A 72,089-nucleotide genomic window follows, 5' to 3' on the forward strand; every position below is an offset into this window, starting at 1 on the left:
CCAGAGACTTGGCTTCATTGTTTATATTTTGGGTCGCTGCAGTCTTCTGTCACTTTAAGCAACATGGCCCTAATATTACTTGTTATATCACTTGATAGCTTTTACATTCTCTATGTGACATTCCCACCTTGTTTTAGACAAAAGTTTAACAGTGAGAGCCAGGACTTTCACTTTTAACTATTTCCTACCGTTTAGGAGTGCCTGCAAATATTGTGCAAAGCCGTTGTACCATACCATTGAATTTTTTTTTTACCATTGAACATTGCTTTTTAACAACATGTTGCCATATCTCCCAGTGTTAAATTCAGGTTGTGACAACCGGATGGCATGAGGGATTGAGAAAAAAATTGGCTTGGACTTCCGGATTTTGTCCTTTCATGTTTGACCCATTATCGCACCTTTGGCCCTGACAGTCATTTATGTTCAGTCCAAGGGCCTCTAGTTCGGCCAGGAGTGCATTTGATCCTTTTTTCTAGTTTGGTCATTTACGAAATTGAAAATCAGTGAAGTGTTCGTCTACATTTATTCTAATGATGTTATATTAACAAAACAGAGAATCAGTGACATTTGCTTTTGGTGGCTCATATCTGCTGTGCAATCAAGACATTTGTGGCCATAATCAAAATGATCTCATCATCTCATTTTGAATCTGATACCCTAGAGATAATGTGCATGAGTTTCTTTATTTCTTATGCGTATTCTTGCATAGTGCGATCAAATCTGGCGTGCATCTCTATTAACCTCAAATGCTTTGCATTTGTTCCTCGAAATGCCCAATTTTGCTCAGTAGTCAGTATCTATGAGTCAAGTCAAGTCAAGTCAAGTATATTTGTATAGCGCTTTTCACAATACAGATTGTATCAAAGCAGCTTCACAGTATTAAATTAAAATAATACAACAAGGTTTGTTTCTAGTGGAATTTATTGATAAAATCAAATTAGATATCCCCAGAATATCCCCAACTGAGCAAGCCAAAGGCAACAGTGGCAAGGAACCGAAAAACTCCATCAAGTGACCTAATAGTGTCCTAAAACTCCATCAGGTGACCCAATGGAGAAAAAAAAACCTTGGGAGAACCCAGGCTCAGTCGGGGGCCAGTTCTCCTCTGGCGTTTATTAACTAGAGGCCGGATTGTAATTTGAACTGTAAGATTAAAAATATTATATGAATGCCTGGCTGAAGAGATGCGACTTTAATCTAGTTTTAAACTGGGAGAGCGAGTCTGAGCAACGAACAGTATCAGGAAGGCTATTCCAGAGTTTTGGAGCTAAATGTGAAAATGCTCTCCCTCCTTTGGTGGTTCTGGATATCCTAGGTATGACCAAACGCCTCGAATTTAGTGATCTTAAAGAGCGCGATGGATTATAGGGCGATAGAAGATCCGTTAAATATACTGGAGCTAAGCCGTTTAGGGCTTTATAAGTCAGTAGCAATACCTTGTAATTAATACGGAACTTTATAGGTAACCAATGCAGTGATGATAAAATCGGTGTTATATGATCATATTTTCTTGATCTAGTAAGAACTCTAGCGGCGGCATTTTGGACTAACTGTAGCTTGTTAATTGAGGATGCAGGACAACCGGCTAATAAAGCATTACAGTAATCTAGTCTCGAGGTCATGAATGCATGAACTAACTTTTCTGCATCAGAAACTGATAGCATATTACGTAGCTTAGCAATGTTTCTAAGGTGGAAAAAGGCGGTTTTTGTAACATATGAAATATGATTTTTGAAAGACAGGTTGCAATCGAGTATAACACCCAGGTCTTTTACTGTAGAGGATAAAGTAACAGGACATCCTACTATATTAAAGTTGTATTGTGAGAGGTTTTGTGGGCGGTTTTTTGAACCGATAAGTAGTACCTCTGTTTTGTCTGGATTTAATAAAAGAAAATTACGCGTCATCCAATCTTTTATATCTTTAACACACTCTGTCAATTTGGATAATTTAGCGTTTTCATCTGGCCGTGATGAAATATATATTTGAGTGTCATCAGCATAACAATGGAAACTAATTCCATGTTTCCTTATAATATTTCCAAGTGGCATCATATATACTGAGAATAATAGAGGGCCTAACACAGATCCTTGCGGCACTCCATAGTTTACTGGAGTTATGATCGATTTTTCTCCATTTAAATAGACAAAATGGCAGCGGTCAGATAAGTATGATCTAAACCAGCTTAATGCTTGTCCTTGAACACCAGTATAATTTTGTAGTCGATCTAAGAGTATTGTGTGATCTATAGTATCGAACGCAGCACTAAGATCAAGTAAAACTAGTATTGAGATACAGCCTTGGTCAGAAGCTAAAAGTAAATCATTTGTGATTTTAACGAGCGCAGTTTCAGTGCTATGGTGCGGCCTGAAACCAGACTGAAACTTCTCATAGATATCATTTTCTTGCAAGAAAGAACACAATTGAGCGGACACCACTTTTTCTAATATTTTAGACATAAATGGAAGATTTGAAATGGGTCTATAATTTGCTAGGTTATTATGATCTAATTGTGGTTTCTTAATGAGAGGTTTTATAACTGCCAATTTAAATGTTCTTGGAACATGACCTAAAGATAAAGACGAGTTAATAATATTAAGGAGAGGCTCTTCCACTACAGGTAACACTTCTTTCAGTAGTTTAGTTGGTATCGGATCTAATAAACATGTTGTTGTTTTAGAGGAAGTGATAAGTTTATTTAACTCTATTTGTTCTATAGTTGTAAAGCACTGTAATTGTTCTTGCGGGGTGATAATTAAGGCTGAATTATAAGGCGCAACTGAAGATTGAACGTTTACAATTGTGGTTCTGATGCTTTCTATTTTCTCAGTGAAGAACTTCATAAAATCATTACTACTAAACTGTAACGGGATATTTTGTTCGGGTGATGTCTGTTTATTTGTTAGTCTAGCCACGGTGTTAAATAAAAACCTTGGATTATTTTGGTTATTTTCTATTAGTTTGCGGAGGTGCTCAGCCCTGGCTGCTTTTAGGGCCTTTTTATAACGTGACATACTGTCTTTCCACGCGATTCTAAAGACCTCTAAATTAGTTTGTTTCCATTTACGCTCTAAAATACGGGTTTCTCTCTTTAGAACATGCGTAGTATTGTTGTACCACGGTGCTTTAATTTTCTCTCTGACCTTTTTTAATCTAATAGGTGCAACAACATCCAATGTTCTAGAGAGAATAGTGCTCATAGTGCTAGTTAGTTCTTCTATGAGCTTGTACACAATTGGGCAAATTTCTTACATAGAAGTCATTAAAAAAAAGTGTATTTTTTTTCTTGATTTGAGAGGAAAATAAAGCTGCACACGACGACCAGACCTTTTTCCACTAGTAAATCCACTGTCTTGGCATCTAGATGCACAGGCCAATTACTAGGGGTGTTAAGGTCTAAAAGCCTCGCTGACACTGGTCTCTCGCTGTCGGCGGCGGAGCAATGCTCTTCATCACTAGATGTTGGCAGGACCTTGTTTTCCAGCCCAGTCCCTAATAAGCTGTAGTACAAAAAGAAGTAAATTGATTGTGTAGTTCAATTTAACTGAAATGTCACAAACCTGATTATAAATAAATGCGACCAAAAGCTACATTCTGTTTTTGCGTTTTGACAAGCCTGCAATGCATTGAAGCAACACAGCGTCTTCTTATTAGACACAAACTAAGCATTACATTAGATGAGCATTACCGCTATCTATTGTTATGTCACGCATCTTGCGGCTTCACAGTTCACTGAGAAGAGATAGTCTGATGATATTTCACATCAAAGACTTCAAAACACATACAGGTGAATAATAGCTTTTTTAAACTGATTAATTTTTCTGCTTTATTGCACTCTATAATAAATGTCTATATCTGATTTAATTACAATGATGACCCGCTATAGTTTAATCTGTCCAGCTAAAGTTTTGTACAGGTTTTCTCACGCTTCTTGAAAGTACTTGAATTTCAGACACATGGATTCAAGGCCTGGAAAGTACTTGAAAACAAATATAGGTTCTTGAAAGTGCTTGAATTACATTTGAAATACATTTTGTTTAGTGGAATGGTGGTATTTCAAAAATGGTCCTATATATGCGCTGTCAAAGACACAACAAAACAGCGCTAATGATTGGGTGATGGGGTAGCGAAGGAAAAAAAAACATTAACGTGTGAGCTGATGCACAGCCCTGCATATACCTATACAGATACAATTTTCAAGAAGAACATCAAATTGGATACCGTGGGGGAGTCGGCACTGTGAGTGCCGACTCCACAGTGAGTGCCGACATCCACAGGCAATGAAGAGTCAAGCAAACGGTAAATATAATCTCATACAGTTAAATATATGTTGTATTTAACTATAGCGGAAAAAAAATCTTAATTTTTTAACTTAATTTCATTTTCAGAACGATTACATTATAATTAGTTTAGTATGTAAATGTTGGTTAGAGGTCTGTCTGGATACAATGAAATGCTAGACGGATAGCTAAACTCAGGGGCTTAGCGAAAATTTTAACATATCCCCCTAATACCAGAATATTTGTTTTGGGATTTTTAAACATTATTGCTAGCAGTGTTCGAGTGTTTTCCGTTGCGGTATTTCCCCTTGATTTCGTACTGAGCGGAGTTGGACATTTTATTAATAAGAATAAGAATGAAAACTGTATTACTAAAGCATATTATGTATAGGCAAGCAAAAGAGCACAAAATATGAATGTAATGCAAGCTTTGAGTTCATATTCTGCGTGCCTGTATATAAGGTGTGTACTGTGTGTACTTAATATCACTGTCTTCAATGCATTAAAGTCACACTAATCGTTTTCTTTATAACTGTTTTCAACAGGAGGAAAACGTGTGTATCCGTGTGCATCAATATATATGATATTTTTTTAGTATCTCGAACTTTCCCGAGCAGCGTTTTGCACTCTGATAAATGACAGTGGGTATAAAACGCCCACAGGCGACCGTTGATTATACTGGATAAATACATTACCTGCAGGTTGCTGTTTTTTTGCCAATTACCTTATCCATATCTTTCCACTCAGTTGTAAAATGTATTTATAATATTTTCTCTATATATATAAAAAAAAAAATTTATCAGTTAGCCTGCCTAACTAACAAGTGTCGGCTCTGTATTTTTTGCGTGATGGAAACGCCTTATCCCTTGCATAAAACAAATTATTTTATTTCTAAAGATACTAAGTCTAATTACTTAAGATGTTAAAGGGTAACTAAACCCTAAACCCACTTTTTTTATTTAATGATCTGTAAGAATGAGGCTTTATTAGTGCTGTTCATTGATTCGAGTAACTTTTTTGACATTTGGGTATAAAGTGTTTTAATTTTACAATATATGGTGTAAAAACGTCTGAGTGCTGCCCTCTTAAGGTTGAACGGTGGCTACTGCAGTTGAATTTTCCTATTGGATGTTGCGGTGGCAAGTGACGTAAAAGGTGGCAGGTGACGTAAGCAGGTTCCAGCTCTACCACGCCCCTGGTACGAGCTCACCACGCCCTTGGTATGAGCTAGCGTAGATTTATCTGTGTACAGTGGTCAGGAGGGTACGTAGGTGTAGTGTTGCTGGTTGCAACAGCACTGCTGGACTGCATAGCTTTCCAGCAGACTTGGAAAATAGGCGCCAGTGTTTGCATGCACTTGGCCTGGAAGACCGTGAGTGTGAAACCTGCATTTTCGCGGGATTGCTTCTCCAACGCAATAGAGGTGGAAATGGGCTTCTCCTCCACACAGCTCGCGCTGAAAAGCGACAGTGCAAAATGCTGCTGATCCTGCATGGACTCCACCACCGCAGCGGCGTCTTGATGTGAGTGATCATATATATTTTAATCACAATTTATGGTTAGGCTAAAGTTAATCCTCTGGGGTCGACAAACGCGTCGGCGCATTTTGCTGGATTTTTTCACATAGCGGCAAAATATGAATATGCCTATAGAGAGCGCGCGCTATTGACATCAACTCGATAAAACCAGAGAATGACGGGCTCTGATAAAACTCATCAGATGCACTTTACGTCGTCTTTCGACTCTGTGAGCAAACTCCATTTTAGAGTCTGACAGCAGGTCTCAGGTGCACGCCCCTACATTCTAAACATTCTAAAATGTTTGTTAAAATGAGCTTAAATGTAGGCAGTATTGTACAAAACGAAATAAAATATATGCTGTATTAAGAATTGTTCTCATCTGAAATAAAGGAAGATATCATGTAAACGAGTCATTGTCGTGTATTTTACAAAGGTGTAGATGATTACGTTAACAGTGTTTTTTTTTACAGTAAGTTTGATTTGAGTCAGAAGTATGTGGTAATTATGTATTAATTACTAATGGGTTCCCTATATTTTCACTTTAGAATACTGTTTCAGGATATAAGCAATTCCTGCAGAATTATTTGATAATTATTTATTAATTACTAATAAGTTCCCTATATTTTCAGTTTCCCTCAGTCGTTGCCTCAAATGAATGAATGAGACATTTATATATGTACTACTGTACACCCAAAGCGCTTTACAATCATGTCGGGGTCTCTCCTCAACCACCACCAGTGTGAGCATCCACTGGGCCACACACCAGCTATCGGTGGAGGAGAGAGAGTGATAGAGCCAATTCAGTGGATGGGGATTATTAGGAGGCCATGATTGGCAAGGGCCATTGGAGGGAATGTGGCTAAATACATGAATTTACTCAATGGCATGCTATGCTGAGCAACACAGACACACACAGTGCTGTATATAAAATATAAAAACTAATCTGAGGTTAGTTATGGCAAGGCACTTGAGTGGGGTTCCTTTCTGAAGTTGATTTCTTACAGAACACACAAAACCACAGAGGCAAAAACCTCTTTAAAATGTATATGTATTTGTTAAAAGTTTAGGCCTATTTTCATAATACTACTATTATGAATAACATTAGTAAATAAAATAAGCCACAACTCAATTTTGCATGACTGTTCAGTAGTTACTTCTTAGTTATTTTTCTTGAACCTTAATTAGTATATAATTAATAGTAGTTCTTCAGGAGGTATGACAATTAGTTAGTTATTGATTAACTAACTGTTACTTAACACAATCATACAATTATTTTACATACTGATTAGTTAACACATCTTCCTTAGTAGTTAACAGTAGTGGCTTAAGTGTTCATGAAGAATTACCTATTAGTTCTTCAGTAATTCCTTATTAGTTATGATTTTATTGTCGGGTGACAAGTAGACTAGAGTGTTTATACATTTAGTGTTTTAGAACACCTTTAGTTCTGAAGTTAGCACCAGCATCTATTCAACAAAGAACGGTTCCATGTAGGGTTCAAAAGCTAGCCTGGGAAAACCCAGACAACTTCCGGCAAATTTAGATTTGCTCTGCAAGTAGTCTGGCAAAGAGCTCATTCAAGCCCATTTCTAATCCGTCGAAATCGCAGCACCAATCAGAAACGTTGGGGCGGGCTTTACACGATGACGATCGCTGTGATTGGTTTTAGGGCTATCCAATTGCGCCCAGAGGCATTTGAGCGACGTCCGTTGGTGAAGCGCAGCAACTTTTAAATGCATTATTATACTCAAATTGCAAACACATGAGGACAGTCTCCATGAAAGTCCCACTGGCAGATGAACGTGCTACTACATTTCTCTCCGAAACGGTAGGAAATTAAATTAGATTTAATAGAGGATTTTAACTGTGACAAGATGATTGACAGGGCAGTTTAAGTGACAGGATGTACGCGACAGATCCATCCGATAAAGATGACGAAGTAGTATGTCCCAAAGCTTGCCTACTTTTTTGCTATATTCAAAAGTAAATACATTTTCTTCACAAACAGAGTACATACTTTTATGGCGTAGTGTAACTTAGGCGAATTGGGACGCAGCATATGGCTTTACACGATGACGATCGCTCTGATTGGTTTTAGGTCTATCCAACTGCGCCCACAGGCATTTGAGCGACGTCCGTTGGTGACGCCCCTTTGGAAATGAGTTATTAAAGGGACTGTGTGTAGGAATTTCTCCTAACTTGAAACAACGAAAAAAAGAATGTTACAGTATGAATTACTGACTGTGAAAAACATTAACTATGGTAATTAGTAGTAATGCCGCCTTTACTCGTTATATTTTTTGAAGTACGTGCATTGTTAGATATCATCATCATCAGAGCCTTCTCTACTTTACTCAATAGCTGCTATTCATCAAAGAGCCTGTTTAACTTTTAACTATAAATGTTCTACTGTCTATATAATAAAGTACACAACCAAGCAATGAAAAAAAAGCTTGTAATTAAAGTCCAACTGAAATCAAAATGGACCCTATTTACTTTGTTAGCGCATATTACTAGTCTTGTGGTGAACAATTAATCCGTGCAAGTTAAAACACGGAAAGAAATGTTTTGGCTTCGTAATCTTTAATCAAAATCTGAAAATGCCCCTCTTCTCTGCATTGGAGGACCTTCCCTGATGACGTATGCTTGACGGCTTGGGTTGAGAAACGCTTAACCACTCCCCTCAAACCGTTAGTCTGTAATGAGCGAGAGATGGAGAGGAGGAGCACTAGAATAAAACCCTGCCCTCTGTTCAATATTCCTTTTCACTGGGAAATACGTCACAGCACTGGAGAAAAGTCGTTTGCAACTTCCGGTTCACGCGGACTTTAAGACCGTAACATTGACTTACCTGTCGAGAAGAAAGCAGGCAACTTCAGGGTCTCTTTTGAAAGCTTTCTCCTGCATTAGCTATCCCGACATTAACCCTTGTTTTTGTAATCTCCGGTCACGTTTCCTTTTATGGTCTATTTTGGACTTTTTCGACGACGAGGACTCATCCTGTGACTCAGCATATGTATGAATGAACAGTTTATAAATAACCGTGCAGTGCATCCTTTTAAACTTGCCGGGGCAGTGACAAGCGCCTCTCACTGCTCTGCGCCTTCGCTTCTGCTGGCTTCAGTCATGTGTCGCTGGTTCTGAACGAAAACGCGTTGTGGAAACGCGTTGGCCTAGTACTTTTTGTCCCTCTCTGCTATTATACATGGAAGCCTCCGTGGACCTACCCATCCCATGCATATAAAGATAATAAATTCTTCGTTTACGAGGATTAGTCTGATCAGCATAGGTATTTGTACACCATTGAGGGCATATTTATTAATAAAAATATTGAATTTAGATAATAAAATACCTAAAAAGCTACACATAGTCCCTTTAATGAAGCTTTGCCAGACCATAACTCAGTTACTACTGAGAATGGTCTGGTTTTAACCAGGCTATTCAAAAGCACTAATATGTTATGTTTTTCACAGCTATAAACAATGTATGCCAGTGCAACAACCTACCACAACAGCCTCAACACTTGGGACACAGAGACAATCGCAAATTGTCAGCATCACAAAGGAGGTAACAATGAAGGCAGATATATTGTGGTTACTTAAAGTGACACAGTCTTATTATTCATACCATTCCAGTGAACAAACACGTGAGTTTAATTTCTTAAGTTAATCATGAAGGAGTGTTCATAAACTTATTCAGAAATGTCTTAATTACAAAGTAAAGGAAATTAAGGTTGTGTTTCTTATTCACTGTAGCGATAACAAAAGCAAAAGCAAGGCCTGCTTGATTTTTATTCTTTTTTATTTTATTTCTACAGGTCAGCTTTTCTCTGCAATGTTCCCTGATAGTGAAATTGCAAAGAGCTTTTCATGTGGCCAGACAAAGTGCGCCTACATATGCATATCCCCATTTCAAAGGTCTGCTCACCAACAAACTAGAATCTGGAGATGTTGCTCTTTGATGAGTCTGGCAACCAGATGACACAATCAAATCAGTGTGACTTTCATGTACAGTTTTGGAATGGTGATCAGGTTCAGACACAATTTTTTGATATTGAGTTTATTGAGCATTGAGCATGCCAGAGCAATTGATCTCAAATTGGCCTTTGAGAAAGGCACTGAGGCATTGCCAAAGAAAAACATGTTGCAAATATCCATGAATTGACTAAATGTTAAATGGTCCTTTTACAAGGTGGAACAGTCCCTTGCAAATTAATATGGATTGAACCTCTTGAATTTGGGCAGTTATGGTCTGCATATTGTGAATTGGGCATTTCTGAAAGGACTTTCATCAACAGGTTTGAGGGTTGATGGTTTTCTACGTACCATATACCAGCTCCTACATGATTTCCCTGCCCGTCAAAAGGAATATATTAAAGGGCTGGTACAATGCCCTTTTCACAAGATGTAAAATTAGTCTGAATGGTTATGAATGGTTAGTTGATGAATTTATGTAGCTTATGTGTAGTTATCTTCTAGTCATTGATTAGCATATTCTGTCTTGATAATCTATAAATCGTGTTCAGGGGGGGGCGGGGTTTATGCAAATTTTAGGGAGGAATGTATTGTAGTCCCTGCCAGCCGTTTGTTGTAGTCCTTATAAAGTGATTTCTTTAAAAGCAAATATCTCCCTTTGCTTTGAACTTTGAGCATTGCAACTTTGCAGATGTTGTTTATGCTCAAATAGCAATATTACACACTAACTAAAGTTAAAAAAGTGAAGTCATAATCAACCACCCCTTTAAAGTCACTGATGCACAAGCCGGTCTTCTTCCACTATCGTTCTACCCAACAAGATGGGTAGAAAATGCTCCTGTCTTGGAGAGAGCATTGCAGATCTTGCCAAACTTGGCCACATATGTGAGTGCTGTTGGAGGGAGAAAAACAAGTCATTTGATGAAATCTGTCAAGCACTGAAGAATCACAGATAAATTTTGCTTTATTATTTTGCTTTATCTGTGAGTAAGACTGTCACCCCATTCCTGACAACGTACCAGACAGTTAAACCAATGGTCCCATTTCTAGCTGCAGATCTTCACAAGATGTTGAAGACTCTAATGTGTAGATTCATCAAACCAGAGCTCATGCAGGAAGCCAAGTCTGTGAAAATCTCCTGGATGTTGACATTAAATTGCCAACAAATTACATGGACTGCTCATGCGTCAACCTTGGGAATTGTCACCAACAGAATCTTAAAGGAGTTGAGGGCAAAGCAAAAGGTTGGGGCAAGCACCCTTATGGATTTCAGGCGGTCCTGCAGAGATGGTCTAGTTGCTATGGTTTACAAACTTCAACAGAAGTCTCCCTTGAAATACATCTTGGTGAAAAATATGGGCTTCTTAGATCTTGTGAAGATGGCATATGAAAAAGAAACAGACCAGTTGAAGAACATGCTAAGAAGAACCCTTGCCTATCTGGTAGATCAAGGTAGGGTCAATGAGCAGGACTGTGATAAAATTATTCTGCAGTATGCACATTTCATTGATGATGTTGTGCAGAAAAAACATTCTGCATTTGCTGACTTCAACCCACTTTGCAATCGAGTAGACACTCTACTGCATAGCTACAGTATATGTCCAAAGAAAAGGAATTCCAGAAACTCTGGAAAATGTGCCGTCAACTCTTGCTGCTGTCTCATGGGCAAGGGACAGTAGAGAGGGGGTTCTCTGTCAATCCAAAGATTGAAGTGGAGAACCTTGTAGAGGATACATACTCTATCATCTCCGGATTGTAGGAGGAATTGAAAATGTGGTAGTTGACAAAGAACTTCTTATGTCTGTTACGTGTGCAAGACAGAGATACATAGCCAGTTTGGAGGAGAAGAAAAAGAAAGAAGAACCAAGCAAAGAATCAAAAAAGAAAAGCACTGTTTGAAGAAATTGAGGAGCTTCAAACTAAGAAAAAAAGGCTGAAGAGTGACATGCAGGCTCTTGTTAAATCTACTTTGAAGGCTGAAAGTACAGTGCAAGTTACTCTCAAAGCAAAATCAAACTCCCTGAGACATGGAGCTAAGGAGAAAAAAGTGGAACTTGAAAAGCTTGAAAAACAGCTCAGTGAAAAACGTTTACTGTTTAAAAGCAAATAAGTACCGGTAATAGAAAGGAAAAATAGTTGTATTTCTTTTTCTTTTGTTGCAGATTTGCTCATGCACAAGGTTTAAAATGTTCATGAAATAATTTTTTTATTTTTTATTCTTCTTTTGTTACAGATTTGCACATGTACAAGGTTTAAAATGTTCATGAAATATATATATTTTTTGGTACTATACGGTTATCCGGACCACACGTGACCACACGTAAATCATTTATCTGGGTTATCCGGACCACACGTAAATCATTTATCCGGACCACACGTGACCACACGTAAATAATTATCAAAATGGCGCCAAAACCATTTTTAAATTCCCTCCAAAACTTTTTCACGCTCATGTGATCTCCTTGCCTCTCATCTCCCTCAATTCCACACAGCTCCCCATCACTCACAACAAGCAGATGAATCTCTGGAGCCTACCAACAACCGAAGAGGAAGCCGTGGAATTCTTCAAGGATCGAGGCCTGCTGCCCATGGAACGACGATGCCGCAACAACCACTTGATGGCGCTCTATTTCGGGACTGACTCAACCTTCTGGAAGTGCAATGCGAGGCCCTGCTTGCAGAAGATCAATATCCACAGTGGCAACTGGTTCTCCAATTCTCGCCTTCCATTCGTGACCATTGTGCGTTTCATCTACCTCTGGGCTTGGGAAATGACATCAGGCAAACTGTGCAAACGAGAGCTGGGCATTGACAAGGAGACCACCGTTGACTGGAGCAATTACATGAGGCAAGCGTGCTTGGAGGCTCTTCTGGCGCGGAACCAAGGACAAATCGGCGGTGAGGGCATGATAGTGGAAATTGACGAGTCCCTCTTTACCAAGCGCAAGAACAACGCCGGCCGGGTACTACCTCAACAGTGGATCTTCGGAGGGATTTGCCGCGAGACCAAGGAGTGTTTTCTGGTGGAGGTGCCGAACAGGAACGCTGCAACTCTGCTGGCCGCCATTCAAGAGAACATCGCAGAGGGGACCACCATCTACTCGGACAGCTGGAGATTCAGAAATAGGTGTGGTCCGGATAACCGTATAGTACCTATTTTTTTTAAATCTTCTTTTGTTACAGATTTGCACATGTACAAGGTTTAAAATGTTCATGAAATATTTTTCAAAAAACATTGAAGTTTTGACAGGCTGCACGTTTGAGCGGTCTAGGTCAAAAATGAAAAAATGTGATCTTCAATAAAAGGGAGTTTATTTATTAATTGTTATGTCCTTGGACGTAATGTGTTATTTATTTTTGTTATTAATCTGATTTCTTGATGTTGTGACTTGTTATTGTGTGCAGTTCGTTGTCTATCTCTTTTTCTCCCTCTCACTCTGTGCAGGGCTTGATTGGGTCAGCTGCGGCAGATTACGTTGATGAGCGGGAGCGCTTAAATGCTAAGAAAGACGGCAGTGTTGCAGAGCTCCTTGTGCACGCGCCGTAGAGCTCTGTTGCTGTTTTGTCCTTTGTCTCCTGCCCCAGACATTTAGCTGATGTTGGTAGAGTCGGACATCAGGTTGAGTGGGACACTTAAGCTTTTGGGTACTGTAAAGAGTTAATTTTGTAAGCCAATCACAACAATCGTTACTGTGTTGTAGCTGGATGTCTATTGGACATGAAATAAAGGTTGTGATTGGTGTGACATCACAGATGTGGTCCAGTTGTTATTTTTCAAACTGCTTGACTCCTGGGACCTCACGGTAAGCAACCCGGCAAGTGTAAATCTATTTTAGCATAAGGTTGATAATTGTGTCACTTATGATGTAACAATAAAACTTTTGCTTTTACATACATTTATGCTGTCTGTGTATTAGAGATTAATAACAATGAGCATCTAACTGTATACAATATTTGTGAAAATTAGATTCACAGCACTGTCCCACTCAACCTGACAGTGTTAGGTTGAGTGGGACAGTGCATTTCAGGTTGAGTGGGACAGTTTTAGGGCTAATGCTAGCAAACACAGTGCAGCCATTTCATGAACAAGAAGATAACATTTTAAAGTTATAAGTAATAATAATGTGTCTGAATATAACATTTTTATAAAATTTATATTTTTCAATATACACAAGATGGTACCCATACAGAGAGGAGAGAGAGAGAGAGAGAGAGAGAGAGAGAGAGAGAGAGAGAGAGAGAGAGAGAGAGAGAGAGAGAGAGAGAGAGAGAGAGAGAAGAAGAAGAAGAAGAAAGGAGTGACATGGCAATACAGAAAAGGAAAAGACAGCTAAGTAGGAAAGGAAGAAAACTAAACCAGTGGCGTGAAGAGAGAATGGCAGGGGCTATTGAAGAATATGAGCAGGAGGTGACTGAAGGACACAAACCAAAATTAAGGTTTCTAGCCAGGGCATGGAACATCCCAAAATCAACACTGCAAAGGCAAGTGAAAGGGCTGGTGAGTGGCTACTGCCATGCCTCAGGTAAGAGCCCCCTGCTCTCAGCTCAGGCTGAGAGTGAATTGGCTAGCTTTGTTAAAATGTTAGCTGAAAGGGGGTTCCCCCTGGAACGCAGTGATATATGGTGTATTGCGTTCCAGTACGCCGAAATTAATGGCATCCCTGGTTTTTCTGCGCAAAAGCAAAAAGCCGGTCACTACTGGTTTGAGGGTTTCATGAAAAGGAATCCAAACCTGAGCCTCCGCAAGCCAGAATCACTCTCAGCTGCAAGGGCCTCTGGGATGAATCTCACAGTAGTTGAGCAATGGTTTCAGACCTACACGTCACTCCTCCACCGCCTACAGATCCAGGATTGCTGTTGGTGTGCTGTTCTTTAAAGGGTTAGTTCACCCAAAAATGAAAGTTCTGTCAGTAATTACTCACCCTCATGTTGTTCCAACCGCGTAAGACCTTCGTTCATCTTCGGAACACAAATTAAGATATTTTTGATGAAATCTGAGCCATGTCTCACTCCTCCATAGGCTTCTATGTGACCGAAACTTGCTGGCCCAGAAAAGTTATTAAAGAGATCGTTAATATAGTCCAAGTGACTCCAGTGGCTCAATCTTAAGTATATCAAGCGACGAGAATACTTTTTGTGCGCAAAAACAAACAAAAATAACGACTTTATTCCACTTTTCATTTCCTTCTCTCTGGGCCTCGTAGTGTTTTTGCGCTGCGCGTCTGTGTTGCACGTCATCACGCATCACACACATGACCGGCGTCGACCAATAGTGAGCCTACGTGGTGACGTGTAACACAGACGCGCTGCGCAAAAACACTACGCGAACCAACTAGAGGTCCAGAGAGAAGGAAATGAATAGTGATTTTTGTTAGGTAAGTTACACTTAATTTCTCTTTAGTTAGAATCACTTTTGTTTGTTATTTTGGGCTGAACCTCTCCTGAAGATTCACTCTTCCTGTCATTCATTTCTGTGTAAATAAAGAAAGCTTATTTTTTAGACAATATTTCGGTCTGTGGTATCTGTGTGTGAGCTGGGACAGGAGAAAGAATGTTTTTTTTTTTGTCGTCATCGGCATTCCTAACCCTAGACGGGGAGGTCGTGACAATGAGTAACATCTCTATTGAGTGAATGTGCAATTTTTTTTATTTTAACAGGTTTTACCATGTTATTACTACATCTAACCACTTAATTTAAAAATCTAGAAATTCTTTCAAATTTAAATATTTTACAAGGACTACAGCTAAAACCAGTTTGATGCAAGAAAGATAAATATATATATATATATATATATCTGCATAATTTCATGTGTAAAGTCACAGTTCACTTCTGGGTTGAAACAAACCCAAACACAAAAGGTGTAACAATTTTATCTCTTCAATTTAAAGAAAAAGTAAGAAAGAAAACTGAAGAAAACGAAAAACATGACAGAACATGAAAAAACGTCAAAACACATTTCCAGAATTTCTTTTTCATATAAAAAAACGATGTATTTTCGTAGAAATATTTCTGTACCTCTTCTGGGTCAAAACAGATGCAAATGCAATAGGAGGGTTAAAATGTTGAGTACTGTAAGAGGTCTTTCAGGACACTCCATATGCTGAGGTATGAATTTGAAAAAACCTTGAATTTGGTGTTCAGTTTGTAATGAATCTAAAAGGCATGCACATGCGTATTATGTGCTTAGTCTCTAGGCATGCGCATTTTAATGTTTTTAGTCTAGATTTAAACTAATGTTACGCTTTTTAAGAATGAGGCGGTGCTCGTCTTTGATGCGACTCATTTATTTCTGAAAGATAGACTATCCCAGTATCTGTAACTGTATATTAACATCACATTCTCACTAAATTAACAATAAAAGCATTTTAAAACTTCTTATTGATAATACACCATGAGATGCTCTTTTTACAGCTAATGGCTGAAATGCTGTCAGATGACATTAACACGTGAGCGGGGTGATCATAGGCCTGTTCACACGTGTGCTTTTTAGCTTCAATGTTTTTAACACCACACGCTAATTCATGTTCTTAAACATCGATTTAGTTTATCACCTGTCACTTGTCTCATATTTTTGTCTCAATCGCGGTATTTTTCAACACTTACTCCTCATTTTCGTTCATGCTGAAAGTTACGATCTTTTACTAGTCTGTTAATACTATTGTCCGCCATTTGGGTGCAAACACTCTTAACCACCGTAAAGTTCGACATCTCTTAATCTGTGTGGCACAAACTACAGTTCTATAAACATATAATACTGTTGTGTCTTACTAGAGGATCAATTATTGTCAGCTTACCTCAAAAATAGATAATAAAGACAGGTTATGTTGAAAACACTCTACATTGCGTGTACACCAGTGCTCACTAATCAGCGCGCCTTTACTCTACTAGCGTCAGTGACCAATCCGCAGCCTAGCGTAACGCTGAGGGTGCCCTCTATTGGTGAAGCTAAGTTTAACAAACATAACACTCTTTTAAATGAAGTTCAAAATGTAGGTTCGGGAGGAGCCTAAACATTCAGTCATGTCAATCATCATTACGATACTATATACTCAGTACACTGTATACTATATAAGCAGCAGACACCACTTCATCTCATTGACAATTCTTCTGGCAGTACCTACACCGCAAGCATGCTCGTTTATAATAAAACAAATATGACAAGACAGACAGCAACAGTACAACATCTAATGCTTCGAGAGGTTGAAGGAGGATACTTAAAATGGCCCGTATCACCTGATATCTCACCTGTTACATTTCTGAAACATGCACAGCCTTTTCGATTAAACCGTGTTACTTCACTGCCGCAGCAGAGACTTCTCCCTCCGCTTATCATGGCCACTACTCTGTGGGAGAAAGAATAGGTTTTCAAAAGCATTCTCTTCTTGCAATTATTCCACTTTTCCAGTTTTCAGAGTAAACTTCGTCAGTTTCCCACGCCAGTTTCCAAACTTCCCACGTCAGCTTTTAGAGTACATTTCTCTCACACCTGCTTCAGAGTAAACTTCATTTTCTCACTACCACAGTAGTGATGTTGGCCACTGGTCTCACTAGCCTGACTACGTCAGACTTCTTACTTCCGCTCAATTTCATTTCGCTTCTGTACTCAGTCTGAGACAGCGTAATAGCTTTCCGTTTTCCTCCGGCCTGAAAACAGCCGGCCAATCAACGAACAGAGGGCGGGCTGAGAGCCGTGACGTAGACGCTGATTGTACCGTGGATGCGTAGATTTACTTCACATAATCTGCAAAAGTCGTTCACAGCCATGTTCACTCCGGTATTTCGCTCGATGGTTTTGTTTTCGCATCATACTACATGTGTTTACAGTGGAAGTTAGATGCGGCTGAGCATGCGCATAACACACGCCATAACCAAACGTCATGTGATTGGCTTACGGGAACCAATGATTTTAAACTTCAGACAAGCGCCCCCCGCGAGAAAGAAAACGCTTTTCAATTATGCCATGCCAGACTCTGTCTACGAAGCAAAGCGAAGTAGCAGAGTTTGGTATTACCAGGCTATGGTCTCAGACCAGCTTCACAGTAAACTTCATTTACTTTTCTGAATGGCTTAACTTGAAGTGCTGTAAAAAAAAATAAAAAAAATAGTTCTAAGGTACTTTATGATATGTTGCTATAAGGCAACAACATACAATAGTGGAAATTTTTAATAGCCATTCAAATTAGTTTTTTTCCATAATACAAATGCCTTGGCAGTCCTTAACATATGACTAATCAACATTATATCACTAGCATTAATGTTGTTATTATTACAGCTTAACAGATTGCAGCTGACCTTTCTATGTAGCTAGTTAAACTATTGCAATAATGTCATTCCACTATTGCACAGTGTTGCTGTTTGGCAACACAGACATGGATCGATTTACCAAAAACTAGTTTCATAAAAACTTTTTTGAGTGGTGAATATGTCATCATAACTTACCTGAGGTGATGTTTCAGATTGTTTTGTGTATGTGATATGGGCTGGTCCTTGTTTGTTACTGACGTTTTAGTTTGCTTTCAGCAACTACTGACAAGACACCGCAAAATTCGCGCCACAGAAAAAAACTGCATGTCATGTGACTTAACCAAAGCACATCATTGGCTAAACTAAGGTCTTCTCATTCCAACAAAAACACGAGAATGTTTTCTTAAAGAGTCTCTTCGGAGGACGAAACATTAATCAAAATTCACAGGACATAAACAATATATTTCAGAATTTCTACAGCAATCTCTATTCCCCCACTCACCAACCCATACAATCAGAAATCAACACTTTTTTAAACAGTCTGGTATTACCAAAATTAACTGTAGAACAAACCAACACTCTAGACGCACCTCTTAGTTTGAATGAACTTACCAAATCCCTCGAAAAAATTCCTAGCAATAAATCTCCCGGACCAGATGGATTACCAGCCGAATTCTACAAACACTTTTGGGACATATTATCACCACTATTTAATAGAGTACCTATAAACTTCCTCCACCATACACATGAATACAGCAGCCATGACAATACTATTAAAACCCAACAAAGATCCATCACAACCGTCTAGTTACTGACCTCTATCATTATTGAATACTGATTTGAAAATTATCACTAAAGCGCTAGCAACCAGAATAGAAACAGTCACTCCCACACTCATTCATCCAGATCAAACTGGATTCATTAAAAATAGACACGCCACAGATAATGATATTTCAAGCCTTTATGTGTTATAATTTTGATGATTATGGCTTACAGCTTATGAAACCCACGAAAGCAAAATCCCAGAAAATGTGAATATTACATGAAATCACGCAGTAATTACACAGTAATACCATGGTCATTGAACCAGGTTTTGGTTCTTTTGGCAGTGTGGGCAGGTGCAAATCCTGCTGGAAAATGAAGGAAGCATGAAGTGCTCTGAAAATGTCCTGGTAGACGGCTGCGTTGACTCTGGATTTAATAAAGCACAGTGGACCAAAGTCCTCTTTTCTGATGAGAGCAAATTTTGCATCTCATTTGGAAACCAAGGTCCCAGAGTCTGGAGGAAGAATGGAGAGGCACACAATCCAAGATGCTTGAAGTCCAGTGTGAAGTTTCCACAGTCTGTGTTGGTCATCGGCTGGTGTTGGTCCACTGTGCTGTCCACTCAACGCAGCCGTCTACCAGGACATTTTCAGAGCACTTCATTTTTCCTTCAGCAGACAAGCTTTATGGAGATGCTGACTTCATTTTCCAGCAGGATTTGCACCTGCCCACACTGCCAAAATAACCAAAACCTGGTTCAATGACCATGGTATTACTGTGTAATTACTGTGTGATTTCAAGTAAAAAAAATTTTTTTGTGATTTTGATTTCGTGGGTTTCATAAGCTGTAAGCCATAATCCTCAAAATTATAACAAATAAAGGTTTGAAATATCTCACTTTGCATGTAATGAGTCTATATAATATGTTAAGTTGAATTCTTGAAATAAATCAACTTTTTGATGATATTCTAATTTTATGACCAGCACCTGTAGGTTTGGTTTTGGAGAGTCGTTCATCCACTGAATTAAAATACTATACACATCACCCAGGGCCACCATCACCACTAACGGAATCACTTCACAGAGTTTCACACTGTGTCAAGGCACCAGACAGGGATGTCCTCTCTCGCCTTCCCTCTTTGCCATTTTCATTGAACCTCTCGCAGCAGCAATACGTCAAAACAGTATAATCAAAGGAATTCAGGTAGCTAACGTACAACATAAAATCAGTTTATATGCAGATTATCTTCTACTTTATTTACAGAACCCACAGGTATCATTTCAAGGAACTTTTAATATTATCAACAGATTCTCTCATGTCTCACATTACACTATCAATTGGAATAAATCAATTTTACTACCCCGCGCAGCTGACGCATGGGACTCTGGAGCTCAGGACACTTTTCTCCACCTTAACACAGGTAACATCAAGTACTTAGGGATTCAGATTTCCCCCAAACTGTCAGAGCTTTTCACCCTCAACTACACTTCTCTTCTTAGGAAAATCGACACCACTTACACTCATCGGAAAAATAGCTGCAGTCAAAATGAAAATCCTACCCCAGATTAACTATCTTTTTTTCTATGATTCCCATCACTCCTACAGATAAATATCCCTAAAACCCAGAATATCACTCTTAACACTACAAAATAAAAAAATCACATGGCAGCAAATTTCCATCATTACTTCCTGGCAAATCAATTGCAGTACTTAGTTAAATGGATCAATATACACAAGCATAATTACCCTTGGCTAGAACTGGAACAAAACCAATGTACAAACATCTCAATTGCAGATCTCAATTGCAGAAGGTTTGCCAACGCATTACTATCTATTCAACTCTGTCAGCCTGGTGGAAAACGAATCAAATTACAAAATCATCATTAGAATTAAATAAGTTTACCCCACTCTGGCACAACCCAGAGTTTTTGCTTAAGAATAAACCTTTTTACTTCTCCACATGGGCGCAAAAAGGGATCACTCATCTTCATCACTTATTTGAGAGCAACCATTTCATGTCATTTAACACACTCACACAGAAATATGGGGTTGGGAGAGAACATTTTCTTAAATATCAACAATTTAGACTTAAAATTATAGAAAAAAAAACAGAGTTACCAACAACACATTACAACCCTCTCAGCTTATAGAAGAGCTTATGAAAATTAATAAGCTAAAAAAAAATAACCTCACAAATATATATTATAATTTCCAACCTAAATACAACAATAACACTCCCATCTACCAAGTGGGAATTTGACCTGGCTTTCTCTCCCACCCCTGATTTCTGGGAACAAAATCAGTAAGAACACCTTTTCCATGACTGCTAACACAAACCTCCAGCTTATACAATATAAAGTAATTCATAGAACTCACATCACCCAAAGTAAAATGTTCAAAATGGGCCTAGTAAACACAAGCATCTGTTCACAATGCACTTTAGGTAGTACAGATGACTATTTACATGCCATGTGGCTCTGTCAACCAGTTTACTCTTTCTGGATTACGGTCTCTGAAACACTGTCTGCCATCCTGAGCTACAGAATCCCATCGTCTCCAACACTGTCTCCTTGGTGACATCTCTGAAATCCACATCCCGCAAAAATTCAGGAATCCATTGCTCATCTCTCTAGTTCTTGCTAAGAAAGTAGTCCTCCAAAATTGGAAATCTAAGAAATTTTGCAATATTAATCATTGGACTAATTTAATTTTAGAATATATTTCTATGGAAAAACATAATGAAAACAGAGGAAAGACATTATTATTATTAATGGAAGGAAACGTAGGCGTGTTATCCAAGCATTAATGGCAAGGAAAGAACCTTATACTGTGAGCGGCACATATGAGGATTCTCACTCATTTCTGCTCCGAGGTCTTGATTGTGGCATTTCTTTGAGGTTTAGAATCCAGTATTTCTGTCATTCTTTTGTCTTATGAATTTAATAAAGAACTCTGTCTCGTATTCTGTCCAAACACACTGCGCCTCCTAAGTCAGGTGACTGTAAATGCGCAAAAACTGTTTCCATTGCAGTTTTGCAAAATATTCCTTTTTCGAATTGCCTGAAAAACCACCTCGTGCGAGTATCCAGATGGAATAATCAAACATATCTTGTGGAGCGCTCTCTGAGTATCCATTTATTTGTCATTTTGTCCAGTGTAAAAGTGGACTTTAAAGATTTCTTATCCTGTTGCGCCCTCTATAGGCCACGAATGATCAGCGACTAGTCGACATCAAGCTTAAACCGCCATGGCAGACCATTTAAGTTGACAAGTCTGTTCAACCCCTAGTCTCTATAGAATGATATCTAGGTGAAAGAGTCTCTATGTGTAAGGATTTATCTGACTTCTGTGTCGTGAGACACATTAGCCAGCACTTTTAAATTTGCTTTGATGTCAGGCGCTCTGGCTCCTGGCAAACATGTGTCTGTGGTGGCTGGTGTCTCTATTTTCACGTTCCATGTAATAGAATCGCCAATAACTAGGGCACAATTAACAGGATTCACAGTGGGTGTTTCACTGAGAGGGGAGAACCTGTTTGATGTTGTAATCAGAATGGAAGAGCGGTGTTTTGTCCCGCAACTACAGCGTCTCATGGTCACCCAGTTGCCCTGCTGCACGGGCTCTACTTCAGCCGGAACCGAAAAATGCACTAAGCTAGTCGCATCCAAAGCAGTATCTAAAGCCCTTGCATTCTTACTATCCTCGATTAAAGTTTGGATGCGTGTCTCTAGTTCTGAAATTTTCTCCATCAGTCTGACTGTCTCCCTGCATTTATCACATGTAAAGCCCTCAGTGCTGACAGAGAAGGCTATACTGTACATGTGACACGAAGTGCAAGTGACAACAACAGGAGAAGACATGACTCACCGTGTTTGTTGACTGATCCAACTCACCACTGTTGTTTGATGGACTCGTAAAAGGCACGAGTGCGCGAGAGAAAAAAGACGGCAAGCACGGATGGCAGGTTAACAGGCTAGCGAATGCTAGCGCGTTGTGATTGCGATAATCTGCCATGGTTCTTCTATAAAATGAGACCAAACTTAAGTCTATGCTCCAAAGCTTCAAATTGTTCTGACAATTTTTTGACAGACATTTTTGTCCTTAAAGGACCTCAGAGTCATTTTTTTTTTTTTTTTTTTTTAAGGGTTAATGAGACTAGGTGTGATGGGACTTTGAATGTGCATTCTGTGTCTAGCAGTCAGTGTGTCTACAGTCATTTAACAAAAACTGCTTTTGAAATCACTGCAATTTCAGTCAAGAAATCTAGCTGCTTAAGTTTCAGGCACATTTGTTGAATATAACAATTGGAATATGAATTGATTTCATGAATCGACTTTTGATTTTTAAATTCTTAAATGATTGATATGTTCTGTACATTTTCTGTGATTTCCTAAATGGGATAACTTGATTTATGTGACACTTTAAGTTTTTTTTTTTTTTTTTTTTTTGGGGTTATGTCAGTATATCAGAACACCAAATAGTAAATCGCCCTTGACGCACGCACCTGGTCTCACAGAATTCCGTGAAATGAACACGGCCCCTTTACTCAAAATCTGTGGCAGTTTCACGAAATCGCCGAAAATTCTGTGATGAATGGAATGCCTATGTAAGTCAATGACAGGCAGCATCAGTGGTCCACACACGGATTCCCTGTTCCAACACCTGCGCTCCCCCAATTCAGAGCCATATAGAGATAGAGTTGCGACAACTCCATTTACCCCAATGGAACGCTTTTTTTTTTTTACAGCAATGGCGGCTCGTGGAGCCTCTCAATAGTTCCCGGAAGTAGCAGCAGCGTGGTAGAGTTACAGCAGAACAGACCGTTTGTGATGCACTTTTCAAAGGTAAGACGTTTAAAGAATAAGATTGTATATTATCAGCACATCTGAATCAAATTAGCTTATGTATTAAAGCATGCTAGTTGATTATTGCTCTCTAAATTAGTAGTTTTAGGGGACGTTGTCAGATAAAAGATAGGTCATTGGATAAAGTTAGTAGCGCATAACAAACCACGAACAGCCTATTAATGGTTAAACCCCTTCTATTAATGCAGTTTTATTCTTTGTTGTGTAATAAGAGGGAAAGGCTTCTAAACAGGGGTTAAATATAACATTGGGGAGTGTGATGATGGGTGGAAGTGATAAAATGAGAATATCTGTTTCATTCCATATTAATGTGCAATAACGAAAGAAAATCCTTATTTTAGATTGCATATTTGAGTAAGCAAAAACATATGGGTGGAGTTTTTTAGGCATTGTGTTTCTATTGAGTATTACCTGTCTATATTATGTTTCAGCTCAGCTGATTTTTGGATTGATGGGAAAGGGAGATGGAAGTTTATAAGTAAGATTAAAAACAATGCTTAAAAGCAGCAAGCCATAAAAAAAAAAAAAAAAAAAAAATTCACACCAGACTAAATGGGGTATCATACTAAATACCATTACTGTATTATATACTACTGTATATAATTTGTCCCATTTTTGTCTCCTTTATCTCTTTCAACACAAGAAGCACAAAGGGGATTCAGTGGATCCTGAAGACTCCCTGCACTGACGCTGTACCCTCACCTTCAATCTCAGCTCCTTGGATTTTGCAAGACTTTCCTTGCTCCTTATTTTTAATAAACATTAAACTTCCCAGTGTTGGTCTTTGTGAAAAAGTGCAGATACACCTAAGTATGATTAGTGCTCAATTTAGCACACAATCTTAAGTTTTATTTAGCTTGCTCCTGCTGGCTTGAGCATATTTTCTCCTCTCTGTGTCGGACACTACAAGAACAACATAGAGGAAAGGACAGACAACATGCTTGACATGCAGTTTATTAGACATTTATAAATCCCATTGTGCTAAATCAGTGCAAAAGTCTCTCTCTCTCTCTATATATATATATCTCAGGCACGTAGCCCAGGCAAGTTTGATCAAAATACATTTTTAGTTTATTTTTATTATTCAAATGTATTTAAGAAAATATATTAATATAAACCTGATTTATTGTTGACTGGTGTGTGTGTTTAATTTGTTTTCTGAATAAAATGGAACTGTTGAAGCAAGTTGTAGAAAGCCTCCCTCCGGAACGTAATTGGTTGCTATGGTTGCTAGGGGTTTCGACAGGAAGACTCTCTGGGCGGCGGGCTCTGGCGGCCTTTAGCCAGCTAACTTCGCTAGCTGCTTTTTAGCCAAAAAGTTCTTTGAAAAAGAACTCTGTGACTCTTTGGACTATGATGAAATCATTTCTGTTTTCAACACTAAACCCAGGCACTTGCGTCTTGTTTTGTAGAATGAAAACAACAAAGGTAGGCCTGTTGTTTAACTAATTTCCTTCATTTTTGCCCGTGAAGTGATTTAAGGTGAGACACGGCAGGCAAAAACATCGTTTTTTTTTTTTTCACTGGTCAATTTTGAGATTTTGGGCTATTTGTCTTCAATGCCTTCTTTCAGACTTGTGGTGAAAAAAAGTCCAAAACACACATTTACACCAACATAGGTCTTTATTTTACTACATTTTGTCTATTTGCGTCTGTAGATTTATCCTAAATTCAACAAAAGTTGGCGTTCTAAATCAATATGCTGCTCCGCGATCGCTGTCTGCACCCTGTCATCACAAATACCATTGAAAAGCTCTCTCTCTCCTGTACAATGCTGTCGGATCCAAATATGGTCATTTCCTTTAATCAGCAACTAATTGTGAAAGTACAATGGGGCATTTAACTTGAAAAGCAAAATCTCATTGGCTTATGTCAATTTCTGACAACGTGATTCGTTCAGATGCATCACGTGACGTGCTCTGACATTTTGATGTGTGTTTTTGACTGTTTTTGACTGGGGTTCTGTTCAGTTGAAGGCCATAAATGCTGTGTTATAAGTTTTGATGTGGTTTGTATTGTTGTTGCTGATGATTTGATAAGATATTGTGTCTGTAAATAGTTGTTTCTACAAAAAAAGCAAGATTTTTTACATTACAAATCTTTAAATGCTGTTTTCTCAAAATGAGTTTTTTGTCATTCTCCGGTACAAACATCTCAGCCTATGTAGCACCTGTGTACACCAAACTTTCCAGTTATACATTTAGCAGTATTCTGAAGATATTTTCAGAGGGATTTGTTAATAAATCATTCCTGGCCTGATTTATGTGACATTTTAATTTAAAAAAATATGGCGAAAATCTATTTTTTAAGGGTATGGACAGTATATTTTGATTTCCTAGGTAATAAAAGCATATATCCTGAAATCCCTCTGAATTTTTTTTTTTTCATCTTGTGTGTAAACAAAATGAAAATAGAAATGTGCACCTGGCTTTATCATATGTTCAGATCTATCTACCGAAAATATAGGCCTATGCACAATCGTGTCTAATGCCTAATTTGCATAATTAAACATAAAAATTTCCAAAACTTGTAATACATTTTTTTATATACTTGTGTAAGTAATCAACTGAGGAAGTTTTATGGTAATATCTATTATTTTAAAATGTTACCCTATTCACATGTAGTGTCTCGCCTTAAGTTAGTGGTGTGCTGTGTAGCCTATAGCTGTATGCCTTATAGGCTAGCCTACATTGTTTAGTTTAATTTAGTTGCTATTTTTTGGGCACAAAAGCTTAATTTCCACCAGGCTGATTGCATTGTATATGGTTGATTTAACAGAAATTAGGGAGTGTGTTGTTATTTATTTCAAACTGTGCTCTGCTGAGAGTTTTCATTATTTGAATTTCTTTTACTTTTAGCCTACTTTTATTTTCGGGTGAAAATAAATGATTTTTTGCACTGCTGACTAGCCTGAATAAAATAGACAGGTTATTGTCTATGCTGGTTTGTCCAGCCTTTATTGAGCTCTGTTGGTTGAACATGATGATTAGACAGTGTTTTGTTATTGTCTTTGCCGAATATAAGGTGTAAACTAAAATAATGTGTAACTGTTTTTCAGTTTGTCTATTCTGCTCTCTAACTCCATCGATTTGAAGCGCCGAAGCACTTCCTGGAACTATCTGAGGTCTACGCGAATCACGTGACAACCAAGCATTTTGAACGTCCTTTGTCGCCAACTCTCTCTCTCTCTATATGGCTCTGCTTTCCAGGCCCGACTGGGACAACCAGAAGCCCTCACGCACCAGCAGAGATGGGCAGTATTAATTACATGTATTTGAAATACGTATTTAATTACTTTTGAGTATTTTGTCATTTGTATTTTCCTTAACACAAATAAATGAAAATGTAATTTGTAATTAAATACTTTGAGGGACTGTAATTTGTATTTAAAATATTTAAAATACTTTAAATATTTTATTTTGCATATTTTTCTAATTCTAGAAAACACAGGATGAGATGGAGACTCCCTGTGCGAGCACATGCGAGTTACTGGTGGACTTGTCGGTGAATGGTGAATGGTAGAGATGGTAGATGGTAGATTCGTGAGAAGAATTGGATTTACGGGACGCATCATCAGTAGTGTTCCTCTGGGTCATGGGGTGTTTCGGCCTTTGACACTATACACCCTCTCCAGAGGCGGCCAGCTCTAGGTTGATCAGACCTCAGCTTACGTCCCGAGTCCAATTAGCCATGAGAGTCACCTTGTTGTCAAGTGGACATCTCAGGGGACTGTGCATGGCAGAGACGTCCTGTTTCCTGAGTCAAGCCAAAGCCGACTTATCTCCTGGCACACTACTTGGGGGCCCAGCTGGGGTCGTTCCTCTTCAGCCAGAGCCACTGGCTGCTTCTTTCTGCTGCCTCTGATGCAGCTTTAACGGCTGTGCGCTGGTTCTGGCCCTTAATTCCCAAGTCCCTCAGCAGTTTTGTGGTGGATGTTCCCACAAACCCTCTGCACCCAACCTCCACTGGGCGGACTTCCGCGTTCCAGCCACAATGTTTTGCTTCGGCGGCTAGGTCGGCATACCGCAGGTGTTTCCGCTCATATGCCTCCTCCATGGAATCCTCCCAGGGTACGGTGAGTTCGATTATGTATACCTTCTTTATGGAGGGGGACCAGAGCACCAAGTCAGGCCTCAAGGAGGTAGTGGCAATCTCTAAGGGGAACACCAGCTGTTTCCCAATGTCTGCCAGCATCTTCCAGTCGCGCGCTAGGCACAGCTGGCTTCTCTCTGATGGTGTGGAGTTGCTCCTGGCAGCTGTAGCCCCTTCACGGACGAAGGCAGTTGCCCATCGTGTTGTTGAGGTGTTAGGCATTGGCAGTGACAGGGTGTTGATGCTGGATCGTTTCTCCTCCAGTGTGGCAGCAAGGCTCTTCAAAACTTGGTTGTGGCGCCAAGTGTATCGTCCTTGGGTAAGGCTGGTTTTACACCCGGTGAGTATGTGCCGGAGGGAGGCTGGCCTGGAGCACAGGATGCACCCAGGATCTTCGCCAAACCACTGATGGAGATTAGTTGGTGTTGGGAGGACGTCATATATGGCTCTGATGGTAAAGCTCAAATTCCTCGCTTCCATGGCCCATACATCCCTCCAGCTCAATCTCCTCCTTTCGACACTCTCCCACCGTGTCCACAGACCCTGTTTGCCGAGGGCGACTGCCTTGGCCCATCTTGCCGTTTCCTCCTGACGCCGCACTTCCTCCACCACCATCTTCCTCCGTGCTGGAGCAGTGGCGTTTCTCCAGGCTGGGCGACTAGTTGTTAGTCCAAGGCCTCCTCTTCCTTGCTGAACGTTCCCCATATATTAAATTCCATCACCAGGCATAATAGGACCATAGACATATAAAATACAATTAGGACTACCAAACTGCCTATCACAGGTTTTGGCTAGAAGCAAGAAAATCATGTGACGTGACTCATCCTATTGACCCTGTTAACATTTTCTCGCACAGACGCCAATAGCACATCCCAGATAGCAAACTGACTCCAGAACGGATCTGCCGCGGAGGTATCACAAGCTCCGGAACGGATCCTTTTTACTCAAAGTTATTCATTATAAAATATATTTTTACTCAAATCTACGCTAATGACAATTTGCTAACTTGGTTTGCCACAATCATTTCAGAAATAAAATCATCGGTATGTTGAACAGTATGAACGGTAATATTACAGGCTAAGTAACTGTACAAATAAAGCATATTTTAACTATTCTTACAGTGTCCCGTGCTTGTCGACCTGCCCGGTTTTAGCTTTTCCACAGTGCGGAGAATGATTCAGTGATGATGGCGACAGTTGAAATACCATAGACAGTAAAATAAATGGACACAGCGACCCCATTGGATTCAACGGAGAAAAGTGAAGTAAATTAGAAGCACTCACTTCCTGATGGCTGACCGTACTGCGTTACAGGGGCAATCTATTATAGTGAGACATACAGTAACTTTAAAAAAATCAATATGATCATATCAAATCAATTTTATTTATAAAGCACATTTAAAATCAACCTTGGTTGGTCAAAGTGCTGTACAGTAAAGTAAGAAAAACAAAACAAAACAAGACAAAAAACATACAAGTTATGGTACATTGAACGCACTAGTGAAAAAATGTGTTTTCAGTAAATATTTGAAATCAGCTAATGTGGAAGCTGATTTAACATGTAGTTACCACAGCTTAGGGCCGACTACTGCAAAAGCTCGATCACCTCTGCGTTTTAAGCGAGATCGTGGAACAGCCAAGAGATGGAACAGTGATCTGGATGGATTATGAGTGACAATTAAGTCAGAAAGGTATTTGGGGGCCTGGTTGTAGGATATAAAGAGATTTATAAACAAATAATGCAATGTTAAAATCAATTCTGTATCGGACTGGTAACCAGTGCAGAGAACGTAGGATTGGGGTGATGTGATCTCGTTTTCGGCTGCCAGTGAGCAGACGGGCAGCCGCGTTTTGGACCATCTGAAGACGAGAGATGGAAGAGAGAGGTAACCCGACATATAATGAGTTGCAATAGTCAAGTCGTGTTGAAATAAAAGCGTGAATAATAGTTTCAAAGCTATTCCTGTTTAAAAATGGCTTGACTTTGGCCAACCGGCGTAAAGCTGGCTCTAACTGTGACATTAATTTGTTTGTTCAGTTTAAGACTACTGTCAAGATAAAATCCTAAGTTTTTAACTTAACAAGTGAGGTGTGGTGTGTGAGGGTGCCAAGATCAGAGAGCCAGAGAGTCAGAGAGCTCATTTGGACCAAATTGGATGATTTGGGTTTTATCGTCATTAAGCAACATGAAGTTGTTAGTGAGCCACAGCTTGAGTTCGTGAAGACAGTCTTGTAGTCTCTTACATGTAGTGTTTTCATTATGTTTTATAGGTATGTAGAGTTGGGTGTCGTCCGCATAACAGTGGTACGACACACCAAATCTACTAAAAATGTATCCCCAAGGAAGCATGTACAATGAGAATACAATCATTTGAGTACCATACCTGAGAAACCGATCGAGCGTTCTAGCCGAGATAGGAGAATCTTATGATCTACAAAGTCAAAAGCTGAACTCAAGTCTAATAGCACTAAAGCCATGGTATCGCCAGCATCTGTCGTTATTAAAATGTCATTAAGAACTTTTAAAAGAGCAGACTCAGTGCTGTGAAAGATAGTGTTGCAGCTGTATAAAGACCGTTCTTTCAAGAATTTTTTATAAGAAAGACCGGTTGGAAATGGGTCTGTAATTCGCATATACAGCAGAGTCGAGTGACGGTTTCTTGAGGATGGGAGTCACAGTGGCGAGTTTAAAACAAGCAGGGACAGTCCCAGTCAAGAGACTGTTGTTAATGATACGCAGAACATCCGGACCATTTATGAAGTGAGAAGGTAGAATATCGTGAGGAGAAAAATGATGAATAATGATGAAGTTATATTTTTACAAACCAAGAGATGAGATTCAACTTTTGAAAATATATTTGTTTCTCCGCTTTAAAGAACAAATAGGCAAAAACGTAAGCACAACATTTTACATTCTCAACTTTAATTCTATATCCTTGTGATTATTGTTCACTTTTATTGTAACTAAATGAAACTTAAAATAGTTAATAATTATAAATGTCAGCAAGAAAATGCTTCTATAATATACATTCATGGGTATATTACATTTACATTAACCAGGTAGTGATATAATGATACCATAGATGTAGTTATGGTATACTATAGTGACCACTGTAATAAAAGGTTTAATGAAGCTAAATGTAAGACATTAAGTCCATCTAAATGTAAAGGTAACAAACTCAGAATAATGTTCAGTATGTCAAGTGTGTCCATCTGTAATATTCTTTCAGCACCAAAAAGAATTCCAAAAATATTGATTGTTTTCAAAAGGTTTCCCTGAACACTCCCATCTTTGTTCAGACAAGCACCTGCTATATACACTTGCAGAAATATGCATTTGTCTATTGCATCATGAAGTCCCTGCATGACTAGAACTAATGGATGTCAATGAATATGTCCTTTACCAAAACACCTGATGAGCCTGACACTTTTTTGATAAAGGCATTAGGCAGACATCCAGTACAGTTTATGAAGCTTAAAAGAGAAAACAAAATGCTTTACTAATATGGAAAAATATAAATGACTATTTTCAATATTGGTTCTGCATATATCAAAGAGATCCTGAGGAGGAGTGAGACTTCACATGAAGACTTGAAACTGTGACAGAGCAAAGGGTGCACCTCGCTGGACACATCCTACACATGCCCTAACAACAACACCCAAAGACAGTTAGGAAGTGGACACCAGCAGGAGGATGCAGGAGACAGGGAAGACCAAGGAAGGCACGGAGACAGATGTTTCACGAAGACCTGAAGAATGCCAGTGTCCCATGGGAAGATGTGGAGAACTTGGCCACGGATTGAATATGTTGGAGGACACTTGTTGCCACAGCACTTGATGATGATGTTGTGAGTTTATCCATAACTGTGGGATATTTTTCTGTAAAGAGTGTTGCATAAGTAAATGTTAAAAGCAATTTTTGGATTATGTCAGTATATGAACACCGAATAGTAAATCGCCCTTGACGCGCGCACCTGGTCTCACAGAATTCCGTGAAATGAACACGGCCCCTTAACTCAAAATCTGTGGCAGTTTCACGGAATCGCCGAAAGTTCCGTGATGGGCCCACGGAAGTGATGCCTATGTAAGTCAATGACAGGCAGCATCAGTGGTCCACACACGGATTCCCTGTTCCAACACCTGCGCTCCCCCAACTGACGTTGTTTTATAATTTGGAAACGTATCGCTTTATTCTGGGTTTACTTTAAAAATAAATCACTTTAAATATTTATTTTTAAAGTGATTAACTTGATATTGCATTGTTCTGTCGTTTGATCGCTTTTTAATTTAATTGTTTTTATTTTAATGTTATTATTTCGGTCTTATTGCCAGGGAAGCTGGATTGCTGTGAGACCAGGTTGCAGTGGGAACGGGCAAGGGGCGTCAACTTGCGCGCACACGAGACATTTACTAGACCAATTCATTCTTCATGAGACACATGAAAAAGACAAGCTCGAACTGAAGATCGAGAAGCTCTCGATGGGTAACCATCACGGCGATCCCAACATGACCCGTGAACACACGGTCAGTAACTGGACCGTCGTGAGGAGAGACTCGGGGTTCGCGACTCCGGTGCTCGCGCTGCTCACGCTCATGATGGTCATATTGATTACTGTGATCGTATGTGGCAACGCACTGGTCATCGTCGCCTTCAAGATGGACAAGAGTTTGCGCAAACAGAGCAATTATTTCCTATTAAACCTGGCAATCTCAGACTTCCTCGTTGGTAAGTAAAGTTCACAGAGAAGTTTCATGGTCAGTGATTTTAAGTCAGAATCAGACATGTGCCAGTGTTCGACAGGACTCCAGGGTGAATGCTATAATTTAACAATATGAAGAACTGGGTTGTCTGAAATATTGCTTTCAGAGAATACAATTAAATAGAATAAAAATTTTTAACTTTAATAATTGTACTAGTTTTTAGTCAAATTATTATTTAGTAAGATTATTATCTAAATATATTAATAAACAATAGCCTCTAATTTCAGGTTGTATGTTGGTCGAATTATTTTTATTTTTTTATCACAGCTTGTTATATATATATATATATATATATATATATATATATATATATTACTTGTATTTCTCCATAATACTCAAACAAGAGAGAAAACTAGAGTTAATAGAGTTCTGTTGTAAGTACAGCACTGGATTAAAGTGGGATAAGTGCGGACAGCTATGTTCTGTTGCCCTTATTCTTCACATCACTGTGCATTTACTGTATTTGTTTGGGCAAAGAAAGAAAATATTGCATGGCTTCCAATTATTTTTTACATTTTTCTCTCCGTGTATTATGTCAGAATCTTGCCTTGTCAAATCATGGTGTTAAAAATAATACTCTAAATTAATTAATCACTGTATGTGATGTAGGCTATGATATATGTGTCCACTGTTGTCTGTTCTAGTGATGACAAAAACTGATTCTTGATGATTCCTATATGCCATCACAGTAAAATAAAAATCAAACAACTGTTGAGGAAAGCAAATGGTGTGAAGCTAGAAAGTATTTGAATGAAATCCCTTTAAGGCAAATCAGTCTTGTTCCACGTAAACATGTTTATGCTACAGGTAGTTCAGTGTTGGTTGGCTGCTCACCACAGTCTCTATATAAAGAATTGCTTGTATTCTTGTATTACTTGAATTCTGAGGCTTCTCATCTTTATTGTCTTGCCTGTATTGATTTGACTCTTATTTCTCATTCGAAACCTTGACTAATTTTATGTGATTGGAAATGCACTTTGAATGGGACCTTTTCTTATTGTACTGTAAGGAACTTTATTGTCTTTTATTGTATTTAAATGATATTGCTACAGTATAACACATCTCCACATACAAATGAAGTAATTCTTCTCTGCCTGCTGGTGACTATATAGCTTCACATTTATTTTTGATGCAGAATAACATTTACCGTTTTCTTATTCCTAAGTGATTTGCGTTGCATTAATACATTCATGTGCAGTTAATATGAATAAGTATGAATGGATATTTTTTACTTTTATACTTTTAAGTGCATTTGTTTGGTTCTTTTTTCAATCTCAAACAATTATTTTATTTGTATTATTAAGAGGTTTGCACAAGAGTTAACTGTAAATGTGCAAACATTAAACTTTGCTTTGGATTCGCTGCGTTGACAAACAGAAAGCTGCTTGTTTTCAGAGTAACTTCTGTGTGAACTGTGCTTCAGGCATCACTACAGTACTGACAATGGACGCTTTTTGATTTCATAATTTTGCTAATCTGACCTTATCTTTACTCTTGAAATTGCAATGACTGTATAACCATAAAAAAATAAAAATCCACCCTTTTCACCCTTTACATCAAGGTTGACAGCATCAACACCAACTGAATGGACAAAATGTTGCAAGAATGAAGAGTTTGAAGAATGACTATAATTGTGGCTTCTGATTGGTGTTTCCCACAGGTGCCTTCTGTATACCCGTGTATATACCCTACGTCTTGACAGGGAAATGGATGCTGGGTAAAGGACTTTGCAAGCTGTGGCTTGTCGTTGACTACCTTCTCTGCACCGCTTCTGTCTTCAACATCGTACTTATCAGCTACGACCGCTACCTCTCCGTTACAGAAGCGGTGAGGCCTAATTCTTATAATATGGAGTGAAATATAGCATACTGTGCATTCAGTTATAGCAACGTGTATTCATTGTGACTCAGTATTCTTAGCTCATGGCAACCAGCAGAATTAACAACAGCAACAAGCTCTATTCATGAAACTCATTCATTTAGAAACACATGCACAGTCACAGTGACTTATTTGCTTTGTTCACTAGTCTGACTTACATGAAAGCCGAACTCGGATGCAGACTATTATGGAGTACCACATAGAACTGAACAAGATTATGATACTCATGCTTCTGTATTTTTAAGAAGCTACATTCAATACTGATGTATTGAGGGGATTGATTCTCACATGAAATACTGTAGCTAGGGCTGTCGACGTTAACGCATGTGATTCATTTAAAGTCCTTAACATGTTAAAATAATTTAAACCAAATAAATTACTGAAGCACGTAAAATTGCGTCATTAACATAACGTCACGCAGTTAGATGATCTTAGCTGTGTTTCAGACAGCTCGGAATTTGGATTTTTCCAATCTCGTTTTTTGGAAATAACATCTGGAATGCCACTCAAAGTCGGACATTCGGCCTGTGAACTCGGGGTGCACAAGATATCGGCTGCTTCCAATGAGCATAAATGTAAAAACAAATCTTAACATTAGACATTAAGTTTATGTAATAATACCTTTGTTTTTGTTTTTCGTCAGCTGTTTTCAAAGCGATTTTATGTTATTTTTGCCATAATTGACACAAAAACACGATATGCTCTCAATGTGTCTTGGCGACATCATGTGGTCAACATGTGAACTGTCTGATTGCCTGGAATTCACTGAGGTCTGAAGTGAATAATTTATTTTGGGATATTCCCACGTCCATCCTCATATGAAGCATATACAATGGCGCAAGCACCTGTAACCCTGGAAGTTGGCAATTGTAATCATTTTAACCGTTCAAGCCGATTCCGCTTCTTTGTTTGCCAGAAACCGCTAAACTCTGGGAAAATGTTCTGTCCAATGATCCAGTTAGCGAATTCATTCAAGCAGTCCAAAAAAGCGCCAATGTACAGAAAAGGAGGCTTATTACATCAGTTGGCAGAGATAATAGACTCATGTTGCGTGTTCAGTGAATTATTCATTCCAGTGTGTGTTTCGCTTTAAAACACGAGCTCTGTCATATTCTGTGATTGTTTATGAAGAGCACGATCCCTTACGCATCGCGCTGTGTGAAATATATGGAATGGCAAAACATCCCTCAGCTGTATAGCCAGATGATACGCAAACCACGTTTCTCAGCTGGATAAAGTAAACCAGCGTCTTGCAAGTAAAGTTTTGATGGATGAGGATTGCAATCAAGGTATGAGCAGGGGTGCCGATCGACTGTCCTGCACAGTTCATCTCCAACCCTAATCAAACACACCACCAATTAAGGTCTTCAGGATCACTTGAGAATTAAAGGCAGATGTGTTTGATTAGGGTTGGAGATGAACTGTGCAGGACAGTCGATCGGCAGGAGCAGGGTTGGGCACCCCTGGTATAGACGATTACAGTGACTTAAAGGAGTTGTACAGTAAGCATGTGTGAGTCCATTGTATTGATGCACAAACAAACTGTGTAGCCTATGCTCTCGACACACTGATCGCACATTGTATTTATGTACAGACACATTTCACTATATTCAGGTTGTTTCCACTCATATCCAGAATAATATTTTGATTTGTCATGTGTATGTTGCTGTGTTTAGTCATTCTGAATGGATATGTGTACTGTAGTGGGTATATGCAGTCAGGTCAAGGCGGTTGGTTTAGGTGAGGTTTTTTTTTGGCATGTAGTCCCGTTCGGTATCGCAACTTGACTTGTCTAAAATGTAAACAAGCTCTTTGCTGTTGCACTAAACATACTATACACTATGAAATAAGACACGTTTTTTTTTCCTGTAATGTTTTTGTGTGTGTGTGTGTGTGTGTGTGTGTGTGCTTTGGTGTGCATAAATGTATGAATTATATGGTCTCCTTATATCACTTGGTTATTTTGTGTCCTTTTAGAGTTTCCAGGTATCCCTTTTTTGGAAAGACTTACATTTACCTTGAAAAACATCTGGCAGAAAATAAGTAATTGTAATAAGTAATTGCGCATATTTTAGCATGTTAAAGAGCAATTCAGATTCTTGTAACCCTGTTCTATTGACACTCTTGTGGTAATTTTATCCTTTTTTTTAAAGAATTGCACTGTCACTAATGTCGTACTCCATCAACCTTTCTAAATGGTAATGCAAGTCTGTTAGTTGATTTTTGTGAGGATGCTTCCCTTCAAATCACTGTCACTCAGTCCAGTCCCAGTGGTACTGCTGGGATAAGTCTCATGAAAGGAATGGGTGGCAGGACAATGGAGTCCCACTGGCAGCACATGATAAGCCAAAGCTGATGCTGATTGTGCCTCATCATAACTGGCTTTAATCCACTGCTAAATCCCATGTGTCAAGCATCTTGGCATTTGTGTAGTACTTTTGTTCTGTGTTGGGGTTGGCATAGCTCTTTTTCCTTTTTTTATGTTACACTGCAGAACATATTTGATGATGTAAAAAAAGGACTGAAGTGTAGTAAAGCAAACATACATTCCCTTAAAAACATTTTGCATTGTTATCTGCTTCTGCTTTATTATTATCTTCCATATATTGGAAGTGTCCATACTACTTGTATTTATCAGAACACCCTGACAACACCTATCGGCCACCACAACAGTAAGGAATTCCTCAGAATTAGTAGGAATAGTCTCGTGATCGTGGACTCTAAACCAACATGGCACCTTCCGTGGCAGATGTGTTTGTTTGCTCCGATCTTGTACGCTGTGTTTTTATGTTTCTTGTTTTTTGTTTTACAGAGCAGAAATGTTTTGCACTATAATGATCCTGCATATACCGGTTTTTAGTAGTGGGAAGTTCGGATCATTTTACGGACTCGGATCTTTGAATCTCGATCAGCAAAATGAACAAATCTCTTTTTTTCGTTTCGTTAATTTCAGCAGAATATAATTAAAATGTTATGTTAAATAGCCCAACACATAGTACTTACGAAAATGTTGATTACATTTGAAAAAAATAAAAATAAACTATAGGGTAATGCAGCCAAATCCAAATGATAAGAAATCGAAATGTTTAATTAATTGATTAGTTGGGTCTTAAGTTCAGGCTAATGCAGTCTGTTAGTTCACCTCACCGCCTGATCCGAGACGTTCTTTCTTATACAACTTCAAATTGATCACGTCTGTTCCCCGCCTCATGTCTTCGGGTTTGAACTTCGAGACGCACTGAAGTACCGGTTCATTTTGTGTTGAACATCCCATAGTTTCTGTATATGAAACAGAAATGATTAGTTCGAGTCTTCGGGAGTTCGGGTTCGGCTCGGCTGGGTCCTCCGAGTCTTTCGTTCTTCCTGTCAGTCCCATAGAAAATATGCTGTCAGTACCGCAGTGTATATATATATATATATATATATATATATATATATATATATATATATATATATATATATATGGACAGGGACAATAACAAGATGGAACTTTTTTTATTTTTCCAGATAATGTTTATTGCTCATATATTTTGATAATTGTATGTTAATTCCTAAATATAAAACAATATACATTCAGACACAGTCAATAATACGAATCTAATGTTGTATTTGTAGCGAGATACCAGCGGTCACGTGACAAAAGAACGAAGACTCAGACCCGAAAGACTCGATGAACTAATCATATAGTCTCAATGGGACTGACAGGAGGAACGAAAGACTCGGAGGACCCGAACTCCCGAAGACTCAAACTAATCATTTCTGTTTCATGTACAGAAACTATGGGATGTTGCGCGCATGCGCGGTCAACACAAAATAAACTAATCACTCTCTGAGACAACTCGGTAGTCCCGAGTCATATTAAAGATTCGTTCAAAATGAACGAATCGTTCATGAACGACACATCACTACCGGTTTTATACCTCCAAACCTGTACTGCATTGTCTGCATCGCACGTAACCACTGCGATCCCAGAGAAGGCCTCTTACCTCAGGTGAGGATGCCGACCCTGCGCTGATCCCTGCGAAGGCAGAGACGCATGCGAGGCAACAGAGGGGGACTTTATGTCAAGCTAAAAGCTTGCGCTAGCTGACCACGGCTACCCAGCCTCCTGCTAGCTAACGTGCGATCACTGGACAACAAACTTGACAAACTGGGTATCAGGATTACAACGCAATGGGAAATTAGTGCTTTAATTTTTGCAGAGGCTTGGCTATTAGTCAAAGTCCCGGAATCTGTCCTGCAGTTACAAACGCACAGCAGCCTCCGGTAAGACCAGGGGGAGGTGTGTGTGTGTGTGTGTGTGTGTGTGTGTGTGTGTGTGTTTGTTTGTTTGTTAACAACTCATGGTGTGGAGTACAGGTTGTTTTTAAGCACTGTTCACCAGATGTTGAGATGCTGCTACAGAAATGCTATTCTATTATAACTATTATCTACCATGGGAATTTAGTGCTGTGTTTTTAGCTACTGTTTTCATTCCTCCGCATGCCAACTCATCAGCAGCGCTTGGCAAACTCAAGACGCCATCAATGCGCTGGAAACGGCGCAACCCGATGCTGCTTTTGTTTATCGTGGGCGACTTCAATTACTGTAATCTACGGCAGTGGTTCCCAACTCCAGTCCTCGTGACCCACTGCTCTGCACATTTTGTATGTCTCCCTTATTTAACACACCTGAACCAGATCATCAGCTCATTAGGAGAGACTCCATGAACTGAACTGAGTGTGTCAGATAAGAGAGACCTACAAAATGTGCAGAGCAGTGGGTCACGAGGACTGGAGTTGGGAACCACTGATCTACGGACTGTATTGCCGAAATATTTTCAGCACGTACACATTCCCACACATGATCAGAATATGCTGGATCATGTTTACAGTAACATCTGAGATGCATACAAAGCCGCACCCGCCCTCATTTTGGACTTTCTGATCATATTTATAGACTTAAAGTCCCCCTGTGGTGAACATCCAGCTTTTAATGTTGTTTATATGTCTATGTGGTGTTTTTAATATAACAAACCATGAAAAACCAAACCATGACCAATAAGACAAACCGTGTCTTACATAACCTTATGTAAATTCATAAGTCAACACCATTGCTGAGTATTTTCTCCTTAAAACTGCAGTGAACCAAAGACAGTCTCTAAAACACGGTTTCGCTGGTGTTTCTGACGTCACAAACTACCTTGTAACCAATCAGATCAATGTGTGATCGTCAACGAGTGGATCTCTGAGCTGAGTGAGTGAGTGGAGGCGGGGCTCATTTGCATATTCATACAACCGCATATACTAGTTACATTCAAGCTATTTTAAGGCAAGAAGAATTATTTTTTTTAAATATGTCATTTTGGTGATCAAAGGTGAGGTATACAATTATTGACTTTAAGCAAACAAACCCAACTGTTAAACAAGTTAAACTCTGGTCTCCAGAGGAGTGCATAATGCAAGACTGTTTTGCTCAGACAGACTGGGAGGTGTTTAAATCTTAAAGGATTCTTCCATCAAAATATAACAGTCAGGTGCGCAACATGCTGTGTGCTCGATCTCTTGCATTTAGATCAGGAAACACAGGAGTACACTGCAGCAAAGTACAAACTAAGGAAGACCATCATGAAGGCTAAAAGGCAGTATAGAGAGAAAATTGAGAGCTTTTACTCTACTGCTGATGCTAGGTGGATGTGGCAAGGCCTGCAACACATCACAGACTATAAGAGCACTTCAGATGTAAGTAGCTCCACTGTCACCCTGCCTGAACAGCTAAACCAATTTTACGCCCACTTTAAGACCTCCAGCAGCTATACACAGAGGGGCCATTCGCACAGCCAGATCGCACAACCCCCCTTTAACTGTCTCACTAGCTCAAGTACACAAAGCCTTAAGGAGAATTACTCCTCGCAAGGCTGCAGGCCCGGATAACACCCCTGGGCAGGCCTTTAGGGGATGTGCCTCAGAGCTGGCTGATGTTCTCACCTCTACTTCAATCTGTCACTCTCACAGGCCACGGTTCCTACCTGTTTTAAAACTACCACCATTATCCCAGTTCCCAAAAAGAGAACAGTGACCTGTTTGAATGACTACAGAACAGTTGCAATCATAATGAAGTGTTTTGAGAGAGTGGTTCTGACCCACATTCAGAGCAGTGTACCGGAAACGCTGGATTCCTTACAGTATGCCTACCGCCCGAACAGATCTACCTCGGACACCATCTCAGCAGCCCTTCATATAACCCTCTCACATCTCGAAAAACAAAGACGCTTACACTAGGATGATTTTCATTGACTACAGTTGCACTTTTAATAGTTATTCACTGATAAACTGTTACAACTTGGACTGAACTCTGCACTTTGCAATTGGCTGTTGGATTTCCTCACTGGCAGGCCACAGTTTGTCAGAAATGGAAATATCACATCAAACAGCATTGTGATGAACACTGGTACCCCGAAAGAAGGTGTCCTACGCTCTACACACTGTTCACATTCGACTGCGTTGCTAACCATAAGGATAACATCATCCTGAAATTCACTGACGACACCACGGTTGTTGGATTTATCGAGTCTAGTGGAATGGTGTGAAGAAAACAATCTCACTCTCAATACAGACAAAACCAAGGAGATGATCGTAGACATGAGGAAGGAGAGGAGAACTTAGGGCTGGGCGATATAACGATAATTATCGCGATATAATTTTTCTCGATAAAACGATATCAAGAGTTCGATAATGTTTATGCGCCAAAAGCGGAACGAAACTCATTTGAACCGCACGCCGCACGGGCCATTTATCCGCTCGCCTCAAAGTCCAAATGGATCAACGAGCTCACTAGAGCAGATGCGTTTACTCTGATCGGTCTCGGTCACAGTGAGATCCAGTGAGAAGCGCTTGAATTCAGCGAAGAACATACATGTCTCAGTGATTTAAACCAGTTTAAAGGCAGATGAAACAGCGCTGACAAACAGGAGAATGTATTAAAGGACTAATGGAATATAATTTCATAATGTATTTAGGCTACTGCTTTTCATACAAATACCATAGAAACCATAAAGTTACATTTTGCCATGATAGTGAGGTGCTACAGGCTATGCCTGGTTTTATCTGTGGTTATCATGATCTAAATGCATGCTACTGGATGACCAGTGGTTCATTTTAATAAAACTCAAACAGTCAGAATATTACATTTTACCAAATAAAAATGAGGTTGTTACATTTTTTTTTTAACAGATGTTACTGTTACTGTTTTTGTTAATGAACATAAATTTAACATAGTAAATCTGCATCCTAACTCAAGCTAATACTACTGTCAACTCACTGTCAAATATGCGTTTCGAGACAAAACATGTAATATTAATATTGCACCTGCACTGCAAACCCGTGCCATCAAAGTCAGGCAACACAAACCTGTTTTAAGACTTGAAACAATATCCCCCATTAGCACATGCAGCAACTAAGAAATACATTTTTCTATTAAGATATTTATTTTGTTAAGGAAAAATGACAAATCTTTGAATGTTGTACCTCAGATTTGTGAAATGTTCACCTGTTTGGCAAGTGTTTGATATGTTCTGACAATAAAGAGTAGTTTAAAACCACAATTAACGCTCTGGGCCCGGTTCCCCAAAACGTTCTTATCACTAAGTAGTTCTTAACCTATTCCTTAACCTCTCTCTTAACGTTATGGCACAATTCCCGAGACGTTCGTACGCTAAGTATATCTTCTGTAAGTCACACTTTCGTAAGGTTGGTCTGGACCACTCTTAGCTTTATCTTATCACTGTTGCAGGTCTATACGAATAGCTTTATATATTGAATAGCTTGTTCAAGGTGCTTGATTAGGTTTGGGAGTGGGACCTTGAATTGAGGTCTAGATTTGAAGAACCCTGATTTAATGCTAGGGAGTTTGCAAGCTCACTGGCTGACAGATTACATTTCAAGAACCGCTCAGCTCACTCCATGCACCTCACCGGCTGACAGAATGACCGTGTGTCCTTGATACGCGAGAACAAACCTCACTGGTTCTTGTGCATCAAGCAAGTAGTGTTGAGCTCTCATTTGATGTGCATCTTAAAAGGTTTTTATGTAAGTAAAAGCCTTAATTAAATCTGTTCATTATATAAAGAAATTGTGTCTCTTTAGAAGGCTCCGATTAAAATGCGTTCACATGATAAAAAAAAAACAATATGAAAAGTGATTCAATGATGTCTTTATGGACTTTATGAAGCTTAAACATTTTAATCTTCAAATTTTATTTTTATACCTTAATGTGTGTTTTGAAGATGAATGTAAGTTTCATCAGATTGGATATTAGATGGATAGATTGGAAACCTACACTCAAAAAATAACTCTTTGAATGAACATTGGAAAGTTTTTCCACGTGATTAACTTGCTTTATTTCAGCATTATGCAATTCTGTTATTCCAATTTAATGTACTTACGTTGGGTCAACTTAATTTATTAAGATTGATTCAACTTATTTACTATGGTTGGGCACAGCTTAATTTAATAGTGTCAGCCCAACTAATTTACTTAACTTGCATTCAACTTAATTAAATGTAGTTGAATCCAACTTATTTTACAGTAGTACAATCACACTAGCTAATAAAGTTGATCCAATCTATGCAATTTAAGTTAGCCTAACAAAAGTGCTTAGTGCTGAAAGAAAGCCATTTAATCACGTGGAAATCCTTTCCATGATTTAATTACATTAATTCAAAGAATAGCTTTTGAGTGTTCAAAATTAATTAATTAATTAATTAATTTTGTTCACTTAAATTAAAACCACTTTGCGAAAGGGGTTTAATGCATGTATAGTGTATTCTGAGTGCCCACAGTCGCCACTCTTCTGCATAATGGTAACCACAAAATTCAAAAACATTACAGAAAGTTCTCTAAGTTTCTAACATAACTGAATATTAAACACTAACATTAACTAACAACATCTTTCCATTTACAGAAAAACACATAAAATAACACTTTAATCCCTAAATTTACCATCCTAATGCAGTCCCTTGCAAAGCATGCTGGGAACTACAGATCCACTGCCCAGTTAGTTGTCAACAAAAATGATTCATGTAGTTTTCACACAAATTAATTAAGTAAACTTCAGTTTTAAATATATTAGGTTGATTGAACCCAATTAAATGAAGTTGTGACAAAATATTACACAATCGTGTTACTTTAGCTTATTTTAATTCATTAAATTGAACAAGAGGCAAAATTTCTTTTTTTGAGTGTAGATAACAAAGAAGCCTAACTAAACACAGAATATTAGACCACTGATTATCAGCAGATACATAAAAATCAAACCTGCTGCAATCTTATATTAGTTTGATCAATGTTTGTTTACTTATCAGCATCTCTGAAAAGTTCGCACAAACTGCCACTACCCATTGCCTGCTTAAATTCAATGTGAAACGCTGTTCGCTGCACACTTTGCTTCCATATTGTAATATATTTTATAAAATGAAATAGGATATTCAACGAGAAAATTGTAGACTTGATCTCACTCACTGGGAATTTATTGGATTGTGAAAAGTGGTCTTTATGTGATAGATGGTTAAAATAAGAGGGCTTGGTCAGCCAAAAATAAAAGCAATTTCAGATGTGAAACAAGTCCATTCTGATGAAATATTACCTATACTTTTTATTTGAGATTGCATTAAAATAGGACAGAAAAAGAAAATAGGTTTGATGTCTTGTCGAGTGCTCAAGCTATCCATCATGGACAGCAAGCCAAATTCGTTTACCTGGCTTCATCTAAATACGCTTTATCTCACTGAAGGAGATGCGGAGGATGGGAAACTTTCCAGACCACATCTCCAAATATATGACCCACTTTTTCAGACAGTGTGCTGCTGAACGTTTGATGGATTGATGGAAATAAACCACTGGATCATCTGGTAGTTCCAGGCTCAACAACACACCTGTTCTCCCCACAAACTAAAAGAATTATTGATTGACTTTTATTATTTTACTGCTTTTTGATCTTTGCTCAAAGCACAAAAGAAGACCACTGTACTTAATAGAGCACAACAGTAATAGTGCTTGAGCTACTTGCATGCTACCAGAGTCCTTGAACAGTTGTGAAAAATACACATGTATATAATTCATTGTTATTATCTCTTCTATTATTATTAGTAGCTAAAAAAATCTACAGTGATTATCAGTGGTGTAAACTAGGAATATTAGGCAGCAACAGGTGTGAACCTGGTTGGCTAGGATTGTATTTTCATTTAGGCACTGTTGAGTGGAGAGGTGCATACACTACTTTTACTGTAGATAAAATAATAATCTCTCTAACTAAAGAAACATCCTGGGATGGCCTGGGAACACAGATATATAAAGCTGTGGATAGTGTTGAACATTTACTTCAAAGGTTCCTCTGATGTTTGGTTAGACTCGGGTCAGAAAGCGTCCTTGAAAATGTCTTGTTTTGTTTCCCCACACAAGCTCTTAACATCAGAGCAATGACACGAACATAAATCACAAAACGTAACGTGTGCCTTTAATCTGCAAGACAGCCATGTTTGATCTCACAGACTGCGGCTTCAGCTTCAATCAAAGCCAGTGAAGAAAGATTCTTTCTATCGGCGGCAGCACTATGACGGTGCACACATACTCTGATGTTGTCAGCAAAATAAAGTGTTTGTCCTCATTCTAGTGATGTAGTACTCCGAGTCCGGTCTCGAGACCGATTTCTGCTTTCTCGGACTCGACTCGGACTTGTTCTTACAAAGACTCGGTCTTGACTCGGACTCGACCCTTCAAAGACTCGGTCTTGACTCGGACTCGGCATAGGCGGTCTCGTCCCATCACTAGTCCACTAGAATACATCGCAAAGACCCGCCCCCCTTAGTTACTGTCGCTATGTCCGACAAGCTACACCGTTCTCACGCCACACCATGTTCTCACGCAGTGAAAAATACATCGCGGAGCAGAGAGGAGACTGACAACACGCTGACAGACAGGACAGACCAGGTTACTTTTCGGTTACTTTTGATATTAAACATATTAAACAAAGTCTTGCCTTTCAAATTTGGTCATTTTTTAAAAGAAATTTAAACAATAAATACCGTTTTGTGGCTCTTAAATGTGCCGTGACAGATCGCTGTAGAGCATCAGTTAAAGCTGCTCGTGAACCGATCTTCCAATTAATTTATAGCCTCAAATAAACATGAACAAACATAAGCAATGTTGTTTTAACCACGGCGTCAGTACACTCCGTGTTTCAAGTTCAAATCCTCCCATGTTAACCAACGGACTCGGTCTCGACTCGGACTCGACCCTTCAAAGACTCGGTCTTGACTCGGACTCGACTGAATTTGAAAACCAACGGACTCGGTCTCGACTCGGACTCGACCCTTCAAAGACTCGGTCTTGACTCGGACTCGGCATAGGCGGTCTCGTCCCCATCACTACCTCATTCGCTACTGTTTTTTTTTTTTTTTTTTTTTTGGTTCAGTGGAGCAATGCCACACTTTGTTGTCTTGAAATTAAATATGCTAAGAGATTATTTGTAATTAGCAGTCTGATAATGGATTAGTTATAAATTCTAAACTCTTTATTCTTTTTATCTCGTCTTGATAATTGCTTGGTTGATTTACTGACTTTTCAGTTAATTTATCGATTGCTATTGTTATTTTGTAACACTTTTTCATCTGAATTTAACATTTTGTTTTAGAGTTAGAGTAGTGAATAGTGACAAAATGACAAATAAAGTAACAGCAAAAAGTGTGTAAAAAGGACTGAAGAGTATTACCATGTCATCTCACAACTTGACCTGTTTATTTGCTGAAAAGGTTGGCCGCTGCTGCAGCTCTCAAACGCCATGTGTTCACTTACATATAAATATGGTGTGCTAAAAGTAATGTGGAGCAGTGGAGTCTGTGTTGAGATATTTAAGTGTTAAAGTCCCCCTGTGGTGAAAATCCCAGAGTGGATCTCTGAGCTGATGTGAGTGAGTGGAGGCAGGGCTCATTTGCATATTCATAGAGCCGCATATACTAAATGAGGCAAGGGTGTCGAGTTACATTCAAGCTATTTTAAGGCAGGAAGATTTTTTTTTTTTTATGTCATTTTGGTGATCAAATATGAGTTTTAAGGGATTACAATTATTGACTACAGGCGGACTTTAAGTGGGATATTTAGTATTTAACCAGAGATTTTGTTTATTTAGCACATAATTGAATGCATAAAAAAAGCTTTGAAGTGCAAAATATGAATAGGCGAATAATTGTGGTGTGGGATAGAGCCATGTCTCCTGTTCATCTGATGATTCACTTGCAGCACTTATCCAAACAGAGCTGCATTTCCCAAAGGCATCATAAGCATAAGTAGATCATAAGAAACCATTGGCACCATACCCTCTTCGATCCACCCATTCTCCAAACCGCTTGTCCTCTGAAGGGTCGTAGGGATGCTGGAGCCTATCCCAGCATCTCAGGCTGAAGGCAGGGAAACAACCCGGACAGATGGCCAGTACAATTAGCAGTTATTTCACAATAAACAAATGGAAACTCACTTTCATTGGCAGTCCGTTACAAAAAATAACTACAGTTTTACTACAGTAACCATTGTTTGACTAGTATTTGAAGTAACACCATGGTTATTTTTAATTAAAGGTGTACTTGTATCTTATAATACTAACATGCACATGTTACAAGGTTACTGCCCCAGTGAGAAGCTAAAGCCAGGATCAGACTACAGGAGTTTAAGGCCAGTTTATGCCCGATTTACCCCTCCCGACATTCAGAGAAATAAATCGCATCCAGAGCATCTGTCGGTTCTGATGTTCAGGCCAAATTATCTGGTAATGTGAGGCATTTTGTGAACGCATCAGGGCCGTTCCGACAATATCAAACATGTTTGATATTTAGGATTTTTAATCAGGATGATTGAGACTATGATTACTTCAGTACTTCCGAAATATCCAATGAGAGACAAGTCTACAAGGAGACGGAAGTGAAGGAACTTTTGAAATGGCGACCGCACACAACAAGCAGCTGTACAAGTCCGGTAGACAACGGATAAAACCAGGAACAGCCTGTCGAAATGTGGGAACAACACAACTGCCTTTATAATGTCTCCTCACATGTCTACAGCAAGTTGCCACGACACAGTATCCTTTTTGTTTACATCCACTTAAGATCACGTGTGGTGTTAAATCTGGCACGATAATCCTAAGAATATTTGAAGTGTTTGATGCGCCACAAATTTTAAATCTGGTAGTATGTGCAGGTTTGAGATTTAAAAGAAGAAAATCTGTGAAGATTCTCCTTATGTGCGTGATGCAACAATCGTTTTCGGTTTAAAGGTGAATTTTTTTCTTATGGTGTACATGAAAACATAAACTAATAATTTGCAGTTACTGCTTATTGAATCTTAAAAACATGACTTACAAATATAATGTTAAGTGGGTGTAATTAATCATTTTATCTTTAGAAATTATGATTTAAAAGATCAGTTAAGTTTAGAAGTATTGGTATTGTTTTTGGTGTTGACAAAACTTGCCTTGAAAGTATCGGATCGAAAAGCAGTATCGTTCATCCTTCAAGGGTGTCTTCACACTAGACATCACTTCAGTATAGCATTTGGAAAAAGTGCTGTGTTTAATTTGAAATCAAGTGGAACTTGGAAAAGATTTGGAGGTCAGTGTGGACCCCCACCACTGCAGAATTTGTGTGTCTCCCTCATCTAACACATGATTCAGCTCATCAGCTCATTAGTAGAGATTGCAAGACACATTAAGACTGATAAGACTTTTTACGACCCTAAAAGGAATGAAATGTATAAACGTGTCTAATTTTCCTATCTCATGATTTTCTTTTTATGTGGTTTGGCCTATGTATTCATTCAGCTCTTTTGGATTAATGTTTCAGACTTGCATACTATAGTTAAGTTAACCAAAATCATGTGTAGCATGTTTAGTCTCTATAAACTCCAATCTTCGTCCCCCATTTGTTAATTTACATTACATTTTGCTAACTTTGTGACACATTAGTATTATATGAATCTTAAAGATTCTTTTGTTAAACACCCAATCAAATTACATATTCAAAGGCCTGCTTGAGCAAAAGGTCGTAAAGAAATTCCCTCCAAAGGGAACAACTTCTTCTTGGTCAGAACCCTCCAGAGGGTGTGACATCTTCACGCTTTAAAAATCACTGATCACAAGATCATGTCTCTTAGTCCATCCATCCATACATCCTCTTCCGCTTATCCGGGGCCGGGTCACAGGGGCAGCAGTCTAAGCAGAGATGCCCAGACTTTCCTCTCCCTAGACACTTCCTCTAGCTCTTCCAGGGGGACACCAAGGCATTCCCAGGCCAGCCGGGAGACATTGTCTGTCCAGCGTGTCCTAGGTCTTCCCCGGGGTCTCCTCCCGGTGGGACATGGCCGGAACACCTTCCTAGGAAAGGCGTCCAGGAGGCATCCGGAAAAGATGCCCGAGCCACCTCAGCTGGCCCCTCTCGATGTGGAGGACCAAGCGACTCTGAGCTTCTCCCAAGTGACCGAGCTTCTCACCCTATCTCTAAGGGATCGCCCAGCCACCCTGCGGAGAAAGGTCATTTCGGCCGCCTGTGTCCGGGATCTTGTCCTTTCGGTCATGACCCACAGCTCATGACCATAGGTAAGAGTAGGACCATAGATTGACTGGTAATTCGCCTTTCGACTCAGCTCTCTCTTCACCACGACAGACCGGTACATCGACCGCATTACTGGAGAAGCTGCATCGATCCCTCTGTCAATCTCCATCCGTTCCATCCTTCCCTCACTTGTGAACAAGACCCCAAGATACTTGAACTCCTCCACTTGAGGCAGGAACTCTCCACCAACCTGAAGTGGGCAAGCCACTCTTTTTAGACTGAGAACCATGGCCTTGGATTTGGAGGCGCTGATTCTCATCCCAGCCGCTTCACACTCGGCTGCAAACCATAGCCGCGTTTCCACCGCAGGAACTTTCCCCAGGAACTAGGAACTTTGGGCTGGTACTCGATGTGTTTACACCGCAGGAACCAGGGTCTAAATGAAGTTTCGGGTAAATATTTCCCCCTCCGATAGTCCCTGCTCACGAGGTAGTACTTTTTCAAAGTTCAGGAACTTTCAGGGGTGGGACTTGTGCGCTGCACAAGCTGATTGGTTGTGTTCACGCCGCATTTTGGTTGGATGACTCCACAAGCATTTTCTTTATTTTTAACCTCCCTTTTAAAAAGTGGCTTCATGCAGTAAAGTTGTCTGTCTGCAAATATGGAATTTAATAAAAAAAACTGGGGGACTGGCGACGAGTTTCAGGCTTTATTATTTGGGTATTTGTGGAAGAGGAAACTTTCTGCGCGTTCGTCACAGCCATCTCACGGCCAATGTCCGCAATAGCTGATAACATACAATTTTATATCTAACGTTAGCATTACGAGCTCTGAACACGCTTTATCAGTGCTCGTCTCTTTTCTGCCACAGCTTTTAATATTAAGTCATTATGTTTACACATTGTCATCTATTGCAAGGCAAACCATGTTACAAATTTACTATAACAGGATTGAAATAGCGCATTGAGGTTGGTAACAAACAACTATTTACAAGACTGTCACTATTTATGATTGATAGACGGGGTTCAGGCTTTTTTTAAGAGTATTTGCGCAAAAGGAAATTTTTGCGCGTTCGTCCCAGTCATCTCACAACGTACCTTGTCTAATTTTATACGCATACGAGCTTTCTGAACACGCTTTAGTATCAGTGCTCGTCTATTTTGTTATGTTAATTAGCCTACCTCGTTAGTAAACCAATAACTGCAGCACAGTTTGAATCTCCTCCATACTTATAAATGTGGCGCTCAAAACTGATTACTGTCCGTCGCAGACTGGGAGGTGCAGTTGCGCGCAGTTTACCTTCCCGGTACTTTAGACCGCGGTGTATACGCAGAAAGCAACCGGTCTGGGGCAAAAAAGGTTCCTGGGAAAAAAGTTCCTGGGACAAATTGTTCCGGGTAATTTCGGTGGAAAAGCGGCTCATGTCAGTGTATGCTGAAGGTCCTGGTCTGATGGGGCCAGCATGACAACATCATCCGCAAAAAGCAGAGACAAAATCGTGTGGTCCTCAAACCTGACACCCTCCGGCCCCTGGCTGCGCCTAGAAATTCTGTCCACAAAAATTATGAACTTAGTCCTATGTCTCTTAGTCCTTTTCTGAAATCCTGATGTGAAGATGATACTGAACTAGAAGTTTTCTAAGGACCCCCAAGCATGTGCCAGGCTGCGGCCTTGTCTTTCCATTCACCAAAGATCCTCTGACTCCCACTGGTTCTCTCTCATCAAGACCACATCAGCAAAGATCAACTGGAGCCTCAACAAACTGCATCAGGACAGTTTAATTCAAATGGGCGAGACATGCAAGTATCGAACTTAGTCTCATTATTTGATACATTAAGTATCCTTACCCTTTAAAGAAGGACGTGTTAGAACTAAACTGATGGTTTGCTCAAGGCTGTTGATCTGCTGAATTTCAAACAATGCAATAACTTCTTGCTTTCCTGTATTCTGCTTCAGCTCTCTTTCCCTTGGTAAACTGTATGCATGTATGTGTGTGTATGTTAGAGTAGTTTAAATGTTTAGTCTAATTAATAAAGTCTTGTTCATGTCACACGTAAAGTTGTCCGTGTTTCAAGCTCATTATATACTGGACTTGCTAATCATGCAGATTTTGACTACTTGCTTTTAGTAGTACTGTAAAGTAAGAAAGACATTTCCCATTCCCCGGAAATGTAAATTTCTTAGAATTAATAAACAATTAACACGGAGCGTTCACGGGACAAACAGGTTAATTGATTGTAATATTAATTTACAACATTAAGTTCATTCTATTAACTGATCCAAATATTCATGATCAATTATAACAAGTTATGATGGATTATTAATACTTCTTTAGAGCTATTTTACTACAAAGATTTTTAGTAATCCAATTATAAATTATATTTTACTCTGCCATTAGATACAATTATAATATCCGACTTCTCCAAGTCACCAACTTTCACCCCACTAGCAATGGCCCTGCCTGAAGCTCAATAAGGTTTTTGGAGACATGCTCACTTTCTACACATTTCAGTCCAAGTTATGATGCCGTAATATGTGAGCATGTTCACGTTTCCTGGATTACGTTTGGAGCGGTGAGGTACGAGGATGTGTCCACTAGATCTCAACACCCTCTCTGAGGGCACACTGGTTGCTGGGATCCAGAGAAATGATCTTGCTACTTTGCCAAGGAGAGTTAAGTCTTGAACATGAGCATGAGGAGGCTGAGACAAATACAATGTACCCTCCATGGTCAGTCTTTCCTAATAATAATAATAATTTATTACATTTATATAGCGCTTTTCTCTGCACTCAAAGCGCTTTACATAGAAGGGGGGAATCTCCCCAACCAGCATCCACCTGGATGATGCGACCGCAGCCATATTGCTCCAGAACGCCCACCACACACCAGCTTACTGGTGGAGAGGAGACCGTGATGAAGCCAATCAGTGTAGATGGGGATGATTAGGAACCCTACTCTTTCCAAAGACATCCTGGGATTTTTTGTGATCACAGAGAGTCAGGACCTCGGTTTAACGTCTCATCCGAAGGATGGGTGCAAATTCTCCTTCTTTGACCCTTTGTTGTTTTGCAGATTTTTTCTTTTCTTTTTCTTTTTCAGCAAGCGAGGCTAATATTTGTCTTCTTTGTAGCAGTAGAAGGGACAGTGCTGCTTCCTTGCTCTTGATCAGCAGGTGATTCCTGCGGCGGCAGTGATGTCATTTCCGCCAGGTTCACAGCTTCCTCTACAGTGAACCTGATGGTCAAGTCACCTTTTTATATATATAGCACTTTTTACAATACAGATTGTTTCAAAGCAGCTTTACAGTGATAACAGTAAAATAATGCAACACAGTGTGTTTCTGCTGTACAGCAGATCTAGAAGAAAATAGCATTATGGTCTAGCTTAAGTAAGTTCAGTGATGGTTCATTTTTGTTGTATAAAGTTATTAATTTGGTTATATATATATAGCCGCTCTGGAGAAAACAGTGATGTCATCATCCAGCTCAGCTCAGTTCAGTTCTCATATAATGGTGTCAATGCTGTCAGATCAATAATATTGTTGAATATTAAGTGTCCCCAACTAAGCAAGAAAAAAGAAAAGGCGACAGTCGCAAGGAACCAAAACTCCATCAGTGACAGAATGGAGAAAAAAACCCTCGGGAGAAACCAGGCTCAGTCGCTCAGCTCTCCTCTGGCCAACAAACGAACAGTGAATGATTATGATTCAGGCAGCATTACAGGTCAGAAGTCAGATTAGATCAGAACATTCAGAATATTTATCCAGTTCCATCTGGTTGAAGATCAGAGTTATCATGCCGGTATGGAGATGAGTTTGTTGAGGATCAGTGCCCAGATCCGGCTGACTACAGTAAATCTCGGAATAAACAGAAAGACTAACATTAGCGTAGATAATGGTGTCATCCTGGTTTTGAGAGAAGTTGCCCTTGAAACGGCGATCAATGAAGCGAGCAATGTCAACCACCTTATTGACTTTCTCAGAGGAGTATCGGTGTTGCAGATCATCCATCATTACCTTTTTCATTTGTTTTGTAAGGGCGTCATCTTCCTCCTTTTCATTCAGTATGGCAGTGAGGTGCTCCATAACAGGCTTCAAAGATAACAGGGTGGTCTGTGTTTCAGAAGTCATTTAGAGGCCCCAGAAGTTCACAGACCGTCTCCAAAATGTGCACATCACTGTCTTTTGGCATTAGATTAGCCATGAGCTTCTGTCTGCTGTGCGCACTGCACTGCTGTTCCAGAAATCTCTCAATCATGTCGAAAGTGGACCCCCATCTCGTCACTACATGATGAATGAGTGATTTTTCAGGAATGTTCAGGATTGCCTGATTTTTCTTAAATTCTCTCTTTCTGTTCCAGCTGCGAGAGATTCGCTGTATATCATGCCTGCATACTCTTACAGCTGAGTCAACGCTTTGAATTTTGAGCACTTTGGCTAGAGCTAGATTTAAGTTATGGCCTAAACAGCCAAGCCAAACACAGAGTAACATGGTCGGTTGGTTGCACGGTCTGTTGTGATGCTAGACAAACACTTTTTCTTGATTCTTCAGTCCTGCAGCATGTTTACAGATAAATCTAAGATGTTGTCAGCTGTGTGGTCCTCTGGGGGGAAACACAGCTTAGAGGCAGGAGGACTTCAATTCCCAATCCGGAGAGAGGAAATGCAGTGTAAAGCTGATGTTTGGGTCTCCACTACCTCCATTGCTGGTCCAAACACCGGTAGTTGCAGAAAACCAAACCCCTTCTGCCAGTTGTTTCTGCACCTAGCCCTGACTTCTGTGTTCTTTTGTTCTCATCTTAGGGATTTCATTCTTTAAAAAATTCCCAGACAGGGAATATATTTTATGTTATTGATTTCATGTGAAAACATATGCTACTATTGCTAAGAATAATATCAAATGCTATCAAATTGATTATTGTTATTTCAGTGTTGATGCACATATACAGATAAAGACAGATAAAGCGCGAGTGTGTCACACACACACACACACACACACACACACTCTCGCTCTCTCTCGCTCTCTCTCTCTCTCTCTCTCTGTACAACACACAAACTGTCTGATTTTTTTTTTTTTTTTTTTTTTTGTACACAATGGTGGAAGACTTAAAAGTAGAAGTGATACCAGCTATATTTAATTATTATACTAAATCGCAGGAACACAGTCTGCTCTCCCCAGCTTTGTGAAGTAACGTGAAGTGGGAAACTAGCTGCTGTTAGCTAGTTACTTAGCCAGGTTATCTGCCTCGGTAGAAAGCCAAAAGTATTTATTTCACTAGTGCTAAACATGCTAGCTCTCTTTGTGTTACCATTAACACATTGCATGGTAACAGTGTTACCATTAACACATTGCCTCCTCTAGTAGCCACTCTTCTTAACACGTCTTACAAGCTGGATGTCCTTGGGCTTCAACTCGGGCTTGAGGAGCGGTTAAACAGAAGATAGATGCACGTTTTCTCAGTCCTGTTAACAAAGCTCATGTGCCATTTTAAAAAGCATGTTTAAAAGCATGTCAATTCCTTTGTTTTCCCCTCAAGAAAGTGTTTATTTGAAAGAAATGGCTGTTTATATGTTCAAATAATTGATACTTGTGACAAAAAAATCACTATAGATTTAGGCAATGTGTATTTTAATAAAAAAAACACAAAGCCATTTTTTCATTTTAAAGAACACCGAAGCCTCAAGTTTATAATTTAATAATTTTATAAATGATGGACAAAACAAAGCAGTGGTATAACTTTATTCAACATTATTTCCCTGATTTCAGGTATCTTATCGTGCCAGGCAAGGAATGACCCACTTCGCTGTGGTGAAGATAGCAGCGGTTTGGATTCTGGCCTTCCTCCTGTACGGACCGGCCATCTTATTCTGGGAGCCGCTGACCGGCAGGAGTCGCGTGCCGGACGACGAGTGCTTCGCCGAGTTCTACTACACCTGGTACTTCCTGCTTTCTGCTTCAGTGGTTGAGTTCTTCTCGCCTTTTTTATCCGTGGCTTTCTTCAACATCAGCATCTACCTCAACATCCGTCGGAGGAGACTCGGCAGTAAAAGAGAATCCCCTTCTCCAAAGCGCCAGGATGCCTCGGCTCTGTACGGGAAGAGGACAGGCGTGAGCGTGCGGATCTACTGGAACTCACTGACACTCAAAAAGACTGAAGACAGCAAGAAGCGCTCGGAGAGCGACGGTCTGTCCATGCGGTGCGTTCAGCGCTCGCGTCTGAGGCAGGACAAGAAGATTGCGAAATCCTTGGCGATAATCGTGTGTGTTTTCGCAGTGTGCTGGGCGCCGTACACTCTGCTGATGATCGTGCGAGCGGCGTGCAGAGGAGACTGTGTGTCGCATCACTGGTACGAGGTGACGTTCTGGCTGCTGTGGCTAAACTCAGCCATCAACCCGTTCCTTTACCCGCTGTGCCACAGCAGCTTCCGTAGGGCCTTCGTCAAGATCCTGTGCCCTCGGCAGAGGACCACCATACCCCTGACGGACCGTCCATCCAGCACACACAGATAGTGTCTGAATCATCAGCGCACATGTACTGGAAACAGTAGAGGATTTAAGTGCCTATACATTTAAAGGAATGTTCCTGGTTCAAAACAGGTCTGTTGACAGCATTTGTGAAGCATAAAAAAAATCTTTTAGACTCTTGCAAATTGCAAGTTTACATCTTGCAGTTATGACTTTTTTCTCTTTTTTCTTTATACACCTAGAAAAGTAGTTGCACTTCAAAAAAGTATTCGAAATGTATTTTATTTGTGGAAAAAAATGACAATTTTATTTTCATTTATTTAAAGCTACACTGTGTAGGATTTTCTCCCATCTAGTGGTGAAATTGTAAATGACTACCAACTGAATATTACTTTCTAGCCCCTCCCATTACGAGGGCGTTTTAACTCCTACGGTGGCCGTATTATTTCAGATCTGCTGGCATTTGCGAGTAATCTCCCCCTTGCATTCGTCACGATGCCACTGAGTGTAAAAACGTGTATGTCCCTCTTTGGCTAATGTATTTTCAAGATGGAGGCACAACATGGCTTCCGCCGTTCGAGCGACTCGCTCGTATGTATTCTAAATGGCAGATTCTACGCTTACGAGAATACTTGATTAGTTGGTAGAAGTAATTACACATTAATGAGCACATATCATTTTGAAAGAACAAAGTGTTCAACTTAAAAAATGACACAATGTAGCTTTAAAGGGGTCATGACATAGACTTTTAATCTCACAATTCTGACTTTTTTCTCACAATGGCAAGTTTACATCTCACAGTTCTGACTATATATAATGCAATTCTGACTTTATAACTCGCAATTGACCGTTTGCAAAGACTCGCCCCCTTTAGTTACTGTTGCAAAATACATCGTGGAGCAGAGAGGACACTGACAACGCGCTGACAGACAGGACAGACCAGGTTACTTTTGATATGAAACAAAGTCTCAATGTTGTTTTAGCGGAAGCTTCCCCGGGCGCCGCCATTGATTAGCAGACCCCCACCTGCTGTTAGCATTTCATTGACTCCAATTCATTTTGGCGTCACTTTGACAGCGAATAACTTTACATCTGAGGCGTTTAAAGACTCCATTTGTCCATTATTTATTTCTAAAGAAACACGAAAATGTATAAAAGGCTCCATTACCTTGTAGCTTATGTTATGGCCCCGTAGAAGCAGCTTGTGTAAAAATAGGCTAACGATTGCGTCATAACCACGCGACTCTCTGTCGCACAGTAGAGAGATTACTGTATGGACAGGAGGAGAAGCTCGCAGGCAATCGGGGGGATGTGGAGGTAAAATGACAAAATAATTAATCAGAATCCTTAGCAAAAGTTTCTCCTGCTCCTAGCTCATGGACACCTCCTACTCACACTCTCCGTCTCTGCAAGTTTCGGAAGGGAATGATTCAGATTTCTCTTGGCACAGCTACTAGAAGACAGACGGGTTGCTCACGTCACATCTACGTCATCAAGCTCAGTTTGAGTCTGCGCAGTACGGTCAGCCATCAGGAAGTGAGTGCTTCTAATTGACTTCACTTTTCTCCGTTGAATCCAATGGGGTCGCTGTGTCCATTTCTTTTACTGTCTATGGTATTACGCAATTATAAAAAAAATAAAAAAAAGTCAGAATTGTGAGATAAAAAAAATCGCAATTATCTTTTAAATTGTTTTATTCCGTGGTGGAAACAAGTTTCCATAAATAAATATTATAATACACAGTTTAAAAAAATAGACTTTAGCATAATATGTGTTAACATTAGGCTGGTGTCATAATATCACTTTTTAACACTTTTTTCAGGAAGCTTATACAATCGTTCAACTTCGCTGTAATGACAATGCATGGATTAGTAAACTCGGAAACTTATATTACATAACTAGAGTTTCATACACCTAGAAAAGTAGTTGCACTTCAAAAAAGTATTCAAATTATTATTTTTTTTTTTTATGTTTACTTTTCATTTATTTAAAGGGGTCACGGCATGGATTTATTTTAATATGGTCCTTGAGATTTACTTATAATGAATAGCTATTTGTTGTGTCATGACCCTTTTCAGGTTTCACTTTTTTTATTTTAACCCTTCACAAAGTCTGGTTTATGAATTAAAATGATTTTACAGTGGTTGGACATTATGCTAGATAATGATAGAACGTGAAATATATTGAACCGAGAACATTCCTAAACTGATGATGAGTACACGATGATAAACATGATGATCCGCATCAAAAAGGGTCCAGTAGGGGAGACCAGAGATTGGGAGCCATGTTGTCATGGTGTACATTATGTACAGTTTTTGTTTCCAGTGTCACATGTGCCAATAATTTATATTTACATCAGCACTGATACTTTAAAAAATATAATAATAGAAGTCATATATTATCATTTCAAGTAAAGTTTGCATTACATTCATGAAATACTACATACTATACCTCAAATTCTACAACTGCCAGAAATACACTATAAAAAGTGTTCTTAATCACTATTTTTGTCTTTTTTTTTTACAGTAAAAATATGCTTAAAACAAGATAAATGTAATATTATTGTTCAAAATTTGAATTACGCTTCTTCTTGAACTTTCAAAGGCACTAGAAGCGCATTCAATTTTCTCCAAAACAAACACATTTGCTGAAGCAACCATGGCATTTTAGCTTGCTTAAGTCTTTGAGCCCCTTTCGTGACTCGTGTTTCACATGAAGTGCAAGTGCAATGCTGTACCAGGCAGGGCTTTTGTTATTGTATTTTATATATATATATACAGTGGGTACGGAAAGTATTCAGACCCCCTTACAATTTTCACTCTTTGTTATATTGCAGCCATTTGCTAAAATCATTTAAGTTCCTTTTTTTTTCCTCATTATTGTACACACAGCACCCCATATTGACAGAAAAACACAGAATTGTTGACATTTTTGCACATTTATTAAAAAAAGAAAAACTGAAATATCACATGGTACTAAGTATTCAGACCCTTTGCTGTGACACTCATATATTTAACTCAGGTGCTGTCCATTTCTTCTGATCATCCTTGAGATGGTTCTACACCTTCATTTGAGTCCAGCTGTGTTTGATTATACTGATTGGACTTGATTAGGAAAGCCACACACCTGTCTATATAAGACATTACAGCTCACAGTGCATGTCAGAGCAAATGAGAATCATGAGGTCAAAGGAACTGCCTGAAGAGCTCAGAGACAGAATTGTGGCAAGGCACAGATCTGGCCAAGGTTACAAAAAAATGTCTGCTGCACTTAAGGTTCCTAAGAGCACAGTGGCCTCCATAATCCTTAAATGGAAGACGTTTGGGATGACCAGAACCCTTCCTAGAGCTGGCCGTCCAGCCAAACTGAGCTATCGGGGGAGAAGAGCCTTGGTGAGAGAGATAAAGAAGAACCCAAAGATCACTGTGGCTGAGCTCCAGAGATGCAGTCGGGAGATGGGAGAAAGTTGTAGTAAGTCAACCATCACTGCAGCCATCCACCAGTCGGGGCTTTATGGCAGAGTGGCCCGACGGAAGCCTCTCCTCAGTGCAAGACACATGAAAGCACACCTGAAGGACTCCAAGATGGTGATAAATAAGATTCTCTGGTCTGATGAGACCAAGATAGAACTTTTTGGCCTTAATTCTAAGCGGTATGTGTGGAGAAAACCAGGCACTGCTCATCACCTGTCCAATACAGTCTCAACAGTGAAGCATGGTGGTGGCAGCATCATGCTGTGGGGGTGTTTTTCAGCTGCAGGGACAGGACGACTGGTTGCAATCGAGGGAAAGATGAATGCGGCCAAGTACAGGGAGACTGGGTCGAAGGTTCACCTTCCAACAAGACAATGACCCTAAGCACACAGCTAAAATAACGAAGGAGTGGCTTCACAACAACTCCGTGACTGTTCTTGAATGGCCCAGCCAGAGCCCTGACTTAAACCCAATTGAGCATCTCTGGAGAGACCTGAAAATGGCTGTCCACCAATGTTTACCATCCAACCTGAAAGAACTGGAGAGGATCTGCAAGGAGGAATGGCAGAGGATACCCAAATCCAGGTGTGAAAAACTTGTTGCATCTTTCCCAAAAAGACTCATGGCTGTATTAGATCAAAAGGGTGCTTCTACTAAATACTGAGCAAAGGGTCTGAATACTTAGGACCATGTGATATTTCAGTTTTTCTTTTTTAATAAATGTGCAAAAATGTCAACAATTCTGTGTTTTTCTGTCAATATGGGGTGCTGTGTGTACAATGAGGAAAAAAAATGAACTTAAATGATTTTAGCAAATGGCTGCAATATAACAAAGAGTGACAAATTTAAGGGGGTCTGAATACTTTCCGTACCCACTGTATATATATATATATATTATTTTTATTTTATTTTATTTTTTTACCCTAGCAGGTGAGCTGTTCACAACGCTTTAGAAAAGCCATACATGTGCTGCAACCCAGACAGCAACATGGATTCCTCACACACCAGATGTGGGCCGGATCTGGGCCGACACCATGTTGTTGTCTGGGAAATGTCCAAATGTATTAGTTGCACTATGATAAAAGTGTTTTGAGATCATAACAGTATTTCATTAGGATCGGCGTGAAAATGAGTCTTTATTAATCAGCAATCTGCCCCTGTGATTGTAATTTGTGAAATTGTTCATTTCAGCACACTGCAGTTAATTTGATGTTTAGTTTTGCTAAAATGTAGTTAGAGTCATGTTTTTGTGAGGTTTTTACCATGTGCCAAGGATTATATCAACATGAGGCACAGCATAAACGGTTTAGGTTAGTTACGGTCTGTACTTGTTGAAAAACGTGTCTGATGTTTTATACACCCTAACTGAATCGAGCTGTGAGCTCTTTAATAAGTGGCTCACTTGATTGATATGTGATGTGACGTCTGAGTGTGTTCGTTGTTTTCTTTGTAATTAGCCACTCCATTTCCTGCAGTACGAGCCACTCAGGATCCGTGCCCTGATTGCGAGCGTGAGAAGTGGGCTGTGGGCATTGACATGGCAATCAGCCAATCAGAGTGATTGAGACTTTCCGCTGTATCTCGACGGTCTACCCTTACATTCACATCACGCTATAGGAGCACAAGGGCCTGGGGCCGGTTTCACAAAGATAGACTTTGACTATGGCTTAGATATAGTAGATAGTCAGACTTCAGATAGACATCTAAATCAGACCGTTGCACAAAGCACTTAAGACTCTGACTATCTTAAAGTAGGACTACACTGCAATGCATTCTGGGTAAAATAAGACACTTTTCAAAACAAAAACCATGGCGGATCGAGTAAGCGCATTCAACCGCTCAGTCCAGTTTACCCCAGCGGAAAATATGTGTTTGTTGGAGGAGTATAACAGTTACAAGGACATTTTACTTGGGAAATTTAGCGGAGAATGTAGTAACAAGAAGAAATGTTTAAATTATGAGCCATTTTCCCTTTTCTTTTGGCTGTTTGTAATATAACTGATTGTTACTGCTGGTTGCCAAGGTAACATTAGACCTAAGTTAGCCTGGGGGTCAGGGGTCTATTTTGTTTGGTCTAAATTAAGTCAGTCTTTATTTTTGTCAAACAGTCTAACTTGCATTAGACTAGTCTATGAGCAAATTTTAGACAAATTTCTAACACTATAGACCTTATGCACCAGAGAAACAAGGGCGCCGCCATCTTTGGAAAATTGTCTTTTAACTTCCGTTTTGCGGTCGCTCTGTATATTTATATGGCATTTCTGTCCAGGAGTAATTAGCTTTTTAAGTGGATTTACTTAATGTAAAGTTAACGAAAGTTATCATGAGGACTGTAATGTTTAAAGCAGATGACTTAACAAATGTAAATCGACCGGGAAGATTTTAAAACGAGCCGTTCATTAATAAACACACAAAACGCTGTGAAAATACAGACCGGAAGTCAAAAGACAATGAGCGCAGCGCTGAAAAGGGGCGGAGCTACATAAGGTCTATAGACCGGTCTAAAATAGCTTTGTGAAACCGGCCCCTGATAGGGGGAGTAAAGTCACATGGAGGCGTAATCTGGCACAGTTGTCTGAAAAAAAAAAAAAAACTAAATTACAATAAAAAAATTAAAAACAATAAATGCTGACATTGTCTTCCATTATGTGCAACATACACATCTCAGAAACATACACATCTCAGAAATATATTTTAGTATTTCATAATTCGCACTCTATGTATTATTACAAACTACACTGGTGCCATCAATTCTTGAAGTCTGCTTCTGAATTAGCTTATTTATCTGTATATAAACACACATTTGTATGATTATGACCCTCGGGTGTTACAGTAAGCAGTAAGGTTATTACTTAAACAGATTAAGCTTGTTTAACTGTACTTCAGGTACTGTAGGTCTTATGTGCATTTTGCTCCTAATGAAATCTGTGTTTTTATTGTTCTTATATTCAGTATTATACTGGCTGCTATATGTCATTTAGTGAACATACACGGTCATTTAACATGAACTACTCAATTTGTATGTTGCATTATTTGTATATGTATTTTACATTATACATTATGAGCTCTGTGTAGTGTTTTTCCTGATCTATGATTTAAATTATATATAGAGCTATTTTTCTGATAGGAATTATTCAGAAATGAATCCACATTTTGGTGTGTTTTTTTTAAGGATGATAAAATATGAACAAACTTGTAGGCCTATAGTGATTTTGGTTTTGTGGTTAAGATTAAACTGTACACATTGCCAGTCAGAAATTGGACATTCATGCACATTTATTTGGCTATTTTCAGATTTCAAAATAATACTAAAGTCATCCAACTATTAAATATGAACTTTGACGCAAAAATGGGAAATATGTGGTGGAAAATGTTTTAGACCCTTTGCCTTTTTGTGTGAAATGTGTGGCCACTTTTCTTTCAGTGTCCGTTCCAACTTTTAGTAGTGGTAGTGTATGTTTAGGCTGAAGTTAAAACAATAACTTAAAGTGTGTGAGACCAATAAATGTCATATACTGTCGCTGTTCTCCATGTCACTGCCTCGTGCAATAACACCATATTACCTAGACACCGATATAATCACACTTCCGGTCAAAGTATTTCAAAATAAGTAAACGAAACACATGTATGAGTGTCTGTATTAAAGGGATAGTTCACCCAAAAATGAAAATTCTGTCAGTAATTACTCACCCTCATGTTGTTCCAACCGCGTAAGACCTTCGTTCATCTTCGGAACACAAATTAAGATATTTTTGATGAAATCTGAGCCTTGTCTCACTCCTCCATAGGCTGCTAGGTGGCCCAAACTTGCTGGCCCAGAAAAGTTATTAAAGAGATCGTTAATATAGTCCAAGTGACTACAGTGGCTCAATCTTAAGTATATCAAGCGACGAGAATACTTTTTGTGCGCAAAAACAAACAAAAATAAATTCTACTATTCATTTCCTTAGGTCTTACGCGGTTGGAACAACATGAGGGTGAGTAATTACTGACAGAATTTTCATTTTTGGGTGAACTAACCCTTTAATCCTGTATACAGACAGACAGATGTTCTGTTGGGCTTGCTGTGCTGACTGAGTTTGTCCTTTAGATGTCACTGTTGATCTTTCTCTTGAACATCAGTGTAATCTGATTGTGATTTTGGGGTTTAACAGCATAACTCCAAACTCATATTTGAATCCATATATTTTTATAGTTTGCATTTCAGCACGATGATTTAATTAGGATATAGTTTACTTCAGTAAAAAATCTGCTCATCCATATGAAATGATAAATTATGGTCAGACATAAGAATATTCAAGGACGTCTCTGACATCACAGCGAAATCTATTCCTCTGAGAATCAACATTTAACAACAAAGATGTGCATTTAGTAAGGATTTACTTTAATCTCTGAATGTTACGTTTTGAACTCGAAACAATCCGACTTATTCCAAGCCTACAGGCTATGTGTAGCATTTGATAGATTTCCATTTTGTCAGATAAATTAGTAAAGTTTTTCTATATGCTTCAAATGTCACTTGACAATATGAGTTGCTTCCATAACTCATAATCCAAGTTCAATGAAGAGGTTTGTTCCATACTACACAGAAATACTGTAGAATTATCCTGAGATTTTGATATTTTGAGTTTTTCATGGGATATGTGTACATTTTCAAAACTCTTCAAAATTGATCACACTTGTAACACTGTTAGTCATTCTTTCAAATCCTGATCTCTTGCTTTCATTTGGTTTAATCACCAAAACACAAAAGTATATATATATATATTTTTATCAATTCAGTCCTTTTACCTAGTTTGAGTAGCCAACAATGCAAGATACACGTTTCAAATCACCCTTGTTGCTAAATTAAAGATGTCATAGTAATGCGTGCTACAGTTGACACATTATAAAATAGACTTGCATTAATTATGTAACTGACTAGCTTCTAGAATGTATGTAATGGTATTATCTATACATTGCTAACGGTCTCCCTCCTAATAAAACTGATGTCTTCACAGTCATTGATTGTGTCTCTCTTGTGTGCTCTTTGTTAACATTTTAAAACATTTTAGAAGAGAAGGAAATGAAAAGAGTGATTGTAAAAGCATTATGAAAGGCAGTTTCTGTGAATGAAAAACTTATTGTGTAATAAAAAGTGCACTTTTGCTGCTCTGTTATCAGATTAGTATGAAGAGTTAGTACTATGAATTTACCACTTGCTTGTAAAAAATAGTAGCAAAGCAATAATAAAAATCCCTGTAATGTGGATACAGTTTTTCACTGTAATCTTCAAGTCTTCCCTGAGGAACGTCACAGCAAGAAGTGATAATGACATGAAACATAGAGACAAATGTGACATGCTTACATAACATTTCCCATAAATATCCCACACAAGACATTATTCGGTTGTTCTTTAATGCTCATCTCCATTTTAATGACATGAGAGTTTAGAAAGATGCTGCTCCATTTTGTTCCATATTTAATTACGTTTCACTTTCTTTCTTCAAAAGAAAAGCAGAATAAAAGACAAATATCAAAGACAATAACAAAGAGAATAGAGTGGTTGATCAGGAGTGCTGTTTGTCATGAACAATATGCTGTTTTAACAATAAGCTGTTTATCATTGACTATACTGAGCGTTCGGGGACCTAGAAGAGCTGTTTGTAGACGAAAAAAATCAAATAAAAACTGGCTCTGAAAACCAATAAAATAATAGGATAAAATGACTTGAACCCAACCATACAAGTCAAGAAAACATTTTAGGATATATACCAAGTTCTGTCCTGAAACTCTAGATGTTGCAGGCTGATGGGTCTTTAACGCAACCTGGGCTGCGTTCAGCGCCGACAAAACGTTGCACGACGTTTTTTAAACAGAAACGGTGATGCGTTGAACACACTGTTCTGATGACGCAAGAGTTGCGACTATGGCAGCTGAGAACGCCATTCTTTGTGTTCTGTGTGAAGAATTTTCGGAGCCTGATGAAGTCGGTATAAATATGTGTTTAATACTACAAAATATGCCCGATGTTACAGTTACTGCACTTGCCACCCAGAACAAAAGAGAACATCCCAATCGAGTGAAGGGATTTGTGGAAACTGAAATGGAAGCACACATCTTACCTCATTCAGACTAAAACACATCTATTTAGCCTCACATAGGTACTGACTTTATTTGTAGGTCATACTGTTTTAATACCCTGTATTTTCTTTCTCATTTTTAGGAAAAGCACTTAATTACCATTGTTTATTTCTATACCAATACACTTGCAATGAAGCTAAAAATATAAACAACTACATCATTATGTTGATATCCTATATTTTTACAATAAAACTTTCGACAAACATGTCTTCTAATATCCTCAGTAGTTGCGTATACCGAGCTGCATCGAACACATTTGTAAATGACTTTTCTTGAATCCATTGTGCGAGTTCACTTTAACACCACGTGCTTTATATACATGTTGCTGCTGATTGGACTGCAGTTCTGACACACCCACCAAACAAGAGAAAACGCATCTCAAACCCCATTGCACACCGGTGCACGCCGTTTCCAGGAAACATGACGTTCAACCCGGAAACCGTAGCAAAACGTTGCGCACCGTTTTGAACTTGAACATGCACCTGATGACTTTTACATCATTAACTACATGGCACAATCTGATTGGTTCCTGTCGCATCTGCAGCCAATGAGCTTGCTGCTCAATATTTAAATAGCTAGTTAGTGTTCACTATAGCAGTTTTCAGTGCTTTAAAGGCACACTTTGCAGTTTTCCATTTTGTCAAACAGAGTCGCTGTGGAGTACTTGTATTTTACGTTACTGTCGTAAATAGCACTCACGCAGAGCCGTCTCTGCACTCACGGCCTGATCCCCTCCCTGTGTACCGGTGCCTGTTCAGTAGGATGGAAGCGTCGGACATCGAACAGGCAGATAGCCTCCGAAGATGTCTACTGACGAGGTAATGTTTCATGATTTCATACAAATATTAGGCTACTGCATAATTGTATGTTGTGCTATCGAAGATGAACTACTGATGATGGTTTCATAACACTGGCCGTTATGATGTCGCTAGAAATGGTTATTGCAATTTATCCTAATAGTTTGCAAATTGCGCTCTATTTACAACGTGTAGGCTTATTTATGTCCTGATAATTATATTGACAACTGTTCTCATGATAATCACAGGAATCAACGTCAGCGTCGTCTGATATCCCTCAAGCGATTGGGGCCGCATCAAAGAAGCGGAAACCTCCGCGGAGGAGGCCATCGAAAGGGGGGAAGGGCACAAAAACTCTCGACCCTGAGGAGCAGTCGAGGCTGCAGGAGCTGCGCACAAGACGTGCAGCTGAAATGAAGGTTTGTTTATTATTGGTCAACACATCCTTTTAGATACTTTCAGCCTTTTCCCCAAATATATATATATATATACTAACAGATTGTTTTGTATTGTAGGTAAAACTGCATTCCCTGGAGGCTGTGCAGAAGGACAGGCTGTTGAATACAGTCCTGACAAGGTTGCCAGGTCTTATATTTAATGTGTTGGTCATGTTGGAGGTACCCCAGAGCCCGGACCCTGATGGAGGTGCACTTGCACCAATTGCAGAGAAATGGACACAGACCTGGAAAGGCTTTGCTGTCGCCAGAGACCTGCAAATTGCATAAGCAACATGGCACACATGGAGTTCTATGTGTTGGATGAGGGGGTGTTGCGGCCTGGAATGACATTTTTGCTGCTGATGACAACCAGGAGCCGGGTGTAGAACAGCGTCGATACAGACATGCCGCCTACAGACAGTTTGTGCTTGGTGTGGGCAACAGAGTGGTGATCCCCAGCTGTTGCTTCTGGAAGATAAGGATCAAATTCCCGACCCAAGAGCCCAATATACAGGATTCCGGGTGCACCGCCTTCAATAGTTTTTTTAAACAGCCTTTTGTAAGTAGTTATACAGCAATTTTTAAACAGCACCTTATGGAAGAAACATTTGTGAATGTCAATTGTATGTTTTGTTCCCTGTTACCTCTGCAATTGTGCACTTTACTGCTATATTATTTATTTTAGTTTAACTTGATTTTTTTATTTGCATGTAAATAATAGTAATTTTCAGAATAAAAGTCATTTTCAGAAAAGTTCAATATTTGCCATCATTTATTACAACTATTTACGAGGACAAGATTACAGTAGAACAGTCACTGCGGAGGAATGACTCCTCTTTCAATGTGGGCCTGCACACGTTCTGCAGTGTGTGGTGGCGGTACAGCAGCAAGCAAGTCTCAGCAATTTTAGTATAGTAACTTCAAAAGTGTTTGGTAAGGACTGCTAAATGAGCAGTTGTTACAGTAAATACTTACATTTTGTGGCAGGCGATGATTGTGGTTATTGTAATCTAATGCGGCAAGCAAAATTCGCGTCCTGTATACAGGTGGGCTGTAGGCGAAGCGCTTTGCCGCATACATTAGTATATGATTTTGAAAGCTTTTAAAATCAGACATGGTCCGGCACACGTTAGTAACACTTCTTACCACAATAGCATAAAGGGTTAATCTGTTCAGCCATCACTTCCAGCCCGCTCTCCTCAAACAATTACAAAAATGTGCTAAAGACACACATCTACCAATACTGTGAATGACAAGGTAAAAAGGACATGTCAGCAAGAGTTATTTTTGAAATATTTCAGTCTTTCTAGCAATACATTTATATTAGATTAGATTCAACTTTGTCATTGTGCAGAGTACAAAGTCAACGAAATGCAGTTTGCGTCCAACCAGAAGTGCAACAAGAGCAGAAAAGTGCAATGTGATATACAAGTATGGACAGGACAAGAAATATAGTGCAGTGTAGACAGTAGTGTACAGTTGGTTTACAAAAGGTGGTTTAGAGTAATATAAATTAAAAATAAATATGTGCAGTGTATTAGCAGTTACCTTATAAGAGCAGAATAAATATGTCTATGTAATATGAACAATGTATGAACAACATGTACAGATATGTGCAATGTAGTAACAGTAACATTATAATAGTAGTAAGAATAATATAAACAGGCCAGAATTGGATTCAGATTTTTTATGGAGCCAGCCTGATCGCACGATACAAAAGTAACAAAGCCACGGTTAATATATTTCTGTAAAATATTACATTACCAAGACAGTAAGGCAAGTCAACATATGCAATCTTCAGCCTTCAGGGCATTGATTAGTCTGTAGAATACTGAATAAGTTGGGATGATTGCATAACCGTCGTAACTTCTTTCCTAGATTTTTGGTGGCATGCCATATGTCAAGAGAGTGGTGAATTTCTTTATAGCATCCATGCTCTGGATCAAACAACATAGCCTTTGTAATAACACAATTATCAGAAGAAAAAGCCATGGCTCCAGACAACACATCCAATGAGTTATCCTTACTAAGCAAAGCGGAGATTTGTGGGTGGGCATCCGTGACGACTTCTGTGACAGGAATTTCCTGGATTAGTGTGTCCATGGTCCTGATGAAACATTCCTTCTCCATAATCACGGAATTCCTGTTTGTTTCACGCTTGTCTATGGTGACAATGTGCACGATGTCTCTTGACTCTTGCTCAAGAGTTGTGTAAGTGCAGTATTGTGCACAGTGCCCTGTAGCAAAAAGAAAGAACAAAAATGTTTCATGTCACAATTCAGCTGTTAGCATGTGGACTGTATGCATCATTTGCTCACACACACACAGTACCTGGAGAGTCCATTCTGCCATCACCTAGTGACCAGAGCAAAAATACATTCATTAGAATCACAGGTTATACACCATCACAGCATATAAATGCAGATGAATGCATTGATGGTTGACACCTTACCTAGGACAACTACATGTTCTTCCTGACGCAACCGGTGTAGAATGACCGCCCTGTTTTTTTCCCAACATTCCTGGACCAGAGCAATGTAATAAGCGTCTTGAATTCGGAATAAAGTTCCCTCAGCGACCATTGGCATTTTCATAAATTGGAAGAGGAGGGCAATCTTCCTGTAGTTGTTGCCAGAAAGAAGAGTATTTGAAGCCAGCATGAAGTCACCCCCCTGCATGCCGTACTTCAGTACTGGCTGTGAGTTCCATTTCCACAGAGTGTGTCCAAACTGCATCGTGATATAGAAAAAGAAAAAAAATCATATATTTTTAAACACACAAAAAACATTTGCACACATTCGGTCACAGTCATGTCAAACTAGTAGAATAGCTTTAGCACAAAAACCCACAAATGCATAAGTACTATAAAGGTCATTATCTATTGCTTGGTGCCGCCACCAGTAGCTGAGCCATTTGTATGCAAATGTTTTCACACCTATACCGGTTACAACCAGTTTACTCAGTCTCCTACCCTACATGCATGTTTGGGTAGGGTCAAACTGACATTGAGAAGTAGCTCATCTTATGTTACCAATTCCAAAATGACTCCAGTCCCCCGAGGTTTCAGGCTCACCCGAAATGGCGGTTCACCGCGGCATGCTACACTGGACATACTGTCCACGTAGTTACACTTCTGTAATGGCAGCATCAAGTACATGGCGAGCCTATGGAGGTTGTAATTGTAGGTGATGTTGGCACTTTTCCCCACCAAGTCTTCCTCAGAGAACTCATTCTTGATCAAGAATGTATTGTGATTCCAGGTCAGGAGGATTGGGTGTGGCTACATCAAGCACAGCTTCATCTAAGCTTATTTCAGCAAGATTGTTTGTGTTGACACGACCAGTACTGTGTATAGTATAGTAAGCAGAGTATATGGACATTGATTACCTACTCAACACAAACCAGAACACCATTTATCCTCCAAAAAGTTTGCATTCAAGTGACTTTGAAAGTAGTGTATAGTTGTGAGATTGAACACAGCATTAGTTGAACCCAAAATGTAACTAAGTAACTAACTGTTGAAGTGAAATGTACCGTAACTGAAGAAAAGGAACAAAAGCAGAGCTGTCCCCATCCTTCCAGTCCTTGTGAGAAGGATCCACCCAACAATCATCCATTTCGATGCTGTACAAGAGGTACACAGATGAACATCAGACTGGAGGGACATGTCAGTGAAAGGCAATTAACCAGTACAGCACAATACTTACAAGCTGTTCCTCAAGTCATTGGCATCCCCCTCATCTAGAGAGTCATGTTCTTCCGCAATGCTCAGAGAATGCATGCTGCAATCAGAGTCGAAGTAATTATATATACAGTATATATATATATTAGGGCTGGGAATCTATTTTAAAAAAATAACTAATTAATTGCACAATTTGCTGTAATTAATTGCAATTAATTGCATTTCCCCCAAGCTTATGATCATCAATATTTAAATTTAGAATCACCTAATTAAATTAAACAACACATGAAAAAAAAAAAGGAACAGAAAATAGCCCTATATTAAAATAATATTAAACATCAATATATCAATATATTATTCTTTTTCAATAATCAATCAACATAATCAGTTTAACAGATTATTATTATTTATTTTTTTACTAATTATCAAAATAAAATATAGTCCTACAAAGCTATTATTACCAGAGCATGTGATCAGAGCAGGTAATTTTACCATTGTTGCCCAGCATGACTATACTCTAGGCTACTACAGAGAAATTTCACATTATTTGAGCGGACTTTGCTTTTCCAGTGCGTATATATATACACTCACCTAAAGGATTATTAGGAACACCTGTTCAATTTCTCATTAATGCAATTATCTAATCAACCAATCACATGGCAGTTGCTTCAATGCATTTAGGGGTGTGGTCCTGGTCAAGACAATCTCCTGAACTCCAAACTGAATGTCAGAATGGGAAAGAAAGGTTATTTAAGCAATTTTGAGCGTGGCATGGTTGTTGGTGCCAGACGGGCCGGTCTGAGTATTTCATAATCTGCTCAGTTACTGGGATTTTCACGCACAATCATTTCTAGGGTTTACAAAGAATGGTGTGAAAAGGTAAAAACATCCAGTATGTGGCAGTCCTGTGGGCGAAAATGCCTTGTTGATGCTAGAGGTCAGAGGAGAATGGGCCGACTGATTCAAGCTGATAGAAGAGCAACTTTGACTGAAATAACCACTCGTTACAACCGAGGTATGCAGCAAAGCATTTGTGAAGCCACAACACGCACAACCTTGAGGCGGATGGGCTACAACAGCCCCTACTGGGTACCACTCATCTCCACTACAAATAGGAAAAAGAGGCTACAATTTGCACGAGCTCACCAAAATTGGACAGTTGAAGACTGGAAAAATGTTGCCTGGTCTGATGAGTCTCGATTTCTGTTGAGACATTCAGATGGTAGAGTCAGAATTTGGCGTAAACAGAATGAGAACATGGATCCATCATGCCTTGTTACCACTGTGCAGGCTGGTGGTGGTGGTGTAATGGTGTGGTGGATGTTTTCTTGGCACACTTTAGGCCCCTTAGTGCCAATTGGGCATCTTTTAAATGCCACGGCCTACCTGAGCATTGTTTCTGACCATGTCCATCCCTTTATGACCACCATGTACCCATCCTCTGATGGCTACTTCCAGCAGGATAATGCACCATGTCACAAAGCTCGAATCATTTCAAATTGGTTTCTTGAACATGACAATGAGTTCACTGTACTAAAATGGCCCCCACAGTCACCAGATCTCAACCCAATAGAGCATCTTTGGGATGTGGTGGAACGGGAACTTCGTGCCCTGGATGTGCATCCCACAAATCTCCATCAACTGCAAGATGCTATCCTTCTCAATATGGGCCAACATTTCTAAAGAATGCTTTCAGCACCTTGTTGAATCAATGCCACGTAGAATTAAGGCAGTTCTGAAGGCGAAAGGGGGTCAAACACAGTATTAGTATGGTGTTCCTAATAATCCTTTAGGTGAGTGTATATATATATATATATATATATATATATATATATATATATATAATATTTACATGCGTGTTTGTGTTCAAATGAAAGACACTACATCACAGTTTCATAGGGAAATCAATCTCACCTGGATTCCAAAACATCAACCTCTTCTGTCTCTGTGACCAATGGCTGGACATCAGGTACAGGGAAATCTTCATCCCTTATTGAAAAGATAATTGGTTAGTTTACAATGTGCTATGTCTGCCTGGGTTATTGGGATAGAGCAGAAAAACATACCGATCACATTCTGACTCCTCTGTTATACTGGACACCGGTGGCTTTGGTGGTCTTTTGTGACCCTTGCTGGATGTATACATAACTTGCTGATGCT

General features: G+C 39.3%; 1 protein-coding gene across 1 annotated transcript; it reads left to right on the forward strand.

Annotated features, from left to right (window-relative positions):
• Positions 1-32,220: 32,220 nt before the first annotated feature.
• Positions 32,221-55,462, forward strand: LOC311291720 (histamine H3 receptor; the record flags this gene model as incomplete). Its single annotated transcript, XM_084410918.1, has 3 exons — positions 32,221-32,467; positions 34,163-34,329; positions 54,719-55,462. The coding sequence occupies 3 exons, from the start codon at positions 32,221-32,223 to the stop codon at positions 55,460-55,462; spliced, it is 1,158 nt and encodes a 385-aa protein (XP_084267044.1).
• Between the last annotated feature and the right edge of the window lie 16,627 nt (positions 55,463-72,089).

The sequence above is a fragment of the Rutilus rutilus genome (assembly GCF_951802725.1).
Source record: "Rutilus rutilus genome assembly, chromosome: 6".
In the NCBI taxonomy this organism is placed as follows: domain Eukaryota; kingdom Metazoa; phylum Chordata; class Actinopteri; order Cypriniformes; family Leuciscidae; genus Rutilus; species Rutilus rutilus.